We start from the raw sequence: 72,089 nt of genomic DNA on the forward strand, positions 1-72,089 counted from the left end.
TTAGCCGTGTACCATGGCAATTAAAAACTGCACTGGCTAGTAGTGAATGGATTGGGTTTAGCACTTTATAAAAAAGGCAATGAGAAGGCTGAAAAGGACATGGCGGGCATAGGTAGAAAAATAAAGACGACTTGAGTACTTAGTCTCTACTCGTTAGTTGAGCTGGGACAAAAGGGCAAAGATCTAATGGCTAGGATCTTCTGATATGAAGAAATTTTAAGTCATCCCTATCAGGACACGTTATGCACGGTAAAAATTTCACGTAGCATCAACTGTACAAAATGTACAAAATCGGAATATGAAAATTAGATTGAACAGATTAACCTAAGCCGTTCATAACGCATTCATTACATGAATGTGACACAATATGTAAGCGGTTCTTCCAAACTTTCTATACTTAGAAATAATTTTAAAAAATATCTACAACTCATCAGAGTGGCGCAGCGGAAGCGTGGTGGGCCCATAACCCACAGGTCCCAGGATCGAAACCTGGCTCTGATATTTGAGGTATTTTTATCTTTTTCTTTTCGTACTTCTAATCTCTCTGTTTTCGTTTTTTTTTCTTCCAATCTCTCTGGTTTTTTTAAATTTGTGTTTTCTTCCAATCTATCTGCTTTCTTCTTCTTCCTTTTTGTGTGTGTGTGTGTGTGTGTGTGTGTTTTCTTCCAAGCTCTCTACTTTTTTTCCTTCCAATCTCTCTGCTTCTTCTTCTTCTTCGTCGTGTTCGTGTTCCATTATTTTATTTTATTTTTTTGTGTCCGTCTTCCAATCTCTCTGCTTAGAAAAAATATCTGAGCGTGGTCAAAATGTCTGAGCATGACTCCTACTTGGTAGAAAAGTATCTGAGCATGGGCTTATAATGCACTGGTGCGCTGTTACCTTCATCTCTTTCTTATTCTTCTTTTCTTCTTCCAAACTCTGAAATTAAAATTTAAAATATATTTTATAGAAGATATATAACTCGATAGAGTGATCCAGCGGAAGCCTAGTGGGCCCATAGACCACAGGTCTTAGGATTGAAACATGGCTCTGATAGTGGAGTTGGCCTAAGTACCTTTTATTTGTTCTTTTTTCCTTTGGTTTAATTGACATTCTTGTGGATTTTATATATAGTTTACGTTGTCACTTTTGTAAATTGATCAAAGCACACCTTAGACTAGTGGCCTTGTCCTATGGGGAGCTATTTAAACCATTTTATGGATTCCATCTGTTGGTATATTTGTGCCCAATGTGGCTTTTCAAGATGATCCCTTTATTTATGTCATTTAATGGACTTTTCTTCATAAGTAACCTTTTTTTGGATTGAACCCATTATATGTCCGTAATTGGACTTTTGATGAAAATGACTACGGGGTGACTAATTCATTATGGGCCCTCCTTTCGCATGGATTTTACCGGATGGCAAGTTGGTATGGGCCACGCCTCAAAGTATTTTACTGGTTGATTAGTTCACTATGGGTTATCCTCTTGCCATTTGGGTGTGTATTTCGTATCCATGCATTTAAATAAGACTCAATTTATGAATTATATGTCATGTTGCTATATATTTCATCCGTATATAAGAATAACATGTACAAATTTCAATGATTTATATGATTATATTGGGTTTATTTTTACAACTATGCTTGGCATCATGTATGAACTATATGTGTGAGAATATTTAGTTTTGTTTAAAGATCTTAATTGGCTAATGTGTTCGGGTGCATAATCTTTGGGAGGTATTTCTTTACTATATTGGCCACTGACACCTTCCAATTTAACATATACATATGATTTAAGAGTAGTGTAAGATAGTGGTGTGCTTGGGGGCGTGTGAAAGGCTTGATGGGCAGCTGAGAGTTGAGGGGTCTTATGAAAGTGTGGTTGAGCTATGCAAGCCCCAGCCCATAGATTTCAGTATTTCCCTTTGTTGATATTGTCTCCTATTCATTTTAGATATTGTGACATTTTGGATATTGTGGTTTGTATAGTCTCTAACTGAAGGACAATATGAATTGTATATATATTTTTATATTGCCTTGACATTCTCTGGTATGACTGCCTTTACTTATCTCCTAATACCCGCTAAGTGAATGAAAGCCACTCTAATTTTTTATTATGGGATAAGTGTTAATTTGACCATGTGGAGATATAGGAAACACACCCATGTGTGATTCTTCCTTACATGTGACACTCGATTTTTGCTGCAAAGGCTTTGTACTCAAGTGACGAAAACTGTTGCTTTACAAAAGTTGGTTTCAGAGTATTCACTGGTTATTTAGTTAACACCTTTAAATTGAGAATGAATCTGGGTCTTCGTACTTGAGTACTGGATTTTGGGGCATTACACAACGATTTTTAGTATTATTAGCAATCCACGATGCATATCAGTATTCCATGGTGTGCATTAATGATCCACAGTGTTATTGACGATCCACGATGCATATCCTTAATCTATGGTGCACATCACGATCCACAATAACTATCAGCGATCTGTAGTGCATATCGATAATTCATAGTGAACATAATCCCTAGTGAATATCAGTGATCCATGATTCACATCGGTGATCAAATCATTTATAAACCCCTATTTTTACATAATCCTACTATTCATATCTAAGAAAAAAAAAAAAAAAAAACTTTCGAATCACAGCATGTGGCTTGAAATCTTTGAAATATCGGCAATTCACGGTGCACATTCTTAATCTCCATTGAATATCAGCGATCTACGGTTCACATCAACAATTTAAATATTCATAAACCCTCTTAATTCACACTCCCGCCATTTATATCCAAGCAAAAAAAAAAAAAATCCTTTCACATTAGAGTGTGTGACTGAAAATCTTTAAAAAACCTCACTTTTGCTCAAAAAGTGCATTAGTCATTTAAAACTTCGTTGGAGTTTGCCGTGGTCCCTCAAAGAGTGTGGTTGATCCTTGTACAACTACCAACCATTATATGGTGTGATCACCTCCCATAAAAATAAAAAATGAAGAGGACAAGAAGGAAAATACCCAATCGTCTTAAGAACCCATATGAGATCTTATGTGAGGCGCACTGGCTGTTGTGAAGTAAATTCAATCTGTACACTTTAAAATGAGTTTTAATTTCATATGCCAAATTTTGAAGACAAAATCATCACGAAAGGACCACACCTAAGGAAATGATTTAGAATTAAAGAAGAACATTAATGCTATTGTGCGTCATGAGATATTCTCTTCGAAAATTGGAAAGCACCCTTTTATTGTTTACAACTATCTGATTAATGTGGACGGATAAGATAGGCTAAAGAGTGTGTTTATTTATGATTTAGTTGGACTGACAGTCCCCTTAATCAAAAAGCCCTTCACTCTGACAGGACAAGCTACCACTCTACCACTAGGCAGCTAGAACGGGGGCATTTTTATTCCGTAAAAACAAAAAATGCTTTCAGGGCCATAAAAGCTAAGATTTAAGCGATTGTGTTATTAAAAAAAAAAAAAACCCCACCTTCCATGGCACGCCCGCCTCCAGCCGGGAAAGGGCAGGAGCTTTGAGCAGCCATCGTGATGTATGGGTCTTATCTACACCGTCCATTCATTTTTTTCGTATTATTTTAGCATATAAACCCAAATTGGAGGTAAATCCAAGACAGATGTGGACTACACAATAGGGATTAAATTGTCACCGTCCAAAACTTCTTGGGGCCACGTAAGTTTTGAATGGAGCTGATATTTGTGTTTGCACTTCATCCAGGTCTATTTAACTTTATGAATAGGTTGGATGGGAAATAAACATCAAGGTGGGCCCTATAAAAGTTTCAACGGTGAGAATCATTATCACCGATGATTCCTGTGGTGTGGTCCACTTGAGCCTTTTACATTATTAATTTTTAAATTCACAATCTAAAATGTTACGAAAAATGGATGGACGGTGTGGATAAGACTCATACATCACGGTGGCCACTCAAAGCTCCTGCCCGTTCCCAGCTGGAGACGGGCGGGGTAGGACGCAATCCGCCTCCCCTTTCCAACGGGGAGTTGTTTGATACTCCAGTCACGTATGTTAAATGATACGCAGGCAATCAGAGATTGCATACGTAAAATATACTAAATTGAATTAAACCGACCAAAATGTGTAACCAAACTTTCTGAATTAAATTCTCAGAATCGTAATGATTAATAAATATTATTCTCTGATTCGTAGACACTTGTTCGTTGAAATAGGACCATTGATGTTTTCCGTTTTTAACTGTCCAGTAAATATCCACTAACCCGATAGTCAGACATTAAAAAAACGTTAATTTTGGTTTTCATGATGCATCTAAACTGCGATCCCAAATGGACAGCTTGAATTGAATTAATTGCATGCCACATGTGCAATTTTTAAGTGCCTGTGTATCATCCATCACACTCCGCCGGAGTATCAAAGGTTTTCTCTTCTCCCTTCCGAAGCCCTTCTTCATTCCCCATCAAGACTCCAGTGAAAAGTTTCTCAGGAGGCAAAAAAGAACCCCAGCAGCTTTCCATCCTGACCGTCCGATCGACCATGTTTCGACAAGCCCCGCGCCTTTTGGCCAGTTCGATGATGGCCCGTTCTCGGGCCTTCTCCGATGTCCCGGCCCAGCCCGCATCCGACTCAGCGTTCGTCGAGGCATGGAAGAAGGTCATCCCGAACATTGATCCTCCCCAAACCCCACTCTCCTTCATGCAGCCGCGGCCCACCACCCCCTCATCCATTCCTTCAAAGATCACCGTCAATTTCGTCCTCCCCTACCAATCAGAGCTTTCCGCCAAAGAGGTAAACGGGCGCACACATATCTATTCGTTCCTGTTGTAAGATTATCTCCTTTTGAGAATGGATTTATAAAATGGGGTTCTGATTTGATGACTGAGAATGCCAGTTGTTGGGTGGGTTATTAGGGTTTTTGTGGATGGATTTTTTTTCCTCTTGGAAATGTAGATTTCAGTGTCATGACGTTTGGATCTTGATTATATTGTAGTTTTAGTGGATGAAGATTTGATCCCCATTTGTTGAAGTTTAAAGAATACTTAGTTTTGTAGAGCAAGATGCGGCCGAAGGGTGTGTTTGGGTGATCGATTGGAGTGAATCGCAATGACCCAATTCAGTAGGGAGGAAAATGATCATGTGGTGGTGCTGGCCTCCCTCAGTTTACAACAGGGGATTAGCCTTCAAATCATCGTTGTTATCCTTCATTTTCAAGTCCGGCTTGAAACACATGGAATGCGATTAGGGGATCGGTTGTTGTTGTGAATTAAAATGGCTCCTCTCCCACTTTGGTGATTTTCTCTTTGTTTTGATTGAGCATCCAAACACACCCTAAATCTAATGACTTGTAAACTACAAAGACTCTGTGTCAATTGCTGACACGCTTATTCTGTTTCCAACCTTCACCTAAAAACATGCCTCCCAAACTATTGATTTTCGAAAAAAAGGATTTGGGCTAATCTGAGGCATCTTCTAGTGATAAGATGATGGCCAGTTTGTGTCATTGACTCATTGCTGATGCGAATGATTGCCTGATTAAATTACCTTCAGTGATCCAGTAGTAGACGCAGAAATGTTCCAAAGAGACGGCTATAAATTGCAGATTAGACATTGAATTCAAAGATGTCATTCAAAAAGTTTAAACGAATCTGGGTTTGTTGCGGAAATTCTCTCTCTCTCTCTCTCTCTCTCTCTCTCTCTCTCTCTCTCTCTCTCTCTCTCTCAATATAACTAAAATTGTAGTAGAGAGAAATGGAAATGCACCTGGAAAGGGGCAGTGGGGAGCCAATTAAGGGTGACCCTACTGGCCTCCCATCACTCGCTTTTCGAGAGGAGGGTCAGCAATCTCATTTGTCTAACAGCTACATGTTAGAAGATAAGCCAATTTCCAAGGCTCCAACGCTGACATTTTAGACTGTTTGATGGCATTGCTTGAGTCACCCTCATCCATCAAGTTTATAGACCCAAAAAAAAGAGGCTGAAATAATGTGTTTTGTAAATTTTGAGTTTCCTCATTATTGGAAAAAAAAATCCCCCTTCCTCCTATTAGTAAAACCCTGTCCCTTACGGTAGAGATTGTTTTGTTGAATGGCAGCAACTAATAATCTCCTTAGACCATTTATAAGATACAAATCAAACCTACCCAACTGTCCATACTGAATGTCTAGTCAATTTAGTCATCTATTCAACGTCTGGACTACATCAAGGGTCCATATTCACCTGATCGGCCATTTGGGTTCGATCAAAGGTCCTGATGATTATTTTGAACATATCAATGGTTCGACCAAACTACGGGACCCTCAGGTCAAGCAGATGGCCTATGTGGCCCACCAGTCCAACCATTCACCTTTATAAGGCCTTTTACAAATTGGAAGGCCTCTTTTGGATGATTTGTACAGATTGTATAATCCAATAGTTCATACGGTTCATATTTTTATTTATTTTTGTTTCCTTAGTTGGATTTGAACTGTTCATTTTAGTTTCTTTGTTTAGATACTCTTTAAATACAAGTTAGTTGAGAACAGGCAATTATATGCGATTCAATGAAATGTAAGCAAGAGAGAAATTTCTATAGATTTCTTTCTAAAATAATCTAGAGAAAATAAGCAGCCTGTATAAAGGTAATATAGGGCCATACAGATGATGCTATGAATGTTACTTGATTATTTGAATGATCGAATGAAGTTACCTTCTTAAGTTTCCTGTGACTTGATTGTAGTCTAGAAGAGTGATTCTTATAGAAGCTAGTGGTGCAATCATCTAGATCCTTTGGTGTACTGCATAAGTTGTTCTTTTTGGTGTGATGCCACATATTTACCTTTCTTCCTCTTGTTTATTCTATTTTCTGCTGCAAGTGAAGAGATCATCAATTTTGTCGCATAATCTTTGGAGCTTTTGGTCTTCTAGTTAGCAATAAGTCATCCTAGTTTAATTGTTTCTAGTTGTGTTAAATCATTCAGTCTTGGATGTTATGAGAGATCTGAAAGCATCCATTCAACCAAAAAAAGTAATATAATACACAAAAGAAGTGAAGAAGGGAAACTAGACTGCTCTAATCTTTTATGTATTTTCAGGTTGACATGGTGATAATACCAGCGACAACTGGGCAGATGGGTGTTTTGCCAGGCCATGTCGCCACCATCGCGGAGCTGAAGCCTGGTATCATGTCGGTCCATGAAGGCAGTGAAGTCACTAAGTACTTCGTCAGCAGTGGATTTGCATTCATCCATGCAAATTCAGTTGCAGATGTAGTGGCTGTTGAGGCTGTCCCAGTCGACCGCATCGACCCAAGCCTTGTACAGAAGGGGCTTGCAGAGTTCACACAGAAGCTCAGCTCGGCCTCGACCGACTTGGAGAAGGCTGAAGCTCAAGTCGGGGTGGATGTTCACAGTGCTCTCAACTCTGCGATTACAGGGCAATGAACGATCTTTCATCCCACCAGTTTTTTTTTTCTCTTTGGGTTGTATTTCATCTCTTTCATCAAGAGATTTGAAGATTGTTTGGCTGTCGAGATCCAGATCTATTCAGTTTGTATTTTGGATTGGCTGCCATGAATCTCTTTCTATTTTTTATGACACTAATTTTGTCAAATGTTGAATAAATTCTTGGAAAAAAGACTTCTTAGAAACTCTCAGAAAAAGGTTGCTAGACATACTTGGATTTGATTTTCCTTTACTCACTAAATCAAATCACTCACAATCCGGCAATCCTAGCTGGAAGTGAGGGCTTACATCTGTAGCATCTACACCATTCATGTGGTTCACATGTAGGCCAATTGAGACGATTGATCTGGTGAGCATCTACACCATTCATGTGGTGCACATCCGGCAATCCTTCTTCTTTTTTCTTAATATATTCTCATCAATTCTCAAAAAAAAAAAATTTATAGGGGCCATGAAAAAAATCGCATTGCAGTTGTCTTCTGTTTTTATTTTGACAAATTCAGATAAAGTGATATAGGAGCTCGAATGTAGCTATTGCAGTTGTCTTCTTTTTCATTTTGGCAAAATTCAGATAAAGTGATATAGGAGCTCGAATGTAGCTAAACATGAGGTTTGCTTCTTCTGCTCAATACGCATGGGCTCATCTGAGGCGATTGGGACTGTCGATCTGGTGGGGCCACAATGTTGACAGGACATGAACTGAAACGCCCTGGTGATTAGACAATCGTAGTCATCTGATCAGTTGGTTTTTGCCTGCCATTGAAATGATGGCCATATCATATTTGAATTTTGGCCCCCTGTCCATCCACATGCCATAGTTACACTACTAGAGTGGAGAATCAAAGTGATCGGTGAACCGTCATCCCCAATTATAGGCCTGGCTGGCGAACCTCGTGAAAATGAAAAAGTCCCAAGTGGGCCAATATCAAACGGATGGTCATCTTTGTTGTAGCAATTTCTCTTGAGAAGAAGGGTGTTGGTGCTGATCAAGCACTTGGTTGGTGGCATGAGAGGCGAATCTAAGCACATGTGACAATGTGGCACACGTATGAGATCTAGGCCAATAATTAGGTGGATTCATCCATGAACGTTGCCCTTTCTAATTAATCTCAGGCAAAGGCCCATTCATCAGATTGGGCCATTCTCATTTCGACTGGTACTCGAGATCCATGTGATTTCAAGGAGATGAAATACAAGGGTGATGATCAAATAAGTAGGGGCCCAACCCAATGTCTCTTGAATGAGTATGATTTGAGAGGTAAACCCAGATAACCAAATTGTGCATTGCATGTAAACCGAGAAATATTTGATAGGTAGAACCCCCCCTTGGGATTCCTTGTGGCCAAAAAGTGATCTGATTAAACTATTCAGAGAGTACCAAAATCAGGGTTAATCTACTCATATGCTGAATGTGACTTTCTTTTCTGGCCGTCCATTTTTCATCTCTGATGATTTATGTGCCATTGCTTCGTACCACAACTGGAGCGCGGGTACTAATGGGGGCTTAGGACCATGCACAAGACACATGGACCATCATCAGGTGCGTCCTCCTATCTGAAATTGAAAATAGGCTCTTTCATTGATTAAAAAAAATAAAAATTGGAATCTCCAGGTCTATTTGCGTTGCTTGATATATGGGCCCGGGCTTGCACGAATATTAGTGGATTTCAACCGTTGTGTTAGGTCCTGTCCTATATCAGTTGTCTATGGGTACATATGGGTCCCAGGTCTTGTTTTCATAGAGCAAGATCTGATTGGATTCAGGCACCCACTGCTGGTCTTTGGACTTCCAAGTTGAGTTTTAGTTGTGTATGAGTCGGACGTTGTTGGCCCACCTGAAAGGATGGATTATATTACACGCGCATGAGATACTTTGACACGTGCATAGTGTAAACGAGTCCTCTACATAAGCAAATTTAATTATGTTGATGGAATAGTTAATATATAAAATACTAAAATTAAAATTAAACAGAATCTAGTCGTGACCCAGACCCGACCTGATCCTAAATAGGTCCATTGGCGTGATCCGAACCCGACCCCATTCCTAATGGTAATGGGGTCCAAGAACTTGGACTCAGGCTCCGGTCGGGGCCATCGTGTACCCGCGGGTCTAGGTGAGTGTTGATAGTGTGTCTGTGTCTGCACGTGTGTAGCCAATCGTGTCTCTCCGGCGCGGATTAAGTACTACCCCCGCCTGGACGTGTAACTCGTTGAGTGGTGGTAAGTGGTAACGTCAGTAGGCACGAGGCCACTTTAGTAGACGGAGGCGTTATTTCGCGTCCACAGAGAACCCCAGCCGGCTCCTTTTATTTTTTTATATTTTTAATTTGCTACCTTTTTCTGTGCGCGGGGGTTGAGTAGCGAGACTCGCTATTAAAATAACGTCGCCAAGTTTTATGGGCCCCACATTCATGCATGTGTTGTCCACACCGTCCATATGTTTGGAGAAATCATTTTAGGACATGATACAAAGAATAAGTCAGATCCAAGGCTAGAGTGGACCCCACCGCAAAAAACAGTGGGTAGAGTGATGCCTACAGTTGAAATCTTCCGAAGTCCACCGTGCTGTTTATTTGAGATCCAACCTATTCATGTATTAACTCAAACCAGAAAGAAAGGAAAACGCAAATAATAGCTTGATCAAAAACTTTTGTTGCCCTTAGAACTTTTTAATGATAGGTGTCGCTCTCTCTACTGTTTTGTATGGTAGGTTCACTTGACATTTGGATCTAAATCATTGTTTGGACCATGCCCCAATATGATCTCTCCAAATGGATGGACGGTATGGATACAAAATATACATCATGGTGAAGTTACTTTGGTAGCCAGTCTCGCTGCTAAACCTGTTAGTAGCTAATTCGCTAATCCCATCGAGGTAATTGCAGGAAGCGGATTGCTTACTGAGCAACGTGCGCTAACCATACTGAGTAAACTCTTATGGGGTCCACCGTTGTTCATGCACTGTATAAACTCCATCCATCCGTTTTATCATGTAAATTTTGGGCTTTAACCCAAATATTAAGCATATCGAAATCTCAAGTGGACCACACCATTGGAAACAGTGTGAATTGAAGTCTACTGTTGAAAAATTCTTAAGAGGCAACATAAGTTTTAGATTAAGCTGATATTCTTGCTTTCCCTTCATCATGTCATTGTGATCTTATGAACCGTTTAGATGACAAATAAACATCATTAGGCCTTAGAAAGGTTTCAACGGTGGAAATAAATAATTCCACTGTTTCTCGTGGTATGGTCTATTTAAGCTTTAAATATACTTCAAATTTGGGTTGAAACCCTGAAATAATCTGAAAAATCAGATGGACAGCGTGGATAAAACACATGAATTCATGGCGGGCCCAACATAGTTTACTCAATAGGATAAGAGCATGCTCAGTACGCAATCCGACTTTGTAATTGGATTTGGGTTTCTTGGAACGCGCGTTGTCGAGAAATTTACGACTGTCGATCCCACCTTTTATCCGTTGGATATTCTTGAAGCAATACAAACTTAACATACGCACTTGGACCTCCTCGTACGGACGACAAATTCCAGGAGGAAAATACCCCTCCTTTTCATAGAAACGGATTGGGTACTCCGCTTGCCACCTGCCAATGGCAGATCGTCGGTGGTCTGTGGGCCCCACCATGATGCATGCTTTTCATCCATGCCGTCTATATATTTTTCCGGATCATTTTATAGTATGAGACAAAAAATGAGGTATATCCAAATCTTAAATGTACCACATTATAGGAAACAGTGTTGAATGAGCATCAACCATTAGAAATCCTCCCCCGTCTAAGTTGGGACCCACTATGATGTTTGTGAGAAATCCTCCCCGTATAAGTTCATTCATAGGGTCACAAAGACCTGGATGAAGAGGAAAAACAAATTTCATAATGATCCAAAACTTTTATAACTCCTAAAAGGGTTTCAAAGGTAGACGTTCAATTCCCCACTGCCCTTTGCAGTGTGGTCCACTTGATAGCTAGATCTGTCTTATTTTTCACCTCAAGCCTTAATACGAGTTCGCTAAATAGATGGATGGTTTGGATATAATACATACCTCATAATGGGACCCACAAAAATCGATGGGGATTACAATAGAAAAAGAAAAGAAAAGAAAAGAAAAAACGAAAACGAAGCCAGCAAGTTGGGGTCAACCGGGTTAGGACCCGGTCGACCGGGTCAGAGAACAAAAATAAAAATAAAAATGCAGCCAGTGAGTTGGGGTCGATCAGGCTGGGACCCGGTCGACCGGGTCAGAGCTTGGCCTATCGCTACGGATTATAACCGTAGCGATAACTGTAGTGTTATGTACTTTTTTCTCTTTTTTATTTTATTTTTATTTTTTACATGGAGAACATTTTCCTCCTTACATTTTTCTATAATACATAATTATGTAAATATGTATATATAAGTATATAAAAATATTTTTCTATCTTTTAATTCATTTCTTTGTCTATTTATTTAACAAGCATATCTCCTAAACTAGAATGATTTACTTAACTTACCATATATGATTTTAGGGTAGGAGATGCTAATTTAGCCAACCAACCTAGTTACTTTTCAAGATTCCATTGGGTCGATGGTCGAAAATCTTATTTCATTCAGTTCGTGGTCAATTTCAATCACTTTGCGGTCGGGTTGGTTCGGGTTGAAAGTCGGGTGGGTTGGTTCGGGTTGGTGCTCAACTCTAACCCAACCCAAGTTTCCTATACCTAAACCTTGACCCAACCCAATCCAACCCAATCTTGGGTTGAGAATTCTCAACCCAAGCTCAACCCAACAGGGCTCGACGGGTTGATTGGGTTGGTCGGGTATATACGTGCTAATATTTTCGTTATTACATTAGTTTATTATATTTCAATATAGGACTTATTTTTTGTATCTATGATTTTATTAAATATATACGTGATTATTCATCATAAAGAACTTCATTTTTTTCTTTTAAAAACCAAGTTAAAATATGGGACTACTCCTTTAAAAAGTCATGTAGCATAGCACGCAATCTATTTTGGAGAGAGAAATCCGGCATATCTTGTTAGCGTGAGTCCTTGGAAATGACGTGGACAAATAAGACCCGACATCACTAGTGTACCTTCTACACAAACAATCCACACTCAATTATAATTTATAAGTAACTAATATATTGATCGGGTTCGAGTTGGGTCGGGCAACCTGAGACCTCAACCCAAGCCCAGCGTAAGTTTTATCAGGTTGGTGTTTGTATAGCCCAAGCTTGAGATCGAACCCGATATATCCGACCCGAGCCCAAGCCAATGTTGGGTTGGTCACGGGTCTGTCGGGTTGAACCCACTCAACTTTCAGCTGTACATGAAATTAAACAGAGGAAATCAGAAAATCAGCGGGGCAAACTAGAAAATTAGCGGGGCAAACTAGAAAATCAGTGAGACAAACTAGGAAATCAGCGAGGGAAACTAGAAAATCAGCGGGGCAAACTAGAAAATCAGCTGGGCAAACTAGGAAATCGGCGGGGCAGACATGAAATTCAGCAAGGCAAACTAGACGATCAGCGAGGCAAACTTAACAGATAAATTTATGGCTTGAGCCGATAAATCTAAACGTATCCAATGTTCAAATGGACCACACTCATTTTCATGTTTGCCCCGTTCATTTTCATGTTTGCCCCACTCATTTTCTAGTTTGTCCCGCTCTTTTTCATGCTTACCCCGCTCTTTTTCATGTTTGTCCCGCTTATTTTCATGTTTACCCCGCTCATTTTCCTGTTTGTCCCTTTCATTTTCATATTTGCCCCGCTCATTTTCATGTTTGCCCCGCTCTTTTTTATGCTTGCCCCGCTCTTTTTCATGCTTGCCCCGCTCATAATTCAGTTTGTCCCGCTGTTTTTCTAGTTTGCCCCGCTCATACTTAAGTTTGCCTCGCTGTTTTTCTAATTTGCCCTGCCCATAATTCAGTTTGCCTCACTGTTTTTCTAGTTTGTCCGGCTCATAATTCAGTTTTCCCCGCTGTTTTGCTAATTTGCCCCGCTCATAATTCACTTTCCTCCGCTGTTTTTCTAGTTTACCCCGCTCATAATTCAGTTTGCCCTGCTCAAACTTAAGTTTGCCCCACCGTTTTTCTAGTTTGCCCTGCTCATATTTTAGTTTGCCCCGCTGTTTTTTAAGTTTGCCTCGCTCATATTTCAGTTTGTCCCGCTGTTTTTCTAGTTTGCCCTGCTCGGGTGGTAGACTCTTAGGAGTTTCAACACCTGGTCAAGTGTTCGAGTATCCGTAGGTGGTGAAATTCCACTAGTGTGAGTGTGTGGGGGTATATGTTCATGTTTCCCCTACTAAATTTCATGTTTCCCTTGATCAAATTTCTAATTTGCCCCACTCAATGTTTTCTCAAAGTGATCGTTTTTTATATATCGCAATAGAGAATTCCATCATTTATAGTTGAAAAGAAGAGTCAAAAGAGATTTTCCAATCCGATGGAATATTGGAAAATAACTAGGTTGGTTGGCTAAATTAGCTTCTCCTACACCAAAATCATGTGGTAAGTAAATCATTCTAATTTATGAGATATGCTTGTTAAATAAATAGACAAAGAAATGAATTAAAAGTTAGAAAAATATTTTTATATACTTGTATATACATATTTACATAATTATGTATTAGAGAAAAATGTAAGGGGGAAGAAGTTCTCCATGTAAAAAATAAAAGAAAATTTTTTTTTAAAAAAGAGAGAAAAAAGTGTATAACATTATAGTTATGGCTACGGTCATTATGAGATAAGACAAAAAATTAGACAAATCTAAAAAAATAAGTGGGTAAGACAACAAACCCGGTCGACCCCAACTAGTTGATCTAGTTTATCAGGTCCCTGGACCAAGGTACCTATGGCTACGAATTCGCGGTACCTATGGCTACGGTTATAATCCGTAGCCATAGAGGCCGCTAAATCTGTAGCCATAGGCTGCCTTACTTAAAAACAAAACCAGCGAGTTGGAGTCGACCGGTCAGAGCTTGGCCTATGACTACGGATTATAACCGTAGCCATAACTGTAGTGCTATATACTTTTTTCTCTTTTTTATTTTTATTTTTATTTATTTTTATTTTTTACATGGAGAACATTTTCCCCCTTACATTTTTCTATAATACATAATTATATAAATATGTATATATAAGTGTATAAAAATATTTTTGGAGGGGATGTTGGAGGGGAATTCATTTGATTCTGGATCAGGCTTGATTTTGTAGCTAGTAGTAGTTTGAAAGGAGAGCTTGTGCCCTCAGCTTGTTCCTCTCTCTCTCTCATGGCCACAACTTCACTAGGAATTGGTTTCTATCCAATCTTTTTTCCATCCGCCTTCATCAGGGATGGGTGTGTGTTTGAGATCAGTGTTTTTCATCAGGTAAGCCCCACCATATATGGTCTTGTGACCCAAAAATCAGGCCAGTATGATCCTCATGTAGGCCAGACATCTACTCGAAATGGACGATCCAGTGGTCCAAATTTGACATATGTATGGTCCACATACCTCATAATGAAAGTAGTCAATTCATTTTTTTAGATTTGTCTCATTTTTTGTCTTATATCATAACGAGGCAAACATGAAAATCAGCGGAGCAAACTAGAAAATTAGCGGGGGAAACATGAAAATCAGCAGGGCAAACTAGAAAATCAGCGGGGCAAACTAGAATATCAACGGGGGATACTAGAAAATCAGCGGGCCAAACTAGAAAATCAGCGGGGCAAGCATGAAAATCAGCGGGGCAAACTAGAAAATCAGCGGAGGAAACATGAAAATCAGCGTGGCAAACTAGAAAATCAACGGGAGATTCTAGAAAATCACCGGGGCAAACTAGAAAATCAGCGGGAGAAACTAAAAAATCAGCAGGGCAAACTAGAAAATCAGCGAGGTAAACTAGAATATCAGCGGGAGATACTAGAAAATCAGTGGAGCAAACTACAAAATCAGCGGGGGAAACTGAAAAATCATCGGGGCAAACTAGAAAATCAGCGGGGCAAACTACAAAATCAGCAAGGCAAACAGTGATTTTGATGGGGACATGTAACTAGGTATGAATCATACATATCTAGAGAATGTCTTTGAAAATTCTTAATATGTTATTTTCTTTCCAACTAAAGGGCCGCAATCATTGGCAGATGAGATGACGAACAGTGATTTTGATGGGGACATGTGCTGGGTGTTAAGAAATCGAGGGGTTCGTTTGTGAGATGGCTACTACCATACTCGATTTGAATTGTAAAAGTATAAATATAAAACAGTGGGGCAAACTAGAAAATCAGCAGGCCAATCTCAAGTATTGAGTTCCATGTACATTGAATTTGATCGACGAGCATAGCGAGGCAAACGGAAAATATAGTGGGACAAAGTATAAAGTTCATTTCATCAACAAAAATTACAAAGTATGTTATACATCATAACTTACAATTCCGACGAATATGCAAACAATTTTCAAAGTATGCTATCCACCAAAATTACAAAGTATGCTATACATCAAACTAGAAAAACAGCGGGCCAAACTAGAGAAACAACGGGGCAAACTGAATTATGAGCGGGGCAAACTAGAAAAACAGCGGGGTAAACTAGAAAAACAGTGGGGCAAACTAAAATATGAGCGGGGTTTGTTGGGAATGCTGTTGTAACAGCTTGTGCAAGTGCAAAGGTGGTGGATTTGAATAAGGAGTCTTTGGGATTTTGTGTTGAGAAGGTGAAAGAAGCAATAGAGATGGTGACAGATGAGTATGTGAAATCAATAGTGGATTGGTTAGAGGTTTATAGAGGGGTCTCTTCCATTTTAAATGAGAATTTTTATGTGTCAGCTTGGTAGAAGCTGCCCTTCCATGAGTTGAATTTTGGGTATGGGAGGCCCACCTATGGTGGCCCAGTTGTGAGTGGAATGGATGAGTTTGTGTTGTTGCTCTCTGATGGTATTGGGGTAAGGAGAGGTGGAGGTGACAATGTATGGATGGCCTTAGAACAAGAGAAGATGGAGAAATTCATGATGCATGTGTTCGAGATGTAGTCCTTTCCTTATATATTAGATGTTGGTTTATACGTGAAATAGGTAGTGTCCTTATCATGTGTATGAGTTGTACTGTGGTGAAAAGAGTACAAACTATAGTGTTTGACTATCCACTTTGTTAGTGTCCTTGTACAATGGTTTAATTACAGTAGTCCACATCTTTGTACAGAATGCATAGTTTTTAATTTTCACTAGTGGGAGATATTTTTGGGTGATGCAGAACAATTCATTGGTGGTTGACTTCCACTGAGGATGTATCAAGGCACAAAGCGACATATATTCACTATAAAAGAATAAAATTACAGGAGATAGAGATTACCCGATTCGAACAAGTCTTGAATCACCTAAGCTATAAGCTTGAAACCCTACGAACGAATTAGAAAGCTCTTGATACCCCATATTCTTGATTACACCCATATATATATATATATATATGCATGGCATTTAGGTGAATCACAATCGAAATAGGAAATAAATCCCGCACGATCATTCAATGAAACATTCGATGACACTTTGATGGCATCGAACATCTTCGATGTTATCAAACTAACCAAAATGTTCTAGCGACTAAACATGTATTTTTTGGATTTTCTCGATGGGACTTTGATGTTATCGACGGTTCGTCGATGGCATTGAACCTCTTTTAATAGCGCTTGCCCTGTTAATTTTCATGGGTGATTTCGTCATGTATAAACCACATAGTTTCCTTGTTTGGATGAAACTTTTGTTTTGAAATTTTTTAGGTCTGTATCTTTCTTTCTGCTCCCAATTGAAATAGGGTTTGAGAACACAAAAAATGACGCGTTCACAGTTTTTACTCGTAATCTTCATATGGTTAACTCTACTTGATAATCTCATAATCACTTTCATGACAAACTACATAAATAATTGTGTTCTTTAATTTTCTTCATTGTTTCCACATTTTTAATTAATCGTATGATTGTGAGTTCATAATGGTTTCCTACCTATTCAAATAAACATGAAAATCAAAGCCAACAGTAAAACTTGGAGAGGAATGGTATGATCATTGACAAGATAATATGAATAGTACTCTCAGGTCTTGAGTTTATTCAACTATGACGCATGATTTGGTGATCCAGGCTAGTCGTTTAATGGGTCGCACCATGAACTAAAATTTTCCCAAAATTTTCCCTGTAAGTAAATCATTCTAGTTTAGGATTCTTACTCTTGCTCGGGTGGTAGACTCTTATGAGTTTCAACACCCGGTCAAGCATTCGAGTATCCATACATGGAGAAATCCCACTAGTGTGAGTGCATGGGGGTGTGTGTGCATGTGTAAAAAAAAAAGAAAAAAAAAACATTTTAGTTTAGGAAATATGCTTGTTAAATAAATAGACAAAGAAATGAATTAAAAGATAGAAAAATATTTTTATATACTTATATGTACATATTTACATAATTATGTATTAAAGAAAAATGTAAGGGAGAAAAAGTTCTTTATGTAAAAAAAATAAAAAAAATAAAAAATAAAAAATAAAAAAAGAGAAAAGGATGCATAGCATTACAGTTATGGCTACGGTTATAATCCGTAGCCATAGCCCAGCTCTGAACGGGTCGTCCCAACTCACTGGTTCCCTTTTTTTTTTCTTTCTTCCCTGTTTTAATTCCCACCGATTTTTGTGGGTCCCATTATGAGGTATGTGTTATATCCAAACCGTCCATCTATTTTGAGAACTCGTACTAATGCTTGAGATGAAAAATAAGACAAATCTAGCTATCAAGTGGACCACACTGTAAATGGCAGTGGGTAATTGAACGTCTACCATTGAAACCCATTTAGGGGTTACAGAAGTTTTGGATCATTATGAAATTTGTTTTTCCTCTTCATCCAGGTCTTTGTGACCCTATGAATGAACTTAGACAGAGAGGATTTCTCACAAACATCATAGTGGGCCCCACCTGATTTCCCATCGCCCAGACCGTCCGTCAGCGCTCGTCTCTGCACGCCAGCCAGAGGAAGGCAGGGGTATTTTCGTCCTCAAATTCGGTGGCCGTACGAGGAGGTCCAAGTGTGTATTCTAAGCTGTATTGCTCCAAAAAAACCGCTGGATAAAAGGTAGGGTACACAGTCGTAAATTTCTCTGCCTTATCTGTTTGGTGCGCAGATTGAGCAGGCATACTCGCTACGAAGTGACGTAACCCAATTCTATGGGCCCCACTATGATATATGTTTTGCATCCACACCGTCTATTCATTTGGAGAGATTATATTTAGGGATGGTCCAAACAATGAGTTAGATCCAAATCTCGAGTGGACCCCACCATACAAAACAGTGGAGAGAGCAATGCTTATCATTAAAAAGTTCTGAGGGCAACAAAAGTTTTTGATCAAGCTGTTATTTGTGTTTTCCTTTCTTTTATGTTTGAGTTAATACATGAATTGGTTGGATCTCAAATAAACATCACGGTGGATCATTGAAAGTTTCAATTGTAGGCATCACTCTCCCTACTGATTTTTGTGGTTGGGTTCACTCTAGCCTTGGATCTGACTTATTTTTTGTATCATGCCCTAAAATGACTTCTCCAAATGTATGGACGGCGTGGATAAAACACATGCATTATTGTGAGGCCCAACAAACTTGGCAACGTTACTTTAGTAGCGAGTCTCGCTTCTCAACCTCCGCGCACAGCAAAAGGTTGAAAATAAAAAAAATAAGAGACGGTTAGGTTCTCTTTGGACACGAGCTAAGGCCTCCGTCTACTGACGTGGCCTCGTGCCTTCTGACGTAATCACTTTTCACCGCCCAACGACCGTCCTGACCTCCAGATGGGCGGGGTAGTACCTAATCCGCGCCCGTGTCTCTCTCCCTCCCTTTTTGGGGTGTAATACGCACACTGGGTATCGTAGCTTTTACGGGAATCGAACTCGACTGGGCAGACCTTGAGTAGCTTTTGATCGAAGACGAAGAGCGTGGAGCGCTCTTTCTTATTGGTGGAAAAGATGCATGGAGTAGCAACGGTAGCAGCTTCGGCCTTTTCGCTAACATACGCACCTGGTTTTCTTTCAACCCTCACCCACTCTCTCTTCCCATTTCCTTCAAAGTTTATATGACTAACCTTACCTTTTTATTCTCTCATTTTCGCCCCTCCCAAAATGTAATATTTACATATACATGCTATTGACTGGAACAGGCTTTCATGGAACTGAAAAATCACCCCGGCTCCACTTCACAACACCCAAGGTCGTGAAATTACAGGATTGCCACGGAGCTTCTGAGATTTTACCATGCTTTCTTTTCTACTGTCTTCATATGAGCATTGCCTAATTTTACTATTCTTAAGATAACCGACGGTGCGTTTGGATGCGCTATCCAATTGAATTGCGATTCTTGATTGCATAAAATGGAAACACCCGAATTCCGACTACACCCTTATTTGATTAAACCGAATGTTCGGAATCCAATTCACTCGTGCATCCAAACGCTCGAGTAAGAGAGGATTGAAAAGTAGCACAGGCGGCCCCGCTCCTTCAGTTGAATCTAGGCATCTTTATATCCGAGTACACAGCTCGTGTATTCTGTTGGGTCGGTCTGAAGCTTCTCAGATCATTGTTTTGGGTGCATCCAAAGATGCTATTATCCTCAATGGAAAATGATTCAAAACAGGCCTTTTATTATTGTATATAGGAGTTAGAACACCATTTTTTAAATTGACGGATATTACTATTCATTTCATTTCTTTTGTTGTTTCAATATTCAGTATCATCCATGTTTCATTTTACAGAGAAAATGTTCCCAGCGGGCACACCGAACTGTCGTTACGGCACAGTTTGACTTGAAGCCTCCTCCATACTCGTTGGTAAGATGCTACACTCTTTGAATTTACAGCGCCTATAAAAGTTATGGGAAAATCTGTAGTGCTTAAATCATAATCCTGACTTTACAAGTTGGTTTCGGGTGTGTTTGGTTGCACCAAATTTCATGAAAGTTTTCACCAAATTAAACTAATTAATCATGGAATATCATTATATTTAGTGCAACCAAACGCACCCTTCTCTTTTGGGCCATTCTAGCTCTAAAATTCAAGCGCGTTTTGATGTGGTAGAATTCTTTGGAGCCACATATGAGCCGCCAAACGCTGGAGTATCATTGGGGAAGGCACCACCGAGGGTATGTGGAAAACCTGAACCGACAGATAGTGGGAACTGAGCTGGATGGGATGCCATTAGAAGATATTATTCTCGCTTCATACAACAGGGGAGATATTCTCCCAGCATTCAACAATGCTGCACAGGTAATGCTCATGTGTCACCCATGGATAGTTTGGACTTTGGACTAATGCTATTGCTAAAAAAGGAATTATCAGCAAATGCTTACTTTGCTGATGGGTTGGATTTTGTGCACGTGGGTGGGGCCCATTGTTTGATGATCCAAAATATTGAAATGATTCATGTGACCATGGATGTGGATTCCCTAGCTGTTTCTCAGATTGAAATGTTGTAATTGTTTGATATTTGGTCTTTCCTGCCCACCCCAATTAGTTGGGATAAGGCTTAGATGATGATGATGCACAATTTCCTTTTCTTCCCTAAATCATCATTCTAAATGTTTCATGCTGTCACTAAATACTGTTTTGGGCAGAAAAGCTACCCATATGCCTGACATATTTGGGAAATCCAACTGGGCCGTTAGATTATTATCTAGCTGTTCAACACAACTTTCTGTTTCATTGGATTCCTATCAAATCCATAACCAGGCTGGGTTATTTTTTATTGCTTGTGCTGCTTCACATTGCAATGGGTAAATGTGTAAATCTCATCTTTGGGCATTTGCAGGTCTGGAATCATGATTTTTTCTGGCAATCCATGAAACCAGGCGGAGGAGGACGGCCATCTGGTGATCTTCTGGAATTGATTAAAAGAGACTTTGGTTCCTATGAGAGATTCTTGAAAGAGTTCAAGGCAGCTGCATCCACACAATTCGGTTCTGGTTGGGCTTGGCTTGTGTGTGAGTGGCATTTACTTGTCTTCCGAATATTTCTTTCCCAACAGTTCACCTTCATGTTACCAATACATCAGGGACCGTTTGGAAGCCCACTAACATGGGATTGATCAGCTAGAGCAGAATCCACCCACTTTGCTTTTGGGGTGGAGTGGAAAATGGAAACTGCATTAAGCGAGATTCCATTTTCCTTGCTCCATTTCTCAATTGAGATAATCAATATTTTGATATGAAGAGAAAGATCGTGTGTTGTCCAAATTGAGATTTAGGGCTTGAACCCATCCTACCCATCAATAAAGACCAGAACTTCAGCATTCAAAATGGAATTAACTGGATTCTTTTTTGTTTTGTGTTCTCTAGACAAGGCAAATAGACTCGACGTGGGAAATGCTGTGAATCCTTGTCCATCCGAAAAGGACAACAAGCTTGTGGTGACGAGGAGTCCCAATGCCGTGAATCCCCTAGTATGGGATTATTCGGTGGGTATTGTTGTATATCATCCTCCCAAATGATCATGGAAAATTTTAAATTATTTAAATCCACAAAAATTTCTCTCAAATTCCATTAATGTTGCTTTAATCGACTTACAATTAATGGATATTGTTGTATGTCATGATAGCTAATATCATTTCATGGTTCTTGTGCTCACTTCATATACTTTCTAGTTATAGTTATCCACCATAGCTAATATACAATCATTGGTCCTTCGCAGCCAATCCTTGCGATTGATGTTTGGGAGGTATTTTTTTCTTTCTCCTATCTATCATATGGATCAATTCACAATCTCTGAATTTTTAGAGGCTGAGTTCCCTATTCATTCTCAATTGGGAACTTTTCTGTTTGGAACCTAGTTTGTTGATATGGGACCCATGGTTGTTCTATCCAAGCCATTGATCTGACAGCCCGCATCATGGATGGTCCAATCCTAAAATAACTCTCAATTGGTCAACTCTAACCATCCCGTTGTTGGCATGCAAATACATGGTTAAAATGACATGCATGAACAAATCACATTCAATGGAGGAAAGACAAAAGGTTCAGTAGCTAGGATCTTCCAATCTAGGAGATTTTGGGAGGGTGATCCATCCATGATGGGGGCTGTCAAATCAAAGGTCTGGATAGACCAACCATGGGTGCCACATCTACAAACTTAGTTCTGAATAGAGACGTTCCCTGTTCGGGATGAATAGACAACTTGGCCTCAAATTTTTATAGTCACTTCTTGCAGCAACAATGCTTGATTACTGATTACTAATATTCAAAATCATTTGCCTTGCAGCATGCTTACTACCTCGACTATGAGGTGAGTTTCTACCTCATGCGTGTGGGCATATGGTTGATAGCGAGTTTATTATCTCATAGCTCATTCTTTTCATCCATGCAGAATCAACGGGCTGATTATGTGTCGACCTTCATGGAGAAACTTGTTTCATGGGAAGCAGTTTCTTCTAGACTCGAGCTGGCAAAGGCTCAGGCGGCAGAGAGGGCGAGAGAAGATGAGAGGAGGCGAAGAGAAGAGGAAGATGAGGATATGCTAGATGACGAAGCAGTGGAAATGTACTTGGACAGCGATGCTGATCAGTCAGAGCCTGAGTGAGTAGCATTCATCTGGTCCATTGATAGAACGTTGAGCAAGGCTGCGGTTGCACTGACATCACTATCCAGTGAGTTCTGCTTCCCCTCAAATTCCAGCTTTCAGATTTAGAATGGGATTTGTGAAAGTGGGCCGCGTAGGTGCACATGGCTCATGAGTGGTCTGTGACATGCATATGCCCACTGATTTGTAATGATCCAGTTCATCCAGTCATCGTTTTGGACACCCTGATTGGACAATCTTTAACCATCTGATAGAAGTTCTGGAGTTTTGCCTACATTTTGTTGTCCATTTTCAAGCTCTTGATCAGACGGTTAGGACATGAGTAATTCAAGGCGGCCCACCAGGCGGCATTCGGAAACAATAATAGGACCACCTAATCGTATGGGAGGATGATCATCTTCAGTAAAATGGGACATAAATTTATTCATTTTTCAAGAGGAAATATATGATCTTCAATCTGAGGAGGATATATGCACATAGTTCAAAAACCCGAAAACTCGACTCCACTCAATGTTTGGCTGGCTCGGGTCGACTCGATAGTTAATCGAAATTAAAAATATCAAGGACCATAATTATTTCAAATAGGTATATTTAGTACAAATAATATAAAAACAGCAATTCTAACCAGCAACATATCACTTCTGATCTTGGCAACGGATTGCTTTCATTGGTGGTCAGGTGTTCAAAATATGCTCCCAGTCATGCTGACTTGACTGAGTCAGCATCGTTGAGTCTTCCTCAATTGACATCGAGTCAGTTCCCAATCTTGGGTCTTTTGTCAGTTGAATTTGAACAATTCCTGCAATTTTCTTTCTTACCATCCACTTGCAAAAACCCAGAATTTGGAAGGGTTCCTGTTGAGGAGAATTTGAGGCATGGCCCAATGGTGTGGCCCAACAAACCAATGTTACTTGAATCATAGCTCAGCCACCCGCAGCCCGTACCAGCCAGTTTTAAGCCAAATCAAAGGGTCTGCTCCTGGGCTCAGGGACAAGTCTTAATATAGAATACTGCCAACTGATGCCTGGATACGTATTTATCAGTAGAGCTCCAAAATAAAGCCTGGGGCCCGCCCACATGCCTATTACAGTGCCAGCCCACATCACCTTGACCCCTTTTTGAAACCCAATGGACAACCCCTTCCCATCTGTCCATCTTACTAAAAAGCCAGCCCTTTGTAATACTCGAGTTCTAACTGTAAATGCTTAGAACTGAGCTACTTGGCCGATCTTGGACCCGGAATCTTAACTGTCTGGTCGGGCTGCGCACGGCAGACCCTATTCACATCCCTAACAAATGAAAAGATGGACAGAGATACTTTCAAGTGCAATGGCATTCTGTGGCAGGTGGAAAGACTGAAAGATTTTACTGGCAAATGCAACGCAACGGACTTAAAGGAATGTAGGGTAATCACCATACTTTCGAGTAGTGGGGCCCATTCATAATGTGTATTTAGAATCCCAACTGTACATCTGGTGCGCCGCATGGGCACCACACATTCCAAGAATCATCCCTATAAAAAACTCAGGCGGTATACCACGGTTAGCAATGTACAGTCAAAGCACAAGACCCATATATTCACTTGTGGCCCACCTAAACCTTGGATTGGCTTGAGTTATGGTGTCCTTTCATCCTAGTAGGGTGCACTTGATGAATGGGTTGAATGAAAAATACAAAACATGGTGGACCCCACATTCCATCTAGAGGTCTCTATGGGACATGGGTAGGGGTGTCAATGGGCCGGGGCTCGGGCCTGAAAAATCAGCATTTTGAATAGGGCATGCCTGAAACAGTTCAAAATCCGGGCTGAGACCTAACCCAGGCCCGTGTCATTGACAGCCCTAGAGATGGGTGTCCCTCTCCCCAATGTCCTCCATATTGGTTTCCTTTTGGTGTAGCAAACCTGGGTTGGACCCCATGCAGCTCGAATGCATGGTACACTCACAGGTTGACCATTCCACAAAACAAAATAAAATTGCCATAGCGTACAACCAGCCTATAATAAATTCATCATCGTCATCATATAAGCTTTATTCCAATTAATTGGGGTCAGCAACATGAATCCAGCCTATAAGACAATTGATAAAATACAAATCCATAGTGAGCACTGGTCGAGCAGTGAAAATAACTAAATATCATTTCATTCAAAATATTTATACATTATATACTTTGCTAATCTGATGTGAATAAAAAGAAGATGCAATGGAGAACCATTAGCTCTGTTCATATAATACAATTTGGTGCGCGTAGAAAAATCAGATAAAACAATGGTGTTGGGAGAGATACAAATGCATGGGCATGACTGATGCTCTCTGCCCGGATGAGAGCTTCAGTTTGATTGTTTCCCGCATATCTACCCGTCGTAATACAACTTCAATGACTAATGGAAGAAATGGGCATTTTGGCCAAAGTCAAATTTCTGTATTTATGGGACTGGAAACCTCTAAATGCCGGTGAAGCTCGTGGTGTGGTCCCACCTCGTTAGATCTGTTAGACATAAAAACATGGATTTCACTATAACCTCGCATGCTGCCTCCAAGGGCATCCACCTTCAAAAGCTTGTTCCAACACATCTTCAATTCTCTTTGCGGGCAATACCTGTTGTAAGCAGGTTGTACAGTGAGAAACTCTAAAGCTGGCCTACAAGCTTCAATCACACAATCTGATCATGGACAAAATATCATTGCTGATGAGCCACAGACTCAGCTTGAGGGGAGGAGTTAGATATAGTTCATATTTACATCAGAAGTGGCCACATATGCTCTTATCATTGCAGATGCACCCAGTTCATATCTCAGCTTGAGGGGAGGAGTTAGATATACTTCATATTTACATCAGAAGTGGCCACATGTGCCCTTATCATTTTTGAAAATTAGAAGACTGGTCCTAGCTTCTCAGACAGGTTTACATTGTAACTAACTCCTGGAGTCGACATGTGCATTTGTGTTTTATATATCCGCAGGCAAGCAATTGACTCTGTATAGCTTTGAGAAAGCAACAACCATTCAGAGGAAAAGAAAATGTACCTCCATGCCGTTAAGAACAGCCGGTGGTACTTCCACCAAGTCTTTTAAGTTCCTCTCTGGCAGTATAACTCTTTTAATACCATAACGGTGGGCAGCCAGTATCTGCAGATTCAAATAAATAGCATTTAAGTAATTCCGTATCCTCCAATAAAAAAATAAAAAAATAAAAAAATAAAATCCTTATCCTCCAGAAAGTTAATGGTGTTCATTGATGCAAGTTTATAAAATTGGTGGACCTGATTATCAGCTTGAAGATATGGTTTGAGCGACATGAGGAATTGATGTAGGACAATTAACCACTTGCTCTAAAAGCTTGAACTTATAGAGCGTGACGAATTAATCTCTTTATTTCATATCCCGGGCCCCACATCCCATGGGTTAAGACTTCGGCCAAACCCCCCTCGTGGGCCTCACATCACATGGGTACCACCTCACACGAGCCACTCGCCTCACACGGGCCGCTCACCCCGAGTGTGTCCCTGTATCCCACAATCTACCCCTCTCGAGCCCGGTGTGAAAATGCCCCTACATTAGGAATGCTCCCACACTGCACCAGCGTCGGGGAGTTCCATGGTAATCATGACTGTTGACTTGGTGGTATCTCACATGGATGGGCCACATATAAAAGGGATAAGGGGATTGGATTGTATTAGTCAGCAGATCAATGGTCTGAGAATGGGATAGTTAGCTCAGAACCGAGTATTTGTCCACATTGAACAGGAAAAATTCCTAACAACTGGAGGGTCAGAGATTTCCAGTCACAGCAATTTTTCGCTGTAGATGATTACCTTCACAGTGGACCACCAGATCAACAGTGCAGGTCACAACACACATTCAATGTGTATGGTGATGACAGGACTGCATAGAATGTCTATGAGGCGGGCTTCATAATATCATTCCTCATTAAACATAAAGGAATGGGGTGAAAACAAGACAAATCAAACCATTCAATCTACAACAACTAATGGATTTGGTAATAATCACCCAAGAAAACATAAAAATTAAAACATGCACCTTATCCTTGACACCTCCAACAGGTAACACGAGACCCCTTAGAGTCATTTCTCCAGTCATTGCTGTATCTGCTCGAACTCTTCTTTGACTAAACAGAGAAACTAAAGATGTTACCAAAGTGACTCCTGCTGAGGGTCCATCCTTAGGTACAGCTCCTGCTGGAAAATGTATATGAATATCCTGATTCTCAAGCAAATTGATTTCCCCAGCAGCTGAAAACTTAAGATCTGCTGCTCTTGCCCTTACCTACCAAATTAATGAACATTTAAATAAATAAATTACATAAAATCCCAAATGTATATTTTTATTGAAAGATAAATCCCAAATGTATATAACAATCATTTGAAAAAGAAGCCTGCATGACACAACTACAGGCCTTAGATAAAGAATCTTTGAAAATTTCCATAGCTAAAGAATCTTTGATATTTTCCATACCTAAAGAATCTCCAAAAAATGATTCATTACATGCCTGATTCAATTCTTACTTGAATTTTGAACTCTCTAGACTAGTCTTTTTCTTTTTTCTTTTTTGGGTCATGAATGAATGTCAGTTGAGGAATTTCATTTCTAATGAAGTCTGTCCTAAAACAAATAAGATACATCAGCAATGAGGATTTCTGAAATAGCCAATAGGACGAGGTCAAAACTGAACATGAAATTGAGACCACAAGCTAAAGGTTGCTTATCATGGAAACAGGGGATGCATGCATGAGGAATGGGGTTGCCATTTAAAACCATGCTGGCATCTGTGACTCATAAGAACCGAACAATCCATGTCGGATAAGAAGAAATGAACAAAAATTACCCATGTTAGAGCTATTTGAGCAGATTCTTTGATAACATCACCAAGTTGGCCAGTGAGATGCAAATCACCCTTTCCCACCATTGATGTGGCCTCAACGAACTGGACGTCTCCACCAAAGGAGGTCCAGACAAGCCCAACTGATACTCCAGGAGTTGCCACACGTTCTGCAGTTTCTCCATCATCAAACCTAGGAGGCTGCATACCAGTGTCAATACAGAATATATAACATCAGATTTGTTCACCATATGAATGAAAAAAACATAAACTTGACACATTAGCATAAAGACAAAATTTCATAAAAGAGGTTCTTGACTAATAAGAAAAAAGATATATTACCCCCAGTATCTTTTCCAGCATAGCCTCATCTACAACCAATGCTGGGGTACTCCTAAGAGCATTTGATATTTCATGTCCGTTAACACCCATTGGAATTACTTCCATTTCAACTTCAGCACCATCTGCAAGTCTTGTATCGAGAAGTGATTCTGCCATCGGGTATACATCTTTGCTGACTGGAACTGCACATTCTTGCTCAGCAGCTTTGACAGCAGCTGCACGAGCCAGGGCAGCTAAGTTTCTCTCTAGATTTCGCACACCAGCTTCTCTAGTATATCTCTGAATCACAAGCTTCACCATATCCTACCACAATCACAGCAAACATACATAGATCAGCGAGATTATATTAGCATCATTTTTTTTTTCCTAATCTAGTAACATGGTCATCTGCAGACCAATGAAAAACTGTTCCATGAAAGAAAATTGGCAGGCAATCCCTGAAAGAGTCGCAAACTTAACATTCTACTCCTAATGCCCTTTGACCCCATAACCAAGTAGCCCATGCTAGCATGTACAGAGAGAACCTCAAACAGAGGGAAAAAAAAAAAAGAGTTGTTATGTCATAAAAAGAGTGCAAGTCCACCAACCTCAGGAATTTGAAGGAATTCAGAGCTCAATCCATGTTGATCCAAAACCCGTGGTATTAAATGCCGCATTGCTATTCTTAGCTTCTCTTCAGGTGTATAACCAGGAAGCTCAATGACTTCCATTCGGTCTCTAAGGGGTGGAGGAATAGGCTGCATTCTATTTGCAGTGGCAACAAAAATAACCTTTGAAAGGTCAAATGGGACATTCAAATAACTGGTAAGTTTGAATCAAGGAATCCAGCAGCAACCAAACAAAACAAAAATTCAGATTTTCTCCAATAAAATTTGTTGAGTCTCTGAAAGAAAGAACAAGAGAATGACTCAACCAGCACTGAAGAAAAAAAAAAAAATCAACATGTATCCAAAGTTCATTTTGAAAGTAGGCAACTTTTTTCAGATATTAAGCCTATTGGGGGACAGAAAATTATGAGTGAATGGAGTCCGATAAGAATTGAATGATACATGGTACATTGTTGAACCTAACATTATGGCTAAAGAATTTTGTTTTTTTTTTTTTTCTTGTTTTTGTTTTTTTGTTTTTTCGTTTTTTCATTTTTTGTTTTTTGTTTTTTTGTTTTTTTGTTTTTTGTTTTTTGTTTTTTGTTTTTTGTTTTTTTTTTTAAACTGAAATTTTATTCAAGAAATAAAAGAAGAAGATGAAGAAGAGATGCGCCAAGACAGCGCAAAAGCTCAACCCAAAAGAGAAAAAATTACAACCTTTTCAAGCATCTATACAAGAGGCCCACTCTACTACATGAAACTTTGCCCTACTAGAGACCTGCTCCACCCTATTGCTCTCATTCCCGAGAGAACCTACCATCCCTCTCTCCCCAAATCGCTCAAAGGGCAGCCGGCAAACATAGCCCTCCGAAGGGACTTCACTTGCTTCGGAAGATCCACACTATGCCACGCCATAAAGAGGTCCCCGACTGAAGATGGCATAGTCCAATGAATATTGACATTCCTAACGCTTGAAGCAGTGGAAGAAAAGGTGATCGACTGCTTCGGTGCTTGCCATACACATGCTCAACAAGAGTTTGATTATGTTCACAAGGATGCCCCAAAATTCAACATCCCAGATTTTTTGCTATGATCATGATAGTGGGAGTGGCTGTCCAATTTATTCCAAAGAAAGAGAAGAAATTGATAAAGAGCTTTACGAAAAGGTAGAAAGAAGAAATTGATTAAGAGCTTTATGAAAAAGTAGCTAAATGGTCTCCGGTAAGAAAAATTCGAGGCTTATCAACCACCATGCTAATAATCATTAAGAATGAGGAGTACTGAGCGTTCAGGGAAAAGCAGATCAATATCGAGTGTGAGTGCATGCACGCATTAAGAAATTCTCGAAATAGTTTCTTTGGAATGCATTGACAAAAAAAGAAAAAGAGGATACTGATCATTGAACGATTTGTTCTGCTCTGGGTCAAGAACCTCCAGTAGAGCTGAAGCTGGATCTCCACGAGTGTCGGAACCAGTTTTGTCAACCTCATCTAGAAGCATGACTGGGTTGCAAACACCTACTCTCTACAATAGGAAAGAAGAAAGGGTTACAGCTCATATTTTTTCATAGAAAACCAGTGGTACAAAGTTACAGAGGAAGAAGACGAAAATGCAGAATAATGGCAAACAGAGAGAAAATTTTCATAGGCCATGGAACACAAGATGTAACAGCAGCAACAGCAGCAACAATAACAATGCAACAACAGAAAAAATGATACGGTTGATTGTTTTACATGGGAAATGGTTGATAATGAAATTTTCATAAAACTAGAGGACATAAATGTTGAACCTAGAAAGGCATGAAGGGAAAGGTACAGAGTAATTACTTATTAAGACCAATCACAACCATAGCAGGATGTCAAGCCATTACAAGAATCACCAACTAGAAAAATAAATCAGTTGGGAAGTTGGAGTTGAATTTTCTGAGGTACTGCAGAAACAATCATATCATACTGGCTAGACAAGAATAGTGTTCTGTACAGTAAAATAATATTGATAAATGGCCATACCAGCATTGTTTCAGCCAAGGGCAGGGCACTGGCTAAATGAATGTATAAATATCTAGAGGGAAAACAAAAATATCAAATATATCGAAAGGAAGACAGACAACAAGAAATAAATAATGAAGAATTGCTGTATCATCATCATCATTATTATCCTTATTTGAAACATAACTGGGAATTTTATTAAGTCAAAACAAACAACAAAAGGAAAAAGTAATGTATGTGAAAATTCCAAATCTAACCTTTAATCCTTCAATAAGACGCCCTGGCATGCTGCCAACATAAGTCCTTCGATGCCCTCGAATATCAGCCTCATCCTTGACTCCCCCAAGAGAAATACGTATAAATTTTCTGTCCAAGGCAGCAGCAATGGATGATGCCAAAGATGTCTTTCCAACACCTGGTGGGCCAACAAAGCACAACACTGGGCCCCTTGCATCTGGTTTAAGCTGCACATCAGAAGATTGAAATGAGGAGAAATACATCACTGATCGGATTTGTTGGCGTAGCAAACATAAAACAGATTGACACATTAAAATAGGGTATGCAACCAACCTTACGAACAGCTAGATATTCAATTATCCGCTGCTTAACTTTGACTAAACCATAGTGGTCACTGTCAAGACGCTCCCTAGCAGCTCTCAGATCCAGTTCGCGCTCCTCACTGGCCTTTTGCCATGGTAGATCAGCAAGATGCTCCAGGTATACACGTGAACTACTATATCCAGGTTGCTGAGGTTGCATTTTTCTTAGTTGCCTGAGGATTAACACTTTTCAGATTAGAAAATATAGAAAACCTCTGCACCATCCCATTATACATTTCTTCTAGCTTCTTAATGGGGGTGACTATGGGCCAGGGTGGACACTTGGGCCTTGACATCCGAGCATGATATGGTCAAGCTTGGGCTTGTAATGGAGGCCCGCAGATCAGGTATGGACCCATTTTTGAAGCCTGATTAATATAAGGGTTAGGCCTAGCCTAGGTTTTGCATCTTGTGTGAACATTAACATGTAAGCCTTTTATTGCTGACCGTTGCATACCGTAATTCTCTCAGTGCATGCTTCCAAATATTTGGTGGCATTCCTGCGCTTTGCATCTTCCTTTCCAAAGCAGCAACATCATCCTCGTCATCATCGTTGTCACCAAGCTCCTCTTTTATTGCTCTCATCTGAAAGGTATTTCTGTAAATTTCCACACAAGGCTTCGTTTTTTTTTTTAAAGGTAACTAAAATTTTATTAAGAACATGCAGGCTCCTTCTTGTGCAAGGTTTAAACCAGACAGAAGGCAGTACATATCATAGTTACCAGATTGAGAAATGAGGTGTACCATTTTACAATAATTGTTACAGTATTTAGCTAGAACTAGAAGATAATAATATGAGAAACCGGAAGTGAGAAATATGGTATTTGCAAGTAGAAATGAGCTTCTACCAAACTTCTTCAGCAAAATGTTTATTATAATAAATATAAAAAGGGCAAATTTAAGAATATTTATTAGATCCACGTGCTCCAAAAAATGTGATACATAACAAACTGCTGTGAGAAAACAAACCTGCTGGCGCAGGAGAAATTCTTTCTGAGATTTTGACAACTGTCCCTCCACCTTTTGAGTTATCTTCTCTGCTACTCGAATTGACTGTTGCAGAAAAACTAGCATTATATGCATGGAAAACCTATCCGTCATTGTAAAAAATAGAAGCCAGAAGAGTCACATTTATCTGATGCAAGACAATTAACCACTTGCTCTAAAAGCTCGAACTGTTAGAGTATGGCGAATTAATCCCTTTATCTCATATCCCAGGCCCCACATCCCCTCATGGGCCCTAAATCACATGGGTAACGCCTCACACGGGCCGCCCACCCCAAGTGTATTCCCGCATCCCACAGGCTACCCCACTTGAGCCCGGTGTGAAATGCGCATTAATCACCCCTGGTGAGAAGTCTCGAACACAAGACCTCCCCCGTGGGCCCTGCCCACCCCGAGTGTGCCCCTGCATCCCACAGGCGACCCCACTCGAGCCCGGTGTGAAAATGCCCCTGCATTATTATCACATTAAAAATATGAAAAAAGAATAATTACTATAAACTTGTAGAGCTTTATCCAATTTGTACCTGTAAATGTCTGTCAACTAACTCAGTAGCTTTTGAAAGCCTTAGTTTCAAATCAACTGAATCCAGCATGCATAGCTGCTCCTCAAAGCTTATCTCAAAGCTCGCAACAAATATATCAGCCAGCCTGTGTACGGGGACTGTCTCAAGAAGAACTTTCGTCTTACTGACAGTTTTCTGTTTCTGTAATCAGAAATCAAGATTTATTCACTGATACAAATATGAGGAAAATGTGATTGTATATTCATGCATAAAGGAATCTCATTAAGCACACGCATGGTCAGCAGAAAGTCATATGAATATGATGAGTCCAACAAAAACAGAGTTGCTCTACTCTTAATCCTAACCTGCTCAAGAACGGAGATCAGCTCCATGGCAGTAACTTTAAATTTGCGTGAGAGTGCTATAAGATCTGGGTCTTGTTCTGCTTGCTCCATCTCTAATTAAACCAAACATGAGAAGTAGCTCAGCATTTCAACAGATGAAGGAATGCTAGATCTTAATATTCATCAAGTCACTAAAGTATAATCAAGAATTTAGAACAGATGAGGGAAAATATATTCCTCCATGATGAGAAACATGTCTCAAATAGTTCACTATATTTTACACTGAGCATGTAATTTTCAACTTAATCCCTTGGATCCATTGGGTAGTAGATTGGTAACAGACTTCAAGGTACTTGCCAGTGATATGGGTAACACATCATTTCACGATCTTTTGCAGCGTGAAACCCCAATTTTTTTAATTTTTTATTTTTACAAATAATACTTTTTCTCAGGGTGAGGGAGGGGAGTATGGCTAGTTTCATGGCAATCAGGCCTCATATGTATGAGGAGAGTAATACAAACCTATTTGTTTATTTTATGAAGTCATACCCATATCCTGCATAGACAAGAAGCAATTTGGACCAAATTGAACAGTACACACAAAAGGAATAGAAAAAACATGGTGAAGTATGTGCCAGTTATGCTACAACAATGCTCTCAATACTTTGCTAGAAGGGATGAAGAATGGTTCTTGCTGCTACCTACTCCTATAGGTGGACTTTGCATATATTTGATACATTTAGTTGATCTCTCTCCAGAGTAAAAGGTTCAAGATCATTTTCATAAACCTTGTTTGTTGTATGAGCACCAATTATTGTTAAGGGAATAACAGATTTTCAAGCATAAATATACTTAGATACGCCTATCAAATGGATTGCTGAATTTTGTAAGAGGGAGAGGACAGAGAACAGCTTACCATTCTTTGTCATGTCAAGACGTGATATACGTGCAGTGTGATATGTTCCTCTTGCACTAAGTTCCTGAACATTGAATCTGCATATACCTTCAAGAACAACTGTGTATGTGACCCTCCCACTCGGTTTCTCCACGCCTCTGGAGAGATGTAAAGCTCTAGCAGCAACTCCCCTGAAATCAAGAATCGAATGCCGTTGATTTGATAACTAATCCAAGCGCCTCCTTTTATCAATTCAGGGACTGGCAACCACTGGTTCACTGTCTTCCTCATCCCATTACACATTCTATTTTTTTTTTCTTTAGTCAGCATTAAAGGAAGTGGTATTACAAAATGCTCATCACGAGCTAACAGTGTTCAGGCCAGCACTACGTTCAGGTGGGGCCCAACTTTCAGTTATCCTAATCGTTCATTGGGCAGGTCACGTCATCAATGGTCTATGGAACAAAAGCCAGCCTCCACGAACAACCCAAGCCATCTGATCAGTGGAATTCTTTTTGTTGTGTAAGTGCCATTAGCTATACTTTACTTTCTAACCATCCATTTCCCGTCCAACAATCAGACAGTGAAGATTCTCCTGTGGCAGTGTTTTTTGCAGCAGCACCATCCAAACTGGGGCCCACCAGATGCTGGAGCAGCAAAAGTTGGCCCCATCTTACACATTGCTGGCCCAGAAGAAAAATACAAGCATACCAGCATTGTACATTTCCTCCTAACATATCAGAGAGAGAGAGAGAGAGAGAGAGAGAGAGAGAGAGAGAGAGAGAGAGATTCATAACAAAGCAAAACGGACCTCATATGCCAATGAATCGGCTCCTGCTGATCCTTCTGCTTGTGAGAATCTGACGCAGCAAACGGAACTTTCGGACTTTCCTCCCCGGCATCACTCGCCACGCCTTCAAAAACAGAGAGCTTCTTCCCTTCTATCATAAATTCAAAACACAGCCAGCGAAATACAAATCAGGCGGATGTTTGGATGCACAACTGATTCATATTGCAATAATTAAGTCGCAACAAAGTGATGTATCCAAAGCTGGGCTACTCCCACCACCTACAACGAACCAACCGGTCCCAAATTGCGAACTGCATTCTCCCCGCAACTCAATTATCGCAATCTAACCCAATTGGACGCCAAACACCAGCTAAATAAATAGAAGAAAACAAATTCTACGGACCTTCCAATGTAGAATTGGAATCCCGAACGGGAAGGACGCCGATCAAACCATTCTCTTCTCTCTGCCACAGCTCTTGCTCCACCAATTTCACACTACACACGAAATCCAAACCCAACTTCACTAACTACAAGAGAAGGAAATACAGCACGAAGATCCGAATCCTAATTCTCTGAGGAAAAACAGAAAATGATCGAAGACAGTCGAGAATTTTCGAAAAGATCGAGAATTTTAGGGTTTCTGAGACGGAGAGAGCTGAAAAGATCGCAGAGAAATGAAATTCTGAGGCGGAAGTAAGGAAATACCTGCTGGGAGAAGTGCATCGGATTCGGATGATAGCACCGGGCAACAAGACCTTGTTCTTGAAGGGAAGAATCGCGAGTCGATTCGGTAACTCAATCGATTCCGCCATTGTATAGAAGACAGAGAGGAGAGGGAAGGGAGCTTGTTTCAGGATACGGGGAGGCCAATGAAGTCCTATTTATTGAGAGAGTGTTTGGTTTCGATCGTTGCATCTGCTGGAATTAATGATGAAAAAGAATTTGATCAAAATACGTCTTTAAAAAAATAATCTGGGCCGTTGGATCGGCCGGTAAGAGTTGGTGACGGGATCGGGGTGCAGATTCAGTCAGGTCGTGACCGTGGGGGCATCTTGATGTATCTGTTGTACATCCAATCCGTCCATCCATTTTTCTAGATCATTTTAGTCTAGTACTCAAAAAATTAGGCAGTTCCAAATGTCATGTGGTCCACACTACAGGAAATAGAGATTGAATAGCCACCATTTAAAACTTCCTAGGACCTACTGTAATTTTTATTTTCCATCCAACCTGTTGATAAGGTCTAATAGACCTGTATTAAGGGAAAATACAAATATCAGCTTGATCTAAAACTTTGGTGGCCCCAATAAATTTTTACTGGTCAATCAGAAAATTTTCGTGTGGTGTGGCTAATCTGAAAATTAGATCTACGTAATTTTTGTATGCATGATATAAAATGAATGAAAAAAAATGAATGGACGGCGTGGATATACGAAAAAAAAAAAGGCTATGCTTACGATCTTACCGAACTCGGTTTGGTGCCGACATAACCGAATCCAGTTCAGTATGGTGGTGGCAGAGGACGCGTGCAGGACTTGAATCAGGTGGTGTTGCCCTACGGAAGTACTGAGTAACTTACCCTTATGCGTACTGAGTAACCTAATAGAGATCCATCGTGATTTATATATTTTATCCCCGCCGTCCATCTATTTTATCATATTATTTTAGTGTATTAACCCATAATTTAAGCATATTTAAAGCTCAAGTGAACCACACTACAGGGAAACAGTGTGAATTGAATGCCTACTGTTGAGAACTTCTCGGGGGTAACAGAAGTTCTTCATCGAGATGGTGCATATGTTTTTCCTTAATCCATATCTGTTTGACGTTATGAACAGGTTGGATGATAAATAAACATCGTTGTGGTCCCAGGAAGGTTTCAAGGCATCATTATTTCAACTGTTTCCTGTGGTGTGGTCCACTTAAGCTTTGCATATGATTCAATTCTGTAATTATGAATTAAAATGATATTTAAAAAACGGATGTACGGCGTGAATAAGATACATACATCCATGGTAAGCCCACAGAGTTTACTCAATAAACGTACTGATCATTACGCATTCCGCTTCCGTTGCCCACTCCCAGTCGAAATCGTATTGCGTACTCCCGAGCTTTTACCGTACTTAATCAACTCTGCTGGGAATGTATGTAGATTATCCACACCGTCCATCTTTTTTAAATATTATTTTAGCAGTCGATCACAAAATTTAGGTATATCAGGAACTCAAATGGACCGTACCACTGGAAATAATGATTTACGACGTTGAAGCCTTGTTAGGGCTACACTGATGTTCCTTTTCATTCAACTTGATCACGAGACCAAACAAACATGGATAGATGAAGGGAAAACATAGACATCAACTAGATAAAAAACTGTTGTAACCCCCAAGTAGTGGTGTAGGCACAGCTTGAACTTGGCTTGGACACTTGTTGACCTCAGCTCGAACTTAGCTCGGCTCAGACCTTGAGCCTGATTGGCCAGCTCAACTCGGCTTGGTTCGATTAGTAGCTTGGGCCAGTTCAAGCCGAGATCAAGTCAATTTCACATGCACAGCATTTTCCCAAACACATGAACTGCACTTTCAAAATCTCATTGTATGTAAAACAACAGCAATAATTTTACAGGTATTTCATTAATCGCCTTGTAAGCAACATAAAAATCAAGGAAAAAAAAATATTTGTTTCATATACATATCTTCATTGCCACCAGCCACACTTCATTGAGTCATTTTAACAAACACTTGGTGAGCAACGTCAATATTAAAGTAACCGAGTCATTGAACGGGTTCAAATTGAGTTTGATTTGAGTTGGGTTCGTTCCAATCAAGCTTGAGCTCAAGCAAGCTCAAACTCGGTTCAAAATGTTTTCAAGCTCAAAAAATCAGGTCAACTTGCTTGAACTCAGTTTCAAACCAAATCGAATCGAGCTTTTTCGAGTCAAGTCGAGCGAGCTAATTCAGTTCGTGTACCGCCCTACCCCTAATAATAATTCAATGGTAGACTTTCAATCCATATGGTTTCTTGTGCTGGCCTATTTGAGATTTTGATATGATATATTTTTTGTCTCAATACATATAATTATCCATTAAAATGAATAAACAAAGTGAATAAAGACATAAATTACTGTGGACCCCACAGAGCTTACTCAGTACACTTAGCATACTCAGTTACACAGTAAGCAATCCACTTCCCACCCGGCCTGTAGTGATGTGTTGGGGCAATGTGGGCCCACCGTACTATAGTGTTTTGAATCCACGCCATTTATCTCTTTTTTCTGCTCCTAGAGCATAAACACAAAAATGAAACATATCCAAAGCTGAAGTGGACCATACCACACGAAAGTGATGATTGAAGGCCCACTGTTAAAAATTTCTCAGGGGCTATAAAATTTTTGATCAAGCAGATATTTGTTCCTTTCCTTCGTCCAATATGTGTGACGTTATCATTCCGTGTAGTCCACTTGAGCTTTGGATTTATTCATCCTCTAAAATGATCTGACAAAAGGTACGGACGGCCCGGAAATAAAACATATACTTTGTGGTGGGCCCCACAGCGCCCAACACATCACGGCACCAACTAAACCGCGTCGGTGGTGCATGCCAGCCCTAGATGTGCGTCGATTGATTAGATGAAGGTGGGCCCATGTAGTTGATGAGACGTGGCCGGTCCTGGTCGGTTGGTTTTTTGTGAGATGACGTCCTAATGCACACATCAGCCATTTCGTCATCCGACAAACTGATACGTGGTATCGATATGGATCTGAGAACGACCGGACAAGTCAGGAACCCTAACTGATTAACAAAGCTTTGTGGGCCCACCGTAGGTGCGTGACATCCAGTCCTTCCATTTGCGCCCGCTCATATTTGGCCAAGAGCCCAAAAATTCACGGCCACAGGGAGAAGTGGAGATAGGGGCGATGCCATTAAAACCCTTTTTGGGGCCGCCCAAGTTCTGGGTCCCACCAAGGCTTCGATGGTGAGTAGAGGTGTACACGGGTCGAACTGAGTTGAGCCTGGCACAACTCGACTCAGCTTGGCCACTCGCAGATCCTAGCTTGAGCTTAGTTCAGCTCGGTCCTTGAGCCTGACTGGCCGACTTGGCTTAGCTCGGCTTGGTTCGGCCACTAACTCAAGCCAATTTGAGCCAAGATGGAGCCGAGTTCGCCTATGCAGTATGTTTACAAACACATGGACTGTACCTTCAAAATCTCATTGTATGTAAAACAACAGCAGTGGTTTTACAAGTATTTCATTAAACACCTTCTAAGCAACATAAAAATCAAGAAAAAAATAATATTTGTTTTATATACATACCTTCCTTACCACCAGCTACACTTTGTTGAATCATTTCATTAAACACTTGGTGAGCAACATCAACATCAAAGTAATCGGGTCACCGAACTGGTTCGACCCAAGTTGAGTTGAACTAGGGCGACCTCAAACTTGGTTCGAAAATTTTTCGAGCTAAAAAAATCAAGTCGAGTTGTGTGAGTTAAACGAGCTAACTCGGTTCGTGTACAGCCCTAATGGTGGGTGTATATAGCCTGGGCGCAGCTTATGTGGATCCTCATGTCTACCAAGGTTGGTGGGGCCTACCATGATGTATTTGCATGATATCCACCCGTTCATCCATTTTGAAAACTCATTTTTGAGCATGATTCCACAAATGAAACAGATCCATATATCAGGTGGATCATAATAAAGGAAACAGTGGTAATCGACCATAAAAAAGTTTTGTGGGCCACAAAAGTTTTGGATCAAGCTAACATTCATATGGTCTCTTCATCCAGGTCCTTGTGACCTTAACAATAGGTTGGATGGCAAATAAACATTCCCGTGGCGCCCATGAGTTTTTAATGGTGTGGATTTAATCACGATTGATTCCTGTGATATGGTCCACCTAAGATTTAGATATGCTTCATTTTTATGTGGGTGTGGTCCACATTAGTTTTTGGATCGGCTTGATTATGTGCACATCCTAACATAAGCTGGCATAAATTAAATGATGAAATGAATGATTTCACATGCCGATAATGGTGGGCCCAAATTGCTTTTGGTTGCACCAACCGTTGGCAAATCTCTTTCTTAGCAATTTCTTAGGATATTATCAGGAAATCTAAGGGCAAAAAATAAAATAATAAAAAAGCATCACGATTAATAAATATTTTCAAATTCAACACATCATATCGAGTTAGGTCAGGCTAAAATGACTTGAGCTGACTTACCTAAAAAATTAATGGACCACACATGTTGGGCTGAGTTTGACCAGGTTGGTCTGGCTAAAATGACTTGAGCCCGACCTAACTCAGAAAAATAATTAACCACACATGTTGAAGGCTAAGCCAACAAACAAGCCAAACTAGTAGGTTCAAGGCCAGCTCAAAGGCCAAGTCCAGTTACTAGGTTTCCCCACTCATTACCAACTGTTTGACACAGGAACGTGTTTGTGACGTCACCCTATAATTTGTCCTAGCTCATGTTATGACGTGAGCCCAAAATTCATGCCAATCCAAACTCGAGTGGGCCACACCATAAATGAGAAATGGGGATGGGGATGCCTACTAGAAACCTTTTTGAGGCCATCGAAGTCATGAATTTGGCGGATATTTGATTTTTTATTTTTTATTTTTCCCCACTCCGAGTGGTGGTTTTTTCTTTTCATTCTTATTGAACTCACTTTGTGAACGGATTGAATGGGTAATTGATGTAGGACATGCTAGATACGTATTTTTTACACAATCGTGACTAAACTAAAACGAAAGCAGTCTATCTTATGCGGGGCCAATATTTTATAGGGCATAGTATAGCTGAGCGCCAAGTGCCCCTGATCAGAAGAGATTCATTTTGATAGAGAAAAATTGTCGTTTGAAGTATAGATCGTAAATTAGATATTACTTTTGATATAGTCATTGTAATAAAATGCATAGCCTATTAATCTTTATATAACGGTGGTTATGGGGTCAATAGACATACATAGCAAGTCACATATCTCTGTTTTGTAGGAATAAATTTACGAATTTAAGATAAACTAATTATTTTTAGAAGCTTTAATTTTGTTTTATCTTATTATTTTTGGAGTTATAGGATTTCTATCTTTTTAGAAATTACTGGTAATAATACTAGAAATTCTTGAATAAGGAAGTATTGGGAAAGTTTTGTCATTATATCTCAATGCAATTTTGAACCTTTTTTTAAAAAAAGTTTTTTTTGATCTTATGAATTTAAGAACTTTTGTGTAAATTTAAAGTTTTGCATGTTTGAGGAAGACTGATCTTCTTCTCATTATTTCACATCTTTTTTTGTGTCACAGATAAACATCACCATGGGGTCAGGAATTGTTAGTAGCTTGACGTAGTACACAATGAAATAAATGAAGAAATTTGAGATGAAACATGTCAGATTTGCATGTTTAAGCCTTGTCTTAAATGGTTAATATTTTAATACAGATTTATTGTCCTTTTCTAAATATTTCAACAATTGTTAAAAGAAATAAAACAATTAAAAAAAAAAGAAGAAGATAATCTATCTTCAGGATATAATAAATTCATAAATTTATAATTCAACAAGGAAATTTGTACCCACTAAATGTTGAACAAATTTGCAAGTGTTAATGCTGAATATACCTAAAAAACAATCTCCAAGAGATGAGCAAAATGACAACAGTAAAAGCACAAAGCTATAAATTGCTTGATTAAGGAATATTCTGCTATCTTTATAATATAATGTTTAGGATGTACAGGACTTGAAGCGACATAGTATTCTTTTTAGAAAGATAATATTTTCAAAACATTCACATACCTATTCATATACCTATTCAAACTCTTTTGTTCGTAGTGTGTGTGTGTATATAGACACACACACACATAAAGAGAGAGAGAGAGCTTCCCTTGATTTGTAGGAGACATCCATCCCATGCATTTGGTGGGTACCTTACACATTACAGGATATCTAAAAACCAGCTATATCTGGAACTCAAGTGGGCCATCAATATAAAATTGTATGAAATCATGCCTAAAACATTTAAAGGCACTTGATGGGCCTACTTGAGTTTCTGATAGCACTGAAACTTGGTAGTGTGATCCCTCATCAAGTGGGACAACACATGCAATGGATAGGCTGGATGTGTGAACCATGTCTCAGTGGGCCTTACAAACGATCATGAATGTTTCAATGGGTGTGTATCAACTCTCAACTGTTGTCTATAATGTGGTCCATCTAAGTCACAAATTGTCATAATTTTTAGGCCTATGGCCCACCACGGAAGGGTGCATGCGATTGATGGAGTTGATGTCCGATACACATCATGGTGGGGCCCACACAGCTCAACCTCATGGAAAGCTTCCCACTAGGTCGACCTCATAGTACCTCATACACCACCTACATCCTAATTAATCCAATTGTCTTTACATTTATAATACATGCCACCGATATCACATATACAATTATGTATCAAACATAATTAATATTATGATTAGATCCTTAGATATTAGTCAAAGCTTTATCTAAATTCTAATTCACACCATAATTACAACGTGGCTCATATGGGTGCAAAAAAGTTAGGCCTTTTAGGCTCCATGTGACATGCTGATATATATAAATTTAGGCTTTTAGGGATCATTGTAAAATAAGAAACAGTTTTTATATATAATATATTTACCTAGTTTTTAAATTAAAATTTTATTTTTAATTTATTATTTTTTATGACAAAACAACAAAAAAGGCTTAGGTGACTGGTCTATTATAATAAGAAACTGTTGTCTTAAGGACTGAAAATTCAGACTCTAGCCGGTTGAAATCATTTCTATAAAATACCTAACATATTGACTTAGGGCGTGTTTGGAGCATGGGATTAGATGGGTTTAAGTGGGATGAAATTACCAAAATGTAATGATTACACTCCGTTAGGAATTGTCATCTAATCCCATGGCTTAAAGGCCATCCCACTTCATGTTTGAAGGAATTGCCATCTAATCCCATGGCTTAAAGGCCATCCCACTTCATGTTTGAAAAATAGATTGGCTACTCATCTTCCCACAACTGGTGTACTCTGTGGGCCCCACCATGATGTATGTGTTTCATCCATGCCGTCTACCCATTTTTCCATGTCATTTTATGGTATAAGCTTAAAAATGAGTTTAATCCAAATCTCAACTGGACCGCACAGTTGGCCCTAGGAGGTTTTTAATGGTGTAATTCAATCACTACTGTTTTCCTATGATGTGGTCCACCTGAGATTTATATCTACCTTATTTTTGGGATCAAGCCCTAAAATTATATTTCAAAATAGATGGACGGCATGGATAAAACACATACATCATGGTGGAGTCCACATAGCACCAACCACTAGTTACATGAACGTAAGATTGCAACTCTTGCCCGGGCACTGATTACGAGATGGGGCTGCACAGCCCACACCTTATGTGAATCCCAAACAGAAGATGGGGTCATCCATGGGATCACAAAACCCACTCCTTCCATATTCCATTTAAACCTATGCGCCAAACACCCCCTAAAATTCACCGCCGTTTTGACTATTACTACCATTCAAATTTTAGAGGCAAAATGGGAACAGGGATATCTCCAAAACCACACTAATAAAGAAATCTAAACCATCCAAATGAGGCTATCAAATGAGTAGTTAGAAATAAAACACCGATTGGTCCCAGCAAAATCAACCGTTACACTCATCTTCTCTACAGAATTATTCGATTATGCTCCGTCTATGATTGCTTTAGAAATTTAGCCGATCTAATAATCATGCCGTGTGTAGGATTTAAAAGTCGCTGTCATTTTCTACATTGTGCTAAACAATCATGGAAGCCTAGTGCTTTTTTATGATTTCGAGAAGACTGGAATGCGTGGAAGATCAGTGGAACTGCGAGAATCTGAGGCATTTCACATTTGAAATTTCAGAAGTCCATTCTCAAACGCAACCTTAGGATACACGTGGAAGACATCCATTTTCTATAACTTATTAAATCTACAAATAATTATCCATTCGTTTGTTCGGAGAGCCGCTTCCTTGAGACCCTTTCACACACAGCAATCCTATGGCATATGTTAAAATTTTGATTTTTTTTTTTAATCAGGTCATCACAAAAAATACATTTGGGAAATTTCGGGTCCGTTGGATAGATGGGTTTGGGTGGGTCACAATCTTCATTTGAATTCCAGCTATTGGTATATTTCCAATATGTAAAATTCATTTTAATGGCCCCCAAACTGGCCATTTCAATCAAATTACAGGCCAGAGACCGAGGCCGAGTTGCAGCAAAGAAAAGGTTCCAGATTCAACAAACTTAAAGTGGCGGATCCGGACAAACCCGTTTGCCGGGTTGACCCGTCAATGCCAAGTCGCACCAAAACAAGGGTCCTGATGGAACACACGCACGTTATTGGGTCTAGACAAAACCCGCTTGCCAGGATGGCCCGTCATCTCTCTCTCCTGTTCGTGTTTTGGCTTTAAGCTTTTGTACAATTGAGTGCACGTTTAATGTTCCAAGACGTTGATGCCGTGGGTGCACGTGTCACTTTGGACAGCCCATGCATAAAAAATCTCCCAGGTTGGAAGATCCTGGCCGTAGAAATGTTGGCCTTTTTATTGGTTCAATGGGAACCGTTGCTGTTTCTTCTTTCTCAGTCATTTCTTTGTTAGCCACCTATTGAAAGGTTTTAGGTTCTCTTTTACCTTAGAAGATTGTTGGTGCATGAACCAATCAATCAAATTGTGGCCCATTATATCTACGGCTAGGATCACCGAACAATTGTCGGACTTCAATTAGAGTGTGTAAAATCCTCCAGATTAACGGAGTCCAAATATTCGGATATATATAATTCGTCTTATGGACATCTAAGCCATGCAAAGGGTGGGAATGATCATGAACATCATCTGTTCAGAAAATCACTATGGTCAAGTCATGAACTGAGCCACATATAGAAATAAATGAGTGGACGATGATCATACCAACATACAGGTTCGGCCCATCTGACGAATGGATCGTCCTGAATTTCACGTCAAGCGACCTCTACGATTGGTCCATTATTTGCACGGCTCGGATTCCATGCAAATCTGATGCATTAGCCATAAAATGCCCAGTACATTAAACTCTTTGTACTAAACGGACGTACTGATCATTTCTCTCTAGAACATCGCTACATCCAGGTCCACCTCCTCGGTCCCACTCGCTGGACTGATAATATCCAAGACTTTTATTTGATACTCTGGCAGACTATGTAGCTCGATACTTGGACAGTCAGAAATTGTACACGTAGCTTCCATTAACTCAAATGGGCTATACGTTATGGACCCACCGTTGCTTAAGTTTCCGTCCAAAATTAGAATGGTTATGCATTCCTAATCTCTGGGGACACTTGTTTGTACAAAGAGGGCCATTGGATATTTTTCATCTTGGACCGTCCAATAAATGTCCACCAATCTAATAGTAAAAAAATCAAACACGCATTATTTGTGGTACATAATATTAGGGTTGAAAGTTGGGCGGATTCAACCCGACCGACTCGTGACCAACTCGACATTGGGTTGGGCTCGAGCAAGATATATCGGGTCTGATCTCAATCTTGGGCTATACAGACACCAACCCGATAAAACTTGGGTTGGGCTCGGGTTGAGGTCTCAGGTTACCCAAACCAACTCAACCCAAACTCGATCATTATATTAGTTACTTATAAATTATAATTGAATGTGGATCATTTGTATTGAAGGCACGTGGCAATGTCGAGTCTCATTTGTCCACGTCAATTCTAAGGACTAAATCTAACAAGATATGCCAAATTTCTCTCTCCCAAATAGGTTGTGTGCTATACTACATGACTTTTAAAGGAGTTGTCTTATATTTTAGCTTATTTTTTTAAAGAAAAAAAATAAAGTTCTTTATAATAAATAATCACATATATAATTAATCAAATCATTGATATAAAAAATAAGTGTTATATTAAAATATTATAAATTAATGTAATAATGAAAATATTAGCATGTATACACCCGTCCAACTCAACCGAGCCCGCTTGGGTTGGGCTTGGGTTGAGAATTCTCAACCCGTGATTGGGTTGAGTTGGGTTAGGGTTGAGGTATAGGAACCTTGGGTTGGGTTAGGTTGAGCACCCGACCTGACCCGTCGGACTTTCAGCCCTACATAATATATCTAAATTGATATCCATATCATTTGGAAGGTTTACTTTGACTTGTTTTTTGTGACACGTGCAATTTATAAGTGACATTTAAGTGTCCGCCTATCATCCATACGTGCTGCCCGAGTATTAAAGCTTTCTCTTTTCACGTGTGAAATTCAAGTTGCAAGAGCTGACCCTACCTTTTGGTGAGATGTTTTTGTCAACCGGACTTGATAGGGTAGTGAGCCCTCCACTGCCCAAGTCGGTGGTGGAAAAGGTCCGTGGCCCCCACCATGATGTAATATTTATTTGCCATCCAAACCGTTCATAAAGGCAGATAAGCTTGATCCAAAACTTCAGTGGCCCTCAAGATGATTTCAACGATAGGCATTTAATCCCCACTGTTTTCAGTGGTGTGGTCCAATTGAGCTTTAGATCTGTCTCATTTTTGGCCCATGCCCTAGAAGGAGCTAGAAAAATGGATGGACGGTGTGGATAAAACACATACATACTGGTAGGTCCCACTGAGCTTTTCTGCGACCGACTTGGCAGGGGCGAGGTCAAGCTAATCGAGTCCAAAGTCAGCAAAGGCAATTTATTTTCTACTCTAACAGTGTGGTGTTGCTTGATACACAGGCACCCTAAATTTGCGTGCGTAGCATTTACTGGCTCATATCAAACCAACAAATTTCTTAAACAATCCAAATTCCAGTTGGCGGACACTTGTTGTTGAAACAGGATCATTAATTTTTTTCTTCTAACCTTCCAATAAATGTCCACCAATCCGATGGTTAGATAATCAAATAACTATAATATTTTGTTCACGATCCATCTATATAAATTCCCGTAATTTGGACAGTTTACTTTTAACGATGTGCGTGAAAAGTATGCAATTTCTAAGTTCCGGCGTATCACATATAACGAAACGCCAGAGTACCAGAGCTTTCCACGACACTCCGCAGTATAGTCGAAAAAGATTTTATATAATGAGAAAATTGATTTTTATTAGAAAGTCGCAGAACGAGGGTTTACATTTTCCATGAGCCGACATATGACGGTCCACTTTTCATGAACCGAACATCCGACGGTTCACAGCTAGGCAAAATCAGATGCATTCCCTTTGTGATGTTCTGGAACCTTTCTTTTTTATTATTTTACCCTCTCTTTCGATAAATAATCACGTTTTTCATTTTCGGACACGTGTCCCTTGAATAAGCATCCGCACCTAACGTATGGATAATACGGTGAAATTCACAAAATGGAGATAATCCGTTGATCAGTTGGGCCACAACGGTACATTGATTTGGACCATCTGCTGTCCACTGATTTTAACAAAGCAGCCTACTGATAAATAGACCATCTTGGTTTAAAAGCACAGGTGATCTTTATGATGCGGTCCACTTTCTACACGGCTCGGATGTTATAGATAAACGACGCATATGTGGCCATTTCTGTCCGTTGGACTGAAAACTGAGGAAAGCAGCTTGCGCTGGCTCGAGTTTTTTTTTTTTCCTGTACGGGTGCAAACGAGGGACACTCTACTTTTTTTGATACCGAAAAATCGAACCCGGGATCACACTGCCAGCTCAACCACTGGCCAGAGGGAAAGCTGGGTGTGCAGGTTACGTGTTACACGTGTAACACGTTAGTGGGCGTTTCCCTGAACGTGGCCTTACCTACCTTGATGTATGGGTTGTATATCCACGCCGTACATCAGTATTTAAAGCTAATTTTAAGGCATGTTCTAGAAAATGAAGCAGATACAAATTTAAGTGGACCACACAGTATGGATTGAATGAACACCGTTAAAAACTTCTGTTAAAAGCTTCTTGGGGCCACAGAAGTTTTGGATAAGCTGATGTTTGTGTTTTCCTTTCATCTAGGTGGGTGTGACCTTATCAACAGGTTGGATGGCAAGTAAAAAAATAAATGGATCCTAGGAAATTTTTAATGGTGGAGATTTAATGAAAACGGTAGATTTTGATCTGCTTCATTTTTTGAACCGTGCCCAAAATGATCCGGAAATATGTTGAACGGTGTGAATATACAACACATAAATCAAGGTGGGCCCCACAGTGAGGGAAACAACCACTAACGTTTTATCCGAATAGCACTTAATTTCTTTCTTCATGACCACGGATTGCATCCTACCCTCGCCTAGAGGTGTACATGAACCAAGCTAGCTCAGTTAGCTCGCTCGACTCGTCTTGAAAAAGCCCAGTTCGGCTCAGTTTGAAGATAAGTTCAACCGAGTAGAGCTGATTTTTTGAGCTTGAACATGAGTTCGAGCTGGCCTTAACTCAACTCGAATTGGATCAAATACAGTTCGAATCGAACTCGGCCTGCACTAGTTCAGTAACTCGGTTACTTTGATATTGATGTTGCTCACCAAATGTTCAATGAAATGACTTAAAGAAGTGTGGCTGGTGGCAAGGAAGGTATGTATATGAAACCAACACCCTTGTTTTCTTGATTTTCATGTTGCTTAGAAGGTGTTTGATAAAATACCTATAAAACCATTGTTGCTGTCTCAAATACAGTAAGATTTTGAAGGTGCTATCTAGGTGTTTGTGGAAATGTTGCAATGTCGAACTCAACTCGATCTTGGCTCGAACTCAACTCGAACTGGCCCGAGCTACTGACCGAGCCGAGCCAAGCTGGCCAGCGAGACTCGACCGAGCCGAGCCGAGTTTGAGCTGAGGTCAGCTAGTGGTCGAGCCGAGTCGAGTTGAGGCCATCTTGACTTGGTTCGACTCAATGTACACACCGACCCTTGCTCGTCTCCGACCGAGAATGGGCATAAGCTTTGAGTGGACATTGTGATGCATGGGTTTTATCACACACCCTCCATTCATTTTTATATATCATTTTATGATATAATTAGAGGTGGGCATCAAGTCGAGTCGGGCTGGATTGGGCCTAACTCGACTCGATCCGGAGTTTTCAGTGCCTAACCCAAACTCGATCCGATCCGGGACCGAGTCCGGGCCCTTTGACTCTATCTGATCCGTTGTATTGCTGGCCTGACTCGAACCGAGTCCGACTCGGTCATGAAAATCGAGTCGGATCAGGTTAGGTACGGTTCAGATTGAATATTCTTGACCTTAAAAGAGTTTCAATGGTAGACGTTTAATACCACTGCTTTTTGCAGTGTGGTCCACTTGATCTTTAGATCTATCTTATTTTTCAGCTCAAGCCTTAAGACGAGCCCGCCAAGTAGATGGACGGTTTAGATATAACACATACCTCATGATGGGACCCACAGAACTTGCTGATGGCAACACGCCAAACTAGATGTGCTAGTGCGTGGTACACCTGTCAATCCACGTCCCAAGGTTTTTCCTTAGGACGTGCATTTTATGCTATGTGGGCCCACGGTGATATTTGTAAGAAATACACACTGTCCATCAGTTTTGAGGGCCATTTTAGGACATGATACCAAAAATAGGTGGATACAAAGCTCAAGTGTGCTGCACAAGAGGAAAAACAAAGGAAGATGGTCATTGAATCTACACTGTTTCCTCTCGTAAGGGTCACTTGAGTCTTGGATATACTTCATTTTTGGCAACATATAATAAAATGAGCTCCTAAAACGGATGGACGGTGTGGATTTATCACAAACATCACGGTAGAACCCACCTAACATTCCAAGCAAAAACATGAAACAGACGACTTCTCAGAGAGCTCTGTTGGAGGCACATCGAGCCGTGTGAGAAGGTGGTTTGGCTACTCCCCATCCCACCAGTCAAAGGATGGTAAGTCGGTGCTCTGTGGACCCCAGCATGATGTATTTACGTCATCCATGCCGTCCATCTATTTTTTTAGATCATTTTATGGTATTAAAAAAAAAAGAGGTATATCCCAATCTCAAGTGGACAACATTACAGAAAATAATGGTGAATAAACATTGTGCGGATCGAATCAAGTTGGATCCAATCGGATCGGATTTCGGATCAGGTCAGTCGGGTTGACTGTTGATCCGAAATCGATCCGATTAACGGTCGGATCTTACTGAGCCAACTCGATCCGACCCGATCCTAGCCTTTGGTTCGAATCTGTTCGGGTTGGCTCGGGTCGGATTGGGTAGGATCCGCCGGATCGGTCCCTTTTTGCCTAACTCTAGATATAATATTAAAAAATAAGGCAAATCCAAAACACAGGTAGACCACACAATAGGGATTAAACTTACACTGTTGAAAACTTTTGACAGCCATTGAAGTTTTGAATCGAACTGATATTTATGTTTTCTCTTCTTACAGGTCCATCTAACTTTATGAATAAGTTGGATGGTAAATAAACATTGCGGTGGGCCCTAAAAAAGTTTCAACGGTTGGTCAACGTGAGCGTCCCATCTGCCTCAATTTCAGGCTTATTAACTGAAATGATGTACACCCTGATCCATAGATCAGGTGGTAGGATAAGTGACTATGCCTCCTTCAAACACTGGGGTCTTGGCATTGATTCCGTAGTGGGGGTGGATAACAGTGAAGTGTGTACTGACAGTGGCTTGTACAAACAAGCTAACGCAAATAAATAAATAAATAAATAATATCCACGTTCCACTTCATGCCGCTCGTAGGGTAGGACACAAACCACGTACCAGTTCATGCCAGTTCATGCCGCTAGCATCCGAGAAAAACACTGTATTGAATGCAGTAGTGGTGTCATGTTAGTAATGATATGATGTTGACGTTGACGTGTTACAATTGATGAAAATAAAACATTTTCCGCATGTAGCAAACAAATGATGTAGATAAATTGTTTAAATGTATCTAAAAACGAAAAATATCCAGTTCATGCCGCTCGTAGAGTAGGCCACAATCCACGTTCCAGATCATGCAGCTAGTATTCGAGAAAAACACATTTAATGCAGTAGTGGTGACACCTTAGTAATGATATGATGTTGACGTGTTACAATTGATGAAAATAAAGAAATTTCTGCAAGCAGGAAACATATGATGTAGATAAATTGTTTAAATGCAACTAAAAATGAAAAATATCCCATCCTTAAATAATTATTCAACCATTTTGATTTTGAACGGTGACTTAGTGACAGTGGTGGACAAGCTCCTGTCAATTTTATTGAATTAATATATGCCACATGTATTATATTCTAGTGCCTGTCCATCAGCCTCGTAGGCAGCCTGAGTGTCACGCAACACATTTTTACGAGAGTGGATAAGCTGTTACCCGAGTAACACCCATTAAGGGTATTATCCTTATCGTGTGGGACCCACTTTATGCTTTTTTGTACATCCACGCTGTCCATTCGTTTTCCCGCATCATTTTGGGGCGTGGTCCTAAAAATTAAGTACATAAAATTCTCATGTGGACCACACCACTAGAAACAATGGTGAAAGACCATTAGAAATTTTTTATTGGCTACAAAAGTTATGGATCAATCAATCTAAATATTTTCACTTCATCCAGGTCTGTTTGACCTTATCAATGGGTTGGATGGAAAAGACATTCCGATGAGCATTACAGTGGGCTTAGGAAGTTTTTAATGATGGCCGTTCAATCAGCAATGCTTCTGTGGTGTGGTCTATCTGATATTTAGATCTGTTAATTTTCGGATCACGTACTAAAATGATATGAGAAAACGGATTGACGGCGTGGATATAAAAATAAATTTATCAAAGTGGGCCCTCCGGTAAAGGGTGTTACCCAGGTGACAGCTTGTCCGCTCCCCATTTTTATGGATTCAACTCCACGCAATCATGTATGTGGTTTAATCTACGGTGTCAAACTGTCAATATCAAAGCCAGTCCACCCAAGAAGTTAGTAATGGTGGGTTTTCAATCCCAATCCATGGTCCACTTGACTACACGCCGGAGCGTGTACGGGCAATACTCTATCCACCAAGCTAAGTATATACGATGGCATGTGGCACACACCAGTGCCAAACGAGTGGTTTAAATTCACTGTGCATGTGTGCCCCACTCGATGATCCATTGAACCTACAGCATGGACCGCATTTACCACCGGTCCGGTTTACATACGCAGGAGCTATGACTCACGTGTGATTAGAGGTGTGCACAAGTCGAGATAGCTCGTTAGCTCGCTTAGATTGACTCGAAAAAGTTCAACTCGACTTAGATTGAAACTATGTTCGAGCCAAGTCGAGGTAGTTTTATTGAGCTAGAAACTTTGAGTCGAGTCTGAGCTGGACTTTTCTTGACTCGACTCGGCTCGGTATTGAACTTGAACTCGACATGATTTGGTTCGGATTGGCCTAGATTAAGTATTGTTAAGTATATATATAAAAAATCGGCTATCCAAAATAGATTAAAAAAAAAAAAAAATTTACTCTCAGCGCCCTCTCGTCTCGACCGTTTGCCCAACCCTAAAAACCTTAATCTCAACTCGAACTCGACTCTCTTCAACGCTCGAACAACGATCAGCAATCAGTATCACTTTCATCTCCTTTATTTCTCATCATTCTCTGGTGCTCAACAATGATGTTGCTCACCAAGTATTTGATGAAATGACTCAACGAAATGTGACTAGTGGCAAGAAAGGTATATATATGAAACAAATACTATTTTTTTTCTTGATTTTTATGTTACTTAGAAGATGTTTGATGAAATACCTGTAAAACCATTGCTACTGTTTTACATACAGTGAGATTTTGAAAGTACAATTTATGTATTTGCAAAAACGCTGCACAAGCAAACTTGGCTCAAACTAGCTTAAGCTGCTGAATGAACCAAACTGGCTAATCAAGCTCGAGGACCGAGCCGAGTTCAAGCCAGGTCAGCTTAGTATATGTATGGGGCCCATCTTGATTTAGTATATTTACGGGGTCCACCTTATTATACCTTAGTATATGTATGAGGCCCATCTTGATTTATTTATGGCCGCCCATTGAGGCCCACCTTGGTATATGTATGGGGCCCATTTTGGTTTATTTACGACCGTCCATTGAGGCCCACCTTGGTATATGTATGGGGCCCATTTTGATTTATTTATGGCCGTCCATTGAGGCTCACCTAGGTATATGTATGGGGCCTATTTTGATTTATTTATGGCCGTCCATTGAGGCCCACCTTGGTATGTGTATAAGGCCCATCTTGATTTATTTGTGGCCGTCTATTGAGGCTCATATGATATGCATAAGGCCCATGTGATTAGGCCCATTTTGATGTATTCTAAGGCCCATCTTGATGTAGTTATGGCCCATCCATTGGGGCCCACCTTTGATATGTTTATGGCCCATTTATGAGGCCCACCTTTGATATGTTTATGGCCCATCTGTGAGGCCCACCTTTGATATATTTATGGCCCGTTGTTGAGGCCCACTTAATGTATATGAGGCCCATATGATGTGGCCCATTTAATGTATTTGAAGCCCATGGGTTGAGGCCCATTGTGATGTATCAGGGCCCATGGGTTAAAGCCCATTGTGATGTATTAGGGCCAATGGGTTGAGGCCCATTTGATGTATTTGAGGCCCATGGGTTGAGGCCCAATGGGATGTATACAAGGTCTATTGCATTGTGTGATTCCACCATGGGTTATGGTCAGGCTATGCCTTGAGAGCAATATTGGTTTGACGTCCACATTGTAAGAATAATGTTGGTTAAATGTCCGCATTATAACTCTCCCTAGGGCCCATTGATAGGCCCATACTTGTTAATTTTAGGTCATCAAGGCCCATCTTCGTTGTGAGGATAGTTCATCACCATATAAAATACTTAGTATAACTCCATGATCATACCCATACGCATCATATGTATGCCTGATATGAGGAATGTTTGATCATAGCATACGCCATTGGGCAGATTATTTACGGGACTCCTCATGAGACGGAGTGCCCACATTGTCGCGCCGTATGCGCAGGATTGCTACATGACTGGATAGTGTGACTCATGTATCTCACATATATGTGACTTGATCATTGTACGTCCTAGCGACATCAGGGTCGTGGCCTCCACAGACACATCGTAGATGGCCAGATGAGACACTGAAAATGCTTGGTTTTAACACTGTGGGTGCGTAGGATGTCCTTGGGTGAAAATCTCAGAACCTCCTTGGTACCAGGAGATACTCCAATGTCTAGACCGAGTGGAATATGAGTGCTGGTACCTACACCATGAGGTCGTGTCTCCCACTGTGTCGTAATCGGTTGGAAGGGGATGTGGCCTTATCCGCCCGAGTGAGGAGGCTATAAGCTAGGTTGAGTATGACCAGCTCGTAAATGGGTTCACTATCGACGAGCCGGGCTCGATATTGGTAGGCGGATAGTGAGGTCTCTTCCACTCACTGGGCTGTGCAGCTAGGGAGGAGGCAGTCGGAGTGGAGTGTAATAGACCCAGGTGATTTTTTCCAGAAAGCAACCGTACTGATATGTGGACTTATTGAGTAGGAATTGCATATCCATTCATTCATTCATTCACTATCCACTCGGGCTGGTGGTGCGTAACTATTTGTTATATGTACCATCGCATGACCAGAATTTCGATTGGGCGCGTGACTAACCTAAGATCAGGAGTTTACCACATTGAGTCGGACTATCCAAATTTAGGTATGAGACTGGTTTGAATAGAAGTCTCTCGTGGTGGACTCCGTAACCTGCGATGCTACGTACTATTATCCCGACTTCACATTCCAGCATGATTATTTCATTCGCACCGCATATTACATTGCATCCTCATCATCTATTATTGTCTTATTATGATTTGCATCGCATAACCTTGGTACGACTGATAGCACTCATGGACTTACCAATATATTTTCGCTTACTTTGATATCGTATGATTCATGTCTTGTCAGTATTTCCACTTATTCTGATGATGTATGATTTATGGGCTTTATGGTATTCTTGACACTTATCTTGTGCACACACTTTCACCACCCTCTAAGCTTTTGTAAGCTTATGCATGATAGATGCGTGCAGGTGGCGTTAGGTTGCAGCAGCGTTGAGCTTGGAGCGTGTAGCTATCCTCTGGAGCTTTGATTTCGATAAATATGTATTTCTCTTTCTGCATTATATCCAAATGATTATATTAGTGGATATGTGATGATAATATTGCCTTTATGATTTGGGTATACTTGTGGTTATGCTTCTTATGAGACAAATATACGTTGGAAAATCCTTATTGTAGGATCCCAGGATCGGAACCTGGCGTATGTACGCTGGGGGCAGAGAATGGAGTACTACGGAGGCTGTCGGCATCGGGTTCGGCGATCGGGATTCCTGTGAATCCGATTTTCGAGTTTGAGGCGTGACACCAAGTGCATACGAACGGATGCAATTAGTATTTCTTAAGAAGTCCTTCCACGTGTGTCACATCTGGAATATGAGTCGGGATGGGATTCACACGTGTATGTGTGGTGGCCCAAAAGTCGGGTTGGCCCAATCATTCAGATAGGCTCCAAGCACACCGGGAATGCAGAATAGTGGTCAATATTTTATAGCCGTCAATTTTATTTCATACATTTCTGGCCCAGTAGATGAACAAAATTCCTGTTTTTAGAGCCAAAAGACATACATCTGTTGGGCCCAGCACGATGAACGGCATGGATCTCATATATACTTTTCCCGGACAGGCGTAGGCTCCGAGGGCCACTGAAGGACCACCGTGATGTATGAATCTTATCTACACCGTCCATCCCTCTTTTCATATAATTCTAGTGTACTGAACCAAATATATAAGGTAGATCCAGTGATTAAGTAGACCACACCATAGGAAGCAGCGGTGCTAATGATGGCCACCGTTGAAACCTTCTTACGGCCCACTTTGTCATTTTCTTTCCAAACCGTTGATATGGTCATATACACCGGGGTGAATTGCAAAAAACAAATATAATCTTTAATCCAAAACTCTGGTTATCCCTAAGAATTTTCCAACGGTAGGAATTTAATACCCACCGTGTGGCCCATTTGAGATTTTTATATTCTCTATTTTTAGGATTATATTCTAAAATAATATGGAAGATGGTATGGACGGCGTGGATAAAGTACATACATCACGTTAGCCCCTTGGTGGCCCTCGGAGCCTCCCCCTGTCCCGAGCTCCAAACAGGCGGGGGTATTACCTAATCCACGCGCATACTTTTCACATTGGCCGTTGTGGCCCGCTTTTCCGAGTAGGCTTTGTGCTTCTCTTTTTTTAGTGAGATCAGGATGACTTAACTCGTGGAATCTCCACGTCATATAATAGATGGGAGGAGAGGACACTGTCGACGCCTGAACATTTATGGGGTGGCGCATCTGTGAACAGTATACACGTGTTATCATTTCTGACGAATAAGTTCCGTGGAGTTGAGGGAGAATGACCTACAAACTGGAAGATCTCTGTGACCAATACAAGCCATTTCAGATGAATACAGGTCTGTTGTTTTTTAGTTCTAGATGAACGTGGCCAGTCTATCGATATACCAAAAATGGACGTTTATTTTTAGTTCTAGTCCATCTATCATGATTTAAAGAATATTATCGGTCTGGATTACCGGATGATCGTTCTTAATTGTCAAAATGAAAAAACGTGGATAAGATGAAGAGATGCCAGCAACGTATTATATAATACCTGGGTGGAAAAACGTGTTGAAAATGAAACCGGTGGACAGCCGACATACAAGAAAGGAACGAAGATAGGCGTGAAGGACGGGCGATATCTGACCCCACCTCACTGATTGTTACTTTCCTTCCAAGGCCTTAGTTCAGCTGTGGGAAATGCATTTCTTACGGAGGATTGTTCGAATGCATCTCAACGTATTGCAAGACGATACGCCCGGCTGTAGTATTTGAATCTGGGCCATCTTCCACTGATTTAAACCGTTTAGATAACTTGTTTTTACGGTGGAAAGTCAACTAATAAAATTTCTCCGTTGGACTACTGCAACCCTTTGAGAATTTGGTTCTTTTGCTTTAAGGATGGACAGTCATTGTAATTTATTTATTTTTTAAATAAAAAGAGGGTTTAAATTTTCAATCCCAAACCTTTTTTATGGCGTCATCCATAAAACGTGGATTTCTATTGAAGGCCTGCACCGTACTGGGATACTAAGTTGTATCACTTTGATGTTTGTAAGAAATCCATCCTTTTATTTGTTTTGAGAGCTCATTTTAAGACATGCTATCAAAAAAATGGGGTGATCCAAAACTTAAGTAGCCTATCAAATGAGTAGTTTGTGTCATTCATGCTGGTTTGTATAACACTACATGAGTTACATTTTTTACTTATACAGGTAGGTAAGTAACTTATTTCATATAAATAATTTTGATTTATAATTAATTATAAGTAATTTTTTTACTTAAAAATATTTAATCACTTCAATTAATAAACATTCGGAGAAATGAAAGAAAAAAATAGCTAATAAATATATTATTTACCAAGCATACTTATTTATTTAATAAGTAGAAACTAAAATAAGCTATCTGTGGCATAAGTAATTTATCTTAAACAACTTACTATTTAAATACCAAATAAAAGAAAAGAAAATTTTCTATATTTAATGGCTTGAGGGCCAGATATCTTATCTTATCTTGGTGGGAATGTATTATAGCAAATCTCAATTGGCGGACTGAGTGGAGATACCTCGTTTCAACGCTTAAGTCCTGGTACCGATCCCTAGTGGGAATGCATAGAGTGTATACTGACATGGGTGTGTACTAACAAGCCAACCGTGAAAAAATAATAATAATAAACAATAATGTATTCCAGCAAATGGGAATGCATTGAAGCATATCAGTGGTAGAAAAAAGAGTCTCGACAATTCCACCGTCCAACCTTTTGCAGAAGTCTACGTTATCCTTTCGAAAATATCTATTTATCTTTGCACGCCTGCTCCTCGAAAACGGCGGTCCTTGGAAATTATCGGGCGCCGCTTAAATACAGTGAGGTGGGTGGGACACCTGTGGCTGTGGATGTATTTGCCTTAAATCCGGACGGTCCACCAATTTCAAAATCAACCATTTTGAATCCTCATTTTAATGTACGATCCTAAAATGTAGCATGACCAAATCTTAAGTGGACCCTACCACAGGAAACAATTTTAATTGAACCCTCACCGTTAAAAACTTCATCGAATCCGCCAGCATGTTTATTTACTATCCAACTTGTTGATAATGTCAAAAAGACCTGCATGAAGGGACTACTCAAATATCATCCTCTTCCAAAGCTTTCCTGGATCACAGGAAAGTTTTTTATGGTGAATTACTAGAAAGAGTTATATGAAAAAGACCACTTAAATATCATCTTGATACAAAGCTTTTATAGCCACAAGAAATTTTTTAGTAGTCAATAACTACTGTTTTATGTTTTATGGTCAATCTGATATTTAAATCTACTTTATTTTTTCAATCATGCCTTAAAATGAGTTTTCAAAACAGATGGACGGCATGGATGTAATTACATACATCACAGTGGCCCAATCCCACGCACCTTGGTGGATCCGGGGATTTACCGAAGCCACGCCCATTTATTTTCTCACGCTCGCCCTTCGAGGCGGATGGACGGGGTGGATTTATCACAAATCCACCGAAGCCGTGCCCATTACTTTTCTCTCGCCCACTATTCGGATGGCGGTTGGACATGACGGATTTCGCACAAACATCACGGTGGGGCCCACCTAGCTTAAATTCCTTCTTTCGCAGGCAATCAGCGTCCCTTTCCTGGTCGTACGAAGTTTCGTAGCAAGGGCGCCGATTAGGTGAGACCCGGTGCAGCCCTTGACGTTGGAGCCTATCTTGATGTGTGTATTCTACATCCATCCGGTCCATCCGTTTTTCCAAAGATTAATCTGGGGCATGCGACAAAAAATGAAGCGGCTTCAAAACTCAGGTGAAACATATCATAAAAACAGTGGCGATTGAATGTCTTACCATTAAAACATTTTTAGGGCTCACTTTAATGTTTCCTCAATGTTTATTTTCCATCCAAACTGTTGATAAGTTCACATAAACTTAAATGAAAAATTAAAAAAACAAATATCATCTTGATCCAAAACTTTCATTGCCCATTAATAGACAATCACTACTATTTCCTATGGTATGGTCCACCTGAGAATTGGATCTGCTTCATCTTTGGGATCATGCCTAAAATAATTTAAAAATCAATAGACAGGATGGATATAGAATACATACATCAAGGTGGGCCCCACAGTATGAACCGCACCGTCTGCTCCCTCCCACCACATACTATTTTTTAGAAGAAATGCTTGTACTTTATTTTTCCTGTATTTTTCCTGTCATAAGGAATGCATGTACTTTAGCAGTGTGATGGATGAAAGATAGGAGTATAAATTCTATACAAGCAATGCAAATTAAACTGTCTAATCTATGGGTACTAGTTTGGATGAAATATGAAATAAAAACTCTACTTATTTAAATGTCTAACTATTAAGTTGTTGGGCATTTATTGGACGGTAAACAATGAAAAATGTCCAACCGTCTTAGTTCACCAAACAAGTGTTATAGATCAAAGGTCAGGATTTTTTAATGTATTGCACCTTAGCAAGGGTACATCTTACAACTTAGTCCGTTTACCGTTTCTAAGTTCTTGTGTATCAAGAGTCATGCAGTGCAAGAGTATCAAATAAATCCCCTTTGGGGAAACTCAACCCCTCTTAGGCCTATTTAACTTTCGAATTACAATAATAAATTGCTGCAAATGAGTAATGAATATTTACCATGGTAATTGTGTTGTCACATTACATGTTGTAAATGGGTGATGATTTTGTTGTATTGTTTGTTTCATTCACAATTCACCATCAAGATGGTAATTTTATAATGTGACAATATAATGATTTTAATTTATTTAGAAACTTTCTCTATGAGTAGGGGTGTACGCGAACCGGGCTAGCTTGGTCAACTCGCTCGACTTGGGTAAAAAAAAGCTTGAATCGGCTCAATTTGAAGCTGAGTTTGACTCGAGTCAAGCTGGTTTTCAGAGTTTGAAAATGAGTTTGAGCTGGCCCTAGCTTAACTTGACTCAATTCGATATAAAGCTCAAACCCGGCTCGACTCGGATCGACTCAGTTAGGTAGTATAGAAAGTTAAAAAATCCTAACATCTTCTCCTCTCCAATTTTCCCATTTGTTTGAAAAAAGAACCCGCTGACCAGCTCCCTCTCTTTCTGATGTTGATGCTTCTAATGGTCTCTCTAGAAAATTGAGGATTGAAATTGGTTCTCTTCGCTCAAGATTTCAATTATCTTGGATTGTAATTGGTGGTGGTTGGGATGAATGGTTCAATCTTTGGAGGCCATGGCTCAGGCTTTTGCTAACCCTTTCCCGGGTTGGTATTTTCCATGGCTTTTGAGCAGGATCGAGCTTCCACTGAAGCTCTTTCTGAGATGGGTCTTCCAGTCATTGATATAAGATAATAAAGGAAGAGAATAAATGGATACTTGTTATCTTACATCGAAAAGTAGTAATTTATGTGAATATTGCATTCATACAAGTAAAAGAACAGAAAAAGAAGAAGAAATGGGTATTTTCTAATGTTTCCGTAGGAATTTTCAAAAATGAATCTGTATAATTGAAGTTAATGCAAAACAAAAAACAAAGCAATGAGTATTTTCTAATGTTGCTCACCAAGTGTTTGATGAAATGACTCAACGTAGTGTCGGTCGGTTGTAAGGAAGTTATGTTTCATCAAACAAATCCCATTTTTTCTTGATTTTGATGTTACTTACAAGGTGTTTAATGAAATACCTGTAAAATTGCTACTGGTGTTGTACATTCAGTGAAAATTTAAAAGTGTAATATATATGTTTGTGAAAATGTTGCGTAAGCGAACTCAGCTTGATCTTGCTCGAATTGGCCTGAGCTGCTGATCGAACCAAGCCAAGCTGAGCTGGCTAGTTAGGCACGAGGACCAAACCGAGCTGAGTTCGAGCTAAGGTAAGCTTGTAGCTATATTTTTTGTTTAAACAAATACCTGTAAATGATAATAATGGTACATTTACTTTGCATTTCATAGAAAATTGAAAAACAAACCACCCTCATTCACTAGCATGTAAAGGTTATTAAAGTGCATACAAGAGTTATTCATAGAACTTATTCACTTGCATGTAAATGTTATTCCATTGCCTGTGTGGGGTCTACTATGTTTTGTATATGCTACCTAACTCATGCATCAAGTGAATCCGCATTGACGATGTGATACCCTAGGTGTATAAAATCATTGGTCAACCATGTAGTAGAAAATAATGGACATCTGTCCCAAAACTTTAAAATTTGCATAGTAGAGATGTATAAGAGTCAATCAAGTCGAGCTTGGCATAGCTCGACTCAGCTCTAAAAAAATTGGCTCGACTCGGCTTGAATTGCATTTCAAACCGAGTCCAATCAAGCTTTTCGAGTCAAGTTGAGTGAGCTAACCGAGCTAACTGGGTTCGTGTACAACTCTAATAGTAGCCCATGTGATGGTTGGATCAGCTTTATTTTTTAGACATCTCACTTTTTTGGTTGGGTGGCCCTCCTGGACAAATTAGATTGCATACAAAAACCATATTAGGCCTGATTTGACTTGATTTCAGCACAACATGACCCAATTTTAACAAAGTCAAATATGCTAGATTTGATCTAAACGCAATTAGACTTGATTTTTAAACAAATTCAAAACGTGGACTCAAATCCAACCCAATTTCTAAATGGCTTTGAGACTAGGACCCAAACCCAAAAACATTAGGTAAGGTCCATCGGCTACCCTACCCGGTAAAAACTAGATTGATCTAGTCTCTCCAAAGAATTTGAGTGGTCGTAAAAAGATGTTCAAAAAGAAATATATAGGAGTGGTCCTAAAAATAAGGTCAAAGACTGAATGACTAGGTTCTTTAGATTTTTTCAATCCATTGATCCAACAGTCTAGGTAAATGAAATCATGGCCCTTTTGCATTAGGCATTATAAGATATCAATAAGATAATAAATATCTTATATTTATATTTTTAAATTAATTTATTAATTTATAATAAATATTTTAAAGTATTTTATTTTCAGTAGGATTTTCCTAATAATATCAAGAGAAAAATACCAAAATATAAAAATCTCCCAAGAAATTCCTAGGTCGAGAGGTTACCAAGAATGACATTTGTCACTGCAGTGCTAGGACACTAATCATGTCATGATAAATGAGGAATCTTGACGCCACGATGTTTTATTCTCCCGTACTTACATTGATGTTGGGGAATGGCACATGATACACGTGAAAGGAATGAAAAATGGGAGGGAGATCTGAAAGGAAATGTTGTTAGTAACATGAAGCGAAAGTGAGATAGAATGTGGGAAGAGAGAGGTGCAACCTATAGGCATTTTGTTACATGCATACAAGGAACTTAGTTGGATTATATATATATATATATATATATATATATATATATGTGTGTGTGTGTGTGTGTGTGTGTGTGTGTGTGTGCGCGCGCGCGTTTTCGGAGTAAGATCTACACTGTAGGTTGCTAACCGGCTATGTGCCTCCAAATTTCCAAGATATCTTTATGTTTAGTTCAATTGCCTTCCCATGTCATTTTAATATTCAAAGTTTGGTACTTGAAAATTTTAAATGCTTGTAAAATTGTAGATTGCCACTAGCATTATATATAGTGTGAATAAGCCTGATTAGTGCATGTGTAGGCTAATTATTTCATGGCGCATGTTCTTCAAATCTCTACGTACGTACTTCCTCTGGGAGAGGCTTTTGTATTTGATCATTAACATATTCATGCCCTTATTCTCAAATCTAAGGCCAACGCGTATTCTCTGTACCATCTTCATGCTAAGATTAATCTTTTTAATATCGTATGCTATATATTCTTGAAACTTTCTAATTATGACTTTACAAAGTCTATTAGTCCCACATGTATTGCTATAACAAGGAGTTGCTATTTGTGGTTTTAGCACAAAATCTTATCACTTATGGTTCTAGCAACTATTAAAAGTCCATGTTTATAAGTATATTTTAATATTAGTAAGAGAAGACTATCATAAACACATGGTTTAGACATCAAGTGATTGATCGGAAACCTTCAATATCTGACCACTATAAGGCTAGGCATTTTGTGTATGGTACGTGTGGGGTTCTTGTCACCACGTGGAGTTTCTAAGTCAAATTTATCTGTTTAAATTTTTTTTAAAGAAAAAAGAAAAGAAAAGAAAAATCTTTTAGAAAGTAAACTCGACATTTTTGAATTCATAGATAGTGATCAGGTTGGTGATATAGATAATGGAAAGAGCACATTGAGCTATGTATTCCATGTTTAAAAGGATGCATTTACAGTGAAATCTTTACAAGACAAGATAATTGACAAAGGAGAACGCTCAAGGAGATGAATCTTCCATAAGATGGTTCTGCAATATCTTGAAGCCATCAAGTTTGAGTATTGTAAGTTGGTTGACTAAGCTATCAATGTTTTACAAAGTCATTAAAGTCCAACACATTCAACAAGTTGAAAATGTTAGGAGATCTTGAAGGCGCCAAGTTTGAGTATTGCAAGTTGGTTGACTAAGTTACTTATGTTTGACAAAGTCGTTAAAGTCCAATACATTCAACAAGTTGAAGATGTTAGCCATTTTTGAATAGTCCAATTTAAAAGGGATATTGAAATTTTCTGAATAGAACTTTCAAAAGTCCATGGGCCCCACACATATTTCTGTAGTAGGGAGTTGATGGGTGTGATTTTAGCATAGAGTCTTGTCAGTTATGATGGCTCTAGCTATTGTTAGAAGTCCATGTTTATGGGTTTTTCTAATATTAGCAAAAAGTAGGTTGGTGAACAGGACACATATAGTTTGGACATGTGCATGACATATGGATTTGCTATTCTCTTCACTATGTTTTCTATGGTTGATTATTGCTGGCTTTTTAATGAGAGTAACTGGCCCATGAGCTTGGCCCAAGGTCTAGCCATGAGCTAAGCAATTGAATCTGGGTCCACTTCAGTCCAAAGTGGGCTCGGTCTATGATGGCCCACTATCTAACTACTTAGCCCACAGATTTTTAGCTCATTGCACTCACAGAGTAGGCCCAGTTGAGTATGGGTCTTAAATCAGGCCCATTGGTCATGTCCAACCAATGGGCTAGACGGCTTAGCCCAAAACAGGCTGGAGTCATACTGCTCCGAGACGGATGGACCCATTTGCCACCGTAACTCAGTAGAGTAATACTTTGAGCAGATGTTTAAGTGGGCGGATAGGCGAGACGCCAATGTCTTAGGCGTCTACCTACTTCTTCTGGGCCACATGAAGGGCGGATCTTATCTAGGCTGTCAACGGGCCATGCTCATGTAAAGACTCAGAAAAATCCGTCGCAAGTCAGATTCAGCTGGACCCAATCTAGTTCAATAGCATGAATCACACCCTTGAGTCCCACTGACTCAGGCCAGATGGGCCAATTCAACCATGGACTTGGGCTAGGAATGAACGAGGCAGTATGAGCCTCTGAGCCTTTTAACCAAGGATCTGCTGGGTCAGACAGAAAATGAAATTCTGTAATAACAGGTCCAACTCCCGGACTTTGAATTGATCAGGCTGAGTATATTCAGAATCTTGGTTTTTCTGAGCCCAGGCCTGGCCCATTTGGAACCCAACGGATAGTAACCAATCTGACCGGTTACCAACGCATTCTCATGTCACTGATATATATAAAAGGTCCACTCATGTTCATGAAGTTCTACTTATAAGTATCTATATATCAATAAGGTATAATTATTTTCTAGAAAAATTCCGTTTCCACTAATGTACGGTATTTAATACATTAGCTACTGTATATAGAGCTTTAGTAGCCAGCCCCTCTACAAATTCTCTACAAGGATTTTGTGTGGGGCCCTCCATGGTTTGTGCATGACATCCAACCTGCCCTGAAGGGTTGATCAACAGTGAAAATTGTTGCCCAGAAAATCAGGCTGATGTAGCCATTACTTGAATTTGGAGGTCTTTGGGTGGCTGTGGGTAGTAGAGCTCTACACAAGTCTAACCAGGTCGTGGCGTGGTTGGCACAGCTCAGCTTGGCTTGGTCCTTTAGCCTGATTAATCAGCTCAGTTTGGTCAATAGCTTGGGCCAGCTCAAGCCAAATTCGAGCTTATGTGAAATTATCTCAAGCACATGGATTACATTTTTAATGCAAACAAGTTAGAATACTTTACAGGCATTTCATCAAACACTCAACAAGCAGCATTAAATCCAAGATAAGAGGACAATCCTAAAATGTAAGGTTTTTTATTTTTTTCTTTTGTGCAGATTTGTTTTTTCATTCTTCCTCGAATGCCCATTTCGAAAATACCATGATATGAGGGCAGTATACGAAACAACACTTAGCGAGCAACATAAAGATTAAAATGACCGAGTCACAGAACTGATTTGATCCGAGTTGGGGGTTACCAAGTCACCGAGCCGATTCGAGTCGGGTTTCGAGCCGAGTCAAGTCAAACTCGAACTGGCTCGAGCTCCAAAAACCAATTTAACTCGGTCTGAATCCAGTTTCAAACCGAGGTGAGTCGAGGGAGCTGACCGAGCTAACTCAACTCGTGTGGGTCATCTCCTATGGTATGAATAAGCCTAATTTTTGGAGCATTCAATCATCACGGTGGGGCCCACTTAACGTGGGTTTTGTGGAATATACACGACACAGTGGCCCCACAAAGGTAGATGATGCAGGTGAATCACTTGTAGAATAGATTTATTCTACAAGGAGTTTTGGACTCTAGAGCTTTAGTGGGGCCCAGACGAGACAAAGATGACCATTACCGAGTAGAGCTGTTAATGGCCCGATCCGGCCAAGCCAATCCCAATCGTTCAATAGGGATGGCCCAACAACCCAGGCCCAATCTGTTCAAAGCCCATTACCAAGGAAACATTGGTTGGTTCAAAATTCAAAGACAGACTATATAACTCTATCTTTCTAACCTCTGATTATTGGATATTTTGTTTGTTGAATCATATTAACCATCCACTTTGTGACCACGAATCAGATGGTTATTTTTCGTATATTTTTTAAGATTATAACTCCTCTACATGGGGATAACAATTTGGACGGTTTGGATTGCTGCGCATGCCCTGCCTATCTATGTTTTTTCTCAAAATTTACTAATGACATCTGCAAGATATGGAGACGAGGAAAATCAGGATAGAATAAAGATAAGCTTCAGACATCTTTCTCCTTTGATTTAGAGGGTTGATGAATTCATCCATATCTAGGGCTGAAAGTCCGGCGGGTCGGGTCGGGTTGGGGATCAACGCTAGCCCAACCAAAGGTTCCTATACCTCAACCCTAACTCAATCCAACCCAATCTCGGGTTGGCAATTCTCGACCCAAGCCCAATCCAAGCGGGCTCAGTTATATTGGTCGGGTAGGTCCAGTGGATAGATGCTAATACACGTCTTATTTTTTAATTATGATTTTTTAAATTATATATGTAATTATTTATAGTAAAAAGCTTTATTTATTTTTTCCTAAATAAACAAGCTAAAATATACGACAACTACTCCGTTGGAGCATACAATCTATTTGAGAGAGAGAAATCTGTGCATCTTGTTAGCTCAAGTCATCAGAAATGATGTTGACTAATGAGACCCGATAGCACTAGAATTTCATGTGCCTTCAACACAGACACAATCCACACTCAATTATTAATTGGGTTCGGGTTGAGTTGGGTCGGGCAACCCAAGACCTCATCCCAAGTTTTATTGGGTTGGTGTTTGTACAGCCCAAGCCCGAGACCAAACCCGACACATCCTGCCTGAGCCCAACCCAGTGTTGAGTTGGTCAGGTTGAACCCGCCGGACATTCAGCCCTACCATTAGGGCTATCAATGGGCCGGGCTGGCCCGCCAGGTTCGGGCGTGGCCCAATTCTGGCTGGGTTGGGCAGGAATACTACGCCCTTCAGCCCAGCCAGACCATGTAACCACCATAGTACTGGCATCAAGGTAAACAGATGGGGAGATATTTGATACTCTGGCCGTCCACGACACTTCCAACACAAGCAATTAGCAATGCTTCAAGTTTCATGCATTAACTCAACTTAAAGTGACTAAATTGTGGAACCCACCACCACCAGGTAAATAAAAAATCTGCTTTTTTGGACAATCCTAACCTCTAATTCATAGACGCTAGTTTTCCGAAATAAAGTAAAGCTTAATTTTCAGTTCACGTTATATATAGAGTGGTGGTACCTAAAATATTTGGACAGTTTAATTATGTAACTTCCAAGTAATTTCCAAGTACCCGAGCATCATGGGAGCACTTTATCAGAGGATACAAGGATTTCTTGCAAAAAGATGATGGGATTTCATTGTTTTATTCTTGCTTTTGAAGTTTCACGGATCTCTTGTGACATTTTGAAATAAAATAGGATTTGAGTGTCTCCCAATTTCATCATTTTCCATGACAATGAAAGGGTTCGTTTCCCATAATGCCACGGTCCTTTTGAATAGTAGAAGGATCCAATGCTAGATTGAAATGTCTCCCATGGCTACACTGCCTTAGTTCACCACCATTTTGAAAATTGTGGTGACTCATCCTTCGCCTACTGTGGCACTCGTGTATAGATATCTAGACCACTCAAATTATGGGGCACACCGTGGATGGCACATATCAGTAAAATCAAACTGATCGGACAATCCTAGCCAGATGGTTATTGTCATCTTCTCTTTATATTTTTTAAAAAGATTATGCCTTCTCGCCGGTAGAAGTTTTTAATGGTGGGCGCTCAATCACCATCGTTTCCTTTGGTGTGGTTCGTTTTAGATTTGGATCTGCTTTATTTTTGAAATCATACCTTTAAATAATCTTGCAAAACTGATAGACGATGTGGATAAAATATCCATATATCATGTTGGGCCTTACAACTATAGATCTATAGAGCCATGTGATTCCTGCATTCACTTAATCCGCCAAGGTTGAAAAGTCGCAACAATTTAAAAAATAAAAGGTGGCATGGCATTTTTCATGCCTCATGTCCTTTTGAACCATGTGGGACGCATAAATGAGATGGCAACTGTCAATTTTGTATTAGGGACTGTTTGGGAGCGTTGATTTGAAACCCATGGATTTGAAATCCTTCCGTTGTGTTTGACAACCCAGGATTGGGAACCAACTTTAATCCAAAAGTAGCCATTTTATTGGAGTTTGAATTTAATTACTTAATCAACTTTAATAGCTCTAATTAGTGACATATGCAGTGTTTGACACGATGGTTGTAATAAGCCCGCTAAAATATATATTTTGCCAGAAAATAATGAAATTCCAAGTATTAGACGGGCCACAAACAAAAGATCATGTCTATGTGACTATCCAACAATTCTAACCATTGATTTACATGGACAATGCTTCAACAGTGCTTATCATCATATCAAAGTAATTAATGGTGATGAATTGATAATCTAATTATTTTTTGATATCATTAGTGGGCCATGTGTTCAATAAATTAATAGTACGGTGGCACACATGTTACACATGCAACTCTTGAAATGATTTTGAAATGATTTTAAGTGTAATCCAAACTTTCACTGTGGATTTCAAACCCCCTCTTTGAGGGGATTTTAAACCCCTGGTTACTTTATGCTGCCAAACAACCAAGGAATTTCCAAAAATCACAATGTTTCAATGAATTTAGTCCTTTAATTAGTAGCATAAAAAATAATAAAAGAGAAAAGTTGACATTCAGGAAAGGCCCATTTATTAGATGGTCAGGATGTCCCAATCATAACAAAATTTAGTTCAGGCCCAATCAACAGCTGAGCCTACCGGGTGCCTGGTTCAGATCATCATGGACGTGTTCTATGTGTGCGGCACGCATTCTACAAACGCAGAAATGATGTCGCTCTGTTTTTAAATTGTGCTAAACTAGTATAGGAGTCTCCCCTCATCTAGAAAGGCTCCTGGATGCTTGAAAATTCTCCACTTGCTAATTCAAGAAAATTGAGGCTTGTAGTGTTCTTGTCCAAAGATTTTTAAAAAGAAATTTCAATTAAGAGTCGTTTGGATGCACGCAACTTTCTTAAATGTAAATAAATTATATTTAAAAGTGAGTTTTAGGTATAAGTTATTTATAGCCAAGTAAAATTACCTTTTTTTTCTTATGAATTTAAATGCACTAAAAGTCTATGATTTACAACCTGTAACTCATTTACCAATGAAATTTTACTTTCCGAACGCTACATATGAGATAGTTACACTAAATCTTTAAGTAACTACTAAAACTTACCGACATTCAAATGCGTCTGAAGAATGAACGCTTATTACATTGATGGTGCTCTATAGTCCCCACCATGATATATGTATTTTATCTAGATTATTCATTCAATTTTCAACCCCTAGCTTATTTTAACGTGTGAGCCCAAAAATGAGGCAAATTCAAATCTTAAGTAGACCTTACCATAAGAAGGTAGTGGTAATTGAAAGTCCACCGTTAAAAACTTCCTAGGTGCCGCCATAATGTTTATTTGCCATCTAACTTATGGATAAGGTCACATAGACTTGGATGAAGGTAAAACACAAATATTAGTTTTTTTCCAAAACTTTTCTAGCCCCTGAAAAGTTTTTAATGGTGGGTATTCAATCACCACTTTTCCTATGTTGTGGTCCATCTGAGATTTAGATTTGCCACATTTATTTAATTCATGCTCTAAAACAAGCTGGAAAAATGGATGGACAGCATGGATAAAACACAAACATCACGGTGGGGCCCACAAAGCACTGTAGCATTATGTAATCTGCATCCCTTGATAACTCAATTCCCATTAACATCCTAAAGATGAATTATTAAAGTAGTTAAAGAGAAATAAAACTTAGAAGCATCCAAACGACACCTTAAAGAACTCAATTCCCATTAACTTGCGGAAGATGAATTATTAAAGTAGGTAAAAGATTCTTTCATCCATGAAGCTTTGTTATAATGAACTAAGCATCTTTCATGAAGGGTTTCACTCCTTCAAAATGATTCCTTAGTTATCATGTGCCCTCCACCCATGTATGAGATCTGAGCCGTTCATCAATACAGCCTTACCAATGTTTGGTTGGACAATCCCAATTGATTGCATGACTATTGGGAAATTGAGTGCCTGATGGTGGTTGAACTTTTCCAAAGTGAATATTCCCCACCCACAAAATTCTCCAATCAGAAACTGATATGATCCAATATTTCGACTTTTGGGTATTTGCCATTGATTATGGGGCCCAATAGATTAACTGCCTAGATCTTGATCATAGGGCTTACAAATTACTTTCAGTTCAAAATAATTTTAACTTTTTAGGATTTTGGTTCGATTAGAATTTTGAAAGATTGCTTTCTTTACAAAACATCATAACAAATTTCGATTTATAAAGATGCTCTCTTTTTTTTAACAAAGAAAATAGTTAAGGAAATAATTTCTTTTTAAAAAAATGAGTTTTGACTACATTAAATCTCCTCAAGTAATTGGATTTTACGAAATAGTGCCTCTTGGAAGGATATTCCAAGGAGTGCTTTGAAAGAGACGACATTACATTATTCTAATTTGAGTTTTCTTTATAACAAAGTGAAAAATTGAAAGTTGTAGGGTCCACATGGTGTGCATCTCACATCCAAATAATCAAATAGATGTAAACAAATCTTATTATTAGTCAAATAAAAAATATAGCAGGTCCAATCATAAGGTCGGCTAATCTATAAAAATAATGTACCCAAATAAAAATATTCTAATTTAAGTGCATCAACCTATAGCCCATCTAATGATAGTATCGACCTATAGATCCGATGTACTATTTATGTTATGACTATTGTGTCTCATAAGTCTGTAACTTCATTACTTTTTTTGTTTTTTTAAGAATTTAATTAAATGAAAGCATTTTTCTATTTCATACCTCAAAAAGCATCTCCCTGTAGATTTTATTATTATTATTATTTTGAATTTTGTTGTATAAATTTATTATAAAATATGAGTAAAATAATTTAAAAAACAACATATTAAATCTAAATTTACATTTACAAAATTATAATGGACGGTTCTATTTAGCCATTTACTTTTTAATATTCTGATGAAATTTAATTTACAGTCGTTAAAACTTATGATTCCATCATGGCTTTTTTGAAACGAGGATGGATGGCCCATTTTCTAAATTCCTCCCTTTATCAACCGCTTAAATCAATTAATCTAGTCTGATGGCTGTAACCATCATTATTTGTAGATGAAATCAGAATATCAGAAAGAATTTCTAATAGCTCGCGTTCAACTACTAAAGTCTAGAGTCAAGACCGGGCACGTGATTTGGGATGATAGCTTATTTACCAACGAGATGAATGGTTGAAATCATCCGTCCATCGGCACGTGGGCCTAGGATCTGATCGTGACTTTCACGGTAGCCAAAGGTTCGACGATCCTTTACCATGTCATTATTGCATGATGCTGTCAAAAATTCAATGGACCACACATCTATTGGGCCCCACATGATCCATCCATGATAGCCATTCACTCACCCTATTAATGCATACGTGGCATGCATGTAACTCAAAGTGAATTCACAAAATTCTTAGACCCTACGTAGATACGTCGTAGCCCCCGAATCGGATTGATTGGAAAATCCTAACCTTTCATTGGAATCCTTGGCATTCACATCACTTCTTTGGACCGTCCAATATTTAAGTCCACTATTCTTCCGGTAGTACGCAAAAATCACACCAATCGGATGGTCCTGAACGTCCGTGATTGGACCTATCTTCCATGTGCGAGCTTATCCATCCATTTTTTTATGCAACTGACTGGATGGTTCCCATCATCTGATCACTGTGATTTTGTTTAAGACAGCCAGTGAAGAGTGTAATATAAATCGGACCTTGTTAAATTTCACTTAATCTTTCATCTGGCCCACCTGATCATCATATCGTTCCGAATTTTGACACGTGGCATATAACTAGTGAGAATCGCCTCACAATCGGATTCGATCTTGGACACGTGTTCTTTATTGCAACGTATGAAGCGAGCACTCTTTCAAACTTCAGTCGCGCGAATGGAATTGTTATTTGTGGCGGTGAAGGAGAGGCAAGGCGCAGGTCACGTGAAGGAGATTAATAGCGCGTCGTTTCCTCCCAAACCAAAACAAGATTCATTCATTTCCGAGGAAAGCTTTTGATACTCCGGCGGAGTGCAACAGATGATACGCGGGCAC

General features: G+C 39.6%; 3 protein-coding genes and 1 non-coding gene across 8 annotated transcripts; 3 read left to right on the forward strand and 1 right to left on the reverse strand.

The window, feature by feature from the left end:
- Positions 1-429: 429 nt before the first annotated feature.
- On the forward strand, positions 430-501 carry TRNAM-CAU (transfer RNA methionine (anticodon CAU)). The gene has a single exon. It is a non-coding gene; the product is annotated as a tRNA-Met (tRNA).
- Positions 502-4,384: 3,883 nt separating this feature from the next.
- LOC131233310 (ATP synthase subunit delta', mitochondrial) lies at positions 4,385-7,616 on the forward strand. Its single transcript, XM_058229971.1, has 2 exons — positions 4,385-4,758; positions 7,041-7,616. The coding sequence occupies exons 1-2, from the start codon at positions 4,507-4,509 to the stop codon at positions 7,386-7,388; spliced, it is 600 nt and encodes a 199-aa protein (XP_058085954.1). The 5' UTR covers positions 4,385-4,506; the 3' UTR covers positions 7,389-7,616.
- Positions 7,617-19,361: 11,745 nt separating this feature from the next.
- LOC131233910 (superoxide dismutase [Fe], chloroplastic) lies at positions 19,362-23,256 on the forward strand. The gene is made up of 9 exons (XM_058230761.1): positions 19,362-19,441; positions 19,578-19,627; positions 20,169-20,243; positions 20,490-20,678; positions 21,220-21,391; positions 21,746-21,864; positions 22,098-22,124; positions 22,665-22,688; positions 22,770-23,256. Exons 1-9 carry the CDS (start codon positions 19,387-19,389, stop codon positions 22,980-22,982), a joined length of 924 nt encoding a protein of 307 aa, XP_058086744.1. The 5' UTR covers positions 19,362-19,386; the 3' UTR covers positions 22,983-23,256.
- Positions 23,257-25,101: 1,845 nt separating this feature from the next.
- Positions 25,102-35,763, reverse strand: LOC131233909 (lon protease homolog 2, peroxisomal-like). Of its 5 annotated transcripts, none has more exons than XM_058230757.1 (17): positions 35,580-35,763; positions 35,278-35,369; positions 34,896-35,022; positions 34,106-34,275; positions 33,211-33,302; positions 32,867-33,046; positions 32,307-32,390; positions 31,795-31,922; positions 31,309-31,510; positions 30,996-31,202; positions 30,144-30,274; positions 28,751-28,964; positions 28,164-28,466; positions 27,828-28,022; positions 27,023-27,268; positions 26,009-26,110; positions 25,102-25,580 (listed from the first exon to the last, which is right to left on the reverse strand). In XM_058230757.1, exons 1-17 carry the CDS (start codon positions 35,684-35,686, stop codon positions 25,497-25,499), a joined length of 2,664 nt encoding a protein of 887 aa, XP_058086740.1. In that variant the 5' UTR covers positions 35,687-35,763; the 3' UTR covers positions 25,102-25,496. The 5 variants fall into 5 exon arrangements, with proteins under 5 accessions (XP_058086740.1, XP_058086739.1, XP_058086741.1 ...); XM_058230756.1 differs by having other exon boundaries at positions 34,896-35,025; XM_058230758.1 differs by having other exon boundaries at positions 34,896-34,998; positions 35,580-35,762.
- Between the last annotated feature and the right edge of the window lie 36,326 nt (positions 35,764-72,089).

This window comes from Magnolia sinica, chromosome 18 (genome assembly GCF_029962835.1).
Source record: "Magnolia sinica isolate HGM2019 chromosome 18, MsV1, whole genome shotgun sequence".
Lineage (NCBI taxonomy): Eukaryota > Viridiplantae > Streptophyta > Magnoliopsida > Magnoliales > Magnoliaceae > Magnolia > Magnolia sinica.

Coding starts and splice junctions, on each gene's coding strand:
- LOC131233310 (XM_058229971.1), top strand. CDS start 4,507: ATGTTTCGACAAGCCCCGCGCCTTTTGGCCAGTTCGATGATGGCCCGT. Junction 4,759..7,040: donor CAGAGCTTTCCGCCAAAGAG/GTAAACGGGCGC, acceptor ATGTATTTTCAG/GTTGACATGGTGATAATACC.
- LOC131233910 (XM_058230761.1), top strand. CDS start 19,387: ATGCATGGAGTAGCAACGGTAGCAGCTTCGGCCTTTTCGCTAACATAC. Junction 21,392..21,745: donor TGGTTGGGCTTGGCTTGTGT/GTGAGTGGCATT, acceptor TGTGTTCTCTAG/ACAAGGCAAATAGACTCGAC. Junction 22,689..22,769: donor CTTACTACCTCGACTATGAG/GTGAGTTTCTAC, acceptor TCATCCATGCAG/AATCAACGGGCTGATTATGT.
- LOC131233909 (XM_058230756.1), bottom strand. CDS start 35,686: ATGGCGGAATCGATTGAGTTACCGAATCGACTCGCGATTCTTCCCTTC. Junction 31,203..31,308: donor AATATCTAGCTGTTCGTAAG/GTTGGTTGCATA, acceptor TCTGATGTGCAG/CTTAAACCAGATGCAAGGGG. Junction 28,023..28,163: donor TGCTGGAAAAGATACTGGGG/GTAATATATCTT, acceptor ACTGGTATGCAG/CCTCCTAGGTTTGATGATGG.